We start from the raw sequence: 72,089 nt of genomic DNA, 5'->3' as shown, positions 1-72,089 counted from the left end.
TTAATTGCAATAAGTACGGACATCTCAGCAAAAAATGTTGGCATAAAAAGACAAACAATAATAAAAAAACAGATAAAGACACAGGTTATGTTGCAGCTTTTTCAGCATCCACAGCGAATGACTCCAATTCTTGGCATGTTGACTCAGGAGCATCTATGCATATGACCATGCACCGGGACTGGCTCACTGACATCACCGCTTCACCTGTACCGAGCATAAGGATTGCTAACAACAAAGAATTAAAAGTTGAATGCTGCGGGAATGTATGCATAAAGGTAAAGGTACATGATGGCAGCACCGATTTAATACAGGTGAGGAATGTTTTATTTGTGCCAGAATTGAAAACTAATTTGTTATCAGTCAGCAAAATAATTCAAAGTGGATGCAAAGTAATATTTAATGAATCTGGTTGTCAAATTTACAATCCTAGTAACAAATTAGTAGCACAGGCCAGATTAATCAATGCAACATATCTGTTAAATACTTATCAAGAAATGCAAGTCATGATGGCAAAGGTTGATGATGATACTTATCTGTGGCACCAGAGAATGGGTCATTTAAATTTTCAAAGTCTTAATAAAATACCTTACTGTACAGAAGGAGTCAAACTGTCACCAGTACTGGAAAATTCCATCTGTGTTACCTGCCTTGAAGGCAAGCAAACGAGAAAACCGTTCCCTGCTGAAGGTTCCCGAGCAACCAGCTTGCTAGAACTTATCCACAGTGATGTGTGTGGACCAATGCAGCAAATATCAATAGGAGGGGCAAGGTATTTTGTAACCTTTATTGATGACTTTTCTCGCCGAGTATACATATATCCTATAAAAAACAAAAGTGAAGTATTTGAAAAATTTGTTGAATTTAAAAACAGAGTAGAGAATGAATTAAATAAAAAAATAAAAATTTTACGATCTGATAATGGAACTGAATATAAAAATAATAGTTTTGACACTTACCTGAAAAAGCATGGAATTTTGCACCAGACATCAAATCCATACTCACCCGAACAAAACGGATTAAGCGAACGAATGAACCGTACCTTAATTGAGCGTGCTAAATGTATGTTATTAAACTCTGGTTTACAGAAAGATTTTTGGGCTGAAGCCGTTACTACAGCAGCATACATAGTGAACCGGTCTCCCACTCGTAGCTTATCAGATGCAACGCCTTATGAAGTATGGACTGGAAAAAAGCCAAACTTAAGTCAAATGAGAATATTCGGATGTCCTGCAATGGTGCATATTCCTAAAGAAAATAGAAGTAAGTTGGATGTAAAGTCACGAAAATTAATATTTGTTGGATACAGCGACTGTACAAAAGGCTACAAATTCATAGATCCTGAAACAAAGAAAGGTATTGTAAGTAGAGATGTAGTATTCCTCGAAGCGGCAATTAAAAGAAATAAAACTGATGAAGCACCTAAAAAAGAAAAAGAAATTATTAAAAATAAAAATGAAAACAAAAATGAAGATAATAAAAAGAATAATGAACATAAAGTAAAGAAGAATATATACTTACCTCTGTGTGATGAACCTGAAGAATCTGTGGGAAGAAACATTGATGATGAGACACAAGAAAGAGATGAAATACAGGATGTATCTCAAAGTATCTGTATTTCAGATGAATCTGATCAATTTGAGGATGTTAATGATGAAACATACGTACCGGATTATACAATGGACTCCCCATCAGTATCCAATATAACTTTGAGACCGCTGCAAATGAGAATAAGATCAGAAAATAATGATATTTATCAGAACCCTTCTTCACTAATGTGTCAGAATGTCGAATCCACAATGAATTTATTGAACAGTGATCCACAAAGCCTTCAAGAAGCATTGAACAGTGATAAGGCTGATGAATGGAAGAAAGCTATGGAAGCAGAATACCAGTCATTGATACAGAATAATACGTGGACCACAGTTAACTTACCAGAAGGAAAGTCAGTAATTCCCTGCCGTTGGGTTTTTAAAACTAAGTTAGATGTCAATGGTTCTGTCACACGCTATAAAGCTAGATTGGTAATTAAAGGATATAAACAGGTCAAAGGCATTGATTACAATGAGGTGTATGCTCCGGTGGTCCGTTATACATCCATAAGATATCTTATTGGTCTTGCCGCCAAGTATAGACTCAAAATACATCAAATGGACGCAGTCACAGCTTTTTTACAGGGTGAAATTGATGAAGAACTTTACATGTCTCTACCACCTGGCTATGAAGATGAAAATAAAGTATGTAGATTGAACAAATCAATATATGGACTTAAACAGGCTAGCAGGCAATGGAACAAAAAATTAAATTCTGCCCTGTTGCAAATTGGAATGACTCGTTCAAACATAGATCCATGTGTTTACTACCGTATTTTGAATGAAAATGATATGCTTTTTATAGCAGTCTACGTTGACGATATTTTGTATTTCTATAATAAAAAAGAAACATCAGACATGATAAAGGAAAAATTAAAAGAAAAATTCAACATGAAAGATTTAGGAATAGCCAAACATTGTATTGGATTTAAAATATCACAAGATGAAAATGAGATCTCCATAGATCAGTCTATTTATATAAAATTAATACTTACTCGATTTGGAATGGACAAATGTAAGCCGATGTGGACTCCTGCTGATCTGAATGTAAAGTTGAAAAAAGCTGAGGGCCAACAAGAAATCTTGAAGAACATTCCATACCAAGAAATAATTGGCTGCTTGTTGTACTTATCACAGGGGACTCGACCAGACATTACCTACATAGTAAATTCTCTTAGTAGATATAATAGTCAACCTACCAGTGAACATTGGGCGGCGCTAAAACGAGTCTTGAGATATCTGAAAGCTACAATGGATATGAAACTGGTTTACAAAAGAAATGTTGATGAGCGAATTTCCGGCTATTGCGATTCAGACTGGGCGAATGATACAGAGGACAGAAGATCTTGTACCGGCTACATATTTTTATTCCAGGGTGCTGCAATAAGCTGGAACTCTAAGAAACAGCAGACCATAGCGCTCTCTACTAGTGAGGCTGAATATATGGCGCTAGCGTCGGCCATTCAAGAAGCACTTTGGTTGAAACAGTTGGCAGACGAATTTCAACCTGAATTTAAAGGTACACCCTTAACCCTTTATTGCGATAATCAAAGTGCGATTAGTCTTTCAGGAAATGCTGTCTATCATGCGCGCAGTAAGCACATAGACGTTCGGTACCACTTCGTGCGCGAGAAGATAGCTGCCAAAGAAATCCTGGTTCAATATAGATGCACTGGAGAGATGGTCGCCGACATATTGACGAAAGGACTCCCTCGACCGAAGCATGACAACTTCATCGCATCTATGGGTCTACATTTAAAGCGTCTGCGTCCAGGAGAGGATGTTAGAAGTATGGACGCCTACGCAACATAAATAGCAAAAATATTTGTTCTATACTTCAACTGTAATAATCGTTAGGCTCTCTCTCTCTCTTGTCTACGTTGTGCACTGTCATACATTACATAAATTATTCTCGTGTTAATTAAATAGTTAAATTATTATAAGCGCCTTTGTTTTCATTCCATCATCTTTTAAAAATTAAATATAACTATAACCAAATATAACACACTTTTTACAAATCAGCACTTACTAACCTAAAAACTTTTTTCCCCACACTTAAAATCCCGCATAGCACAATAGCATTTTACAATTTCGAGGTGCGAAATTCGTCGCATACAGCGCCTCGAATTCACTTCAATTATAAATGAAGCGTTGCATCTGTTAGAATTTCTAATTCGTCGCACTGCTGACATGTTACAACTCTATATTTACCATAATAAGTAAATTCCTTTCCATACAACAAATAAATTGTATAAGACGACCATAAGGTACTATGGTGATAAGTTATCGATTAAAAAAACTATAGGTTCTAAGTGTGATAACTGTAGTATGTACAAATCAAACGAAACTTCACTCTAATTATAAACGAACTAGCTGTTCGCCCGCGACTCTAACAGCACGGAATTAAAAAAACACGTACTACTTGTATGCAGCTTATGTGTTCTTCCAGACTATGCTTTACATCTATACCAAATTTCATCAAAATCCGTGGATCCGTTTCGGAGATACCTTCAAACAAACATTCATCTAAACTTTTGCATTTATAATATTAATACATGGCTACACTAGTTTTAAGTTTTATTTTCTGGTGGCGGTACAAAAAATTAAAGCAATTAAAGCAAGGGACGTATTAATTAGATTATAACAATGTCTCACAAAAGTTTAAACAATTTAGGTGGTCACAATAAAACAGTCATATTTATACATACATAAATACATACATCCACACATACAAAACCCGCATAAACATAACTTTCATATACATTACGAAACCGTAAACTTCATGATAATGGCTCACTATTATAAGTTATGAAGTTAAACTAAGAATAAATTTTTACAAAAAATGATTATAAAAACCTAACATTTTGAATTAACTTTAAAGATTGTTATATTTTTAGAATAAATATAGAACGGTAAATAAGTATGTAGAAATGTACAGATGTGAATTTGAGTGAAGTCAGATATCATATTAGGAAGGCGTGCAATTTAGCTGAATCGGAGGCGAAAATAGCTTCGTTCTCAAATGACTCTCATTTCCTTTGCAGATATTTTCCTCTCGGTATAAATTTATTGGAATAATGTATTGCTTCGATGGAGTAATATATCACGCCTTTAGAAATATCGTATAATAAAGATGTAAAACAATTCATTTTCAAATAAATAGTAATGTTATGTATATTAATATTATAGATGAGTAGGTATTTTGAAATATGACTTATATGTAACTAGCTGTCGCCCGCGATTATGTTCGCACGGCATTAAAAAAAAACTTAATAAGTAGCCTATGTGTTCTTCCAGAATATGTTCTATATCTGTGCCAAATTTCATCAAGATCCGTTCAAATAAACATTCATCTATCCATCTAAACATTCGCATTTATAATGTTAGTAGGATACTGCTCCGTTTGGAAGGCTTATAACAAAAAAAATGCGTTAATCCATCTTTCCGTATCTAATAACTCTACATACTAGTATTTATATACGTAGAATAATTCTGATAAATATTCAAAGCGAGAAATCAATGAATTCAAATTGTGGATTCAATATTTTGCGACAGCGGATTAAATAATATTGAACATTGTATGTAATTGGGCCGTATGGCTTAATTCAATTTTACGTTTTGAATTTCCAATAATTCCATTCCTAATTTCATGTTTTGACGTTTTTAAGAAAAAATAAATAAAAGATTCACTTTCAAACCACATTTGATGTGTATACATTTTGCATAATGTGAAGATAGTTATAGTGCGATAAACATAACTGGATTGTTGGGCAAAAGCAATAGAGCTTTCTTTACGTGCCTTGTCTTAAGCACTATTTTCTGTACGAAAGTATATCTTATCACAACTAAATGCAGTAACAACGCCTCTATCACTAGGCCAGATAAATTTGTGAGACTATCTAGTCTGTTTCAAGTAAAAATCTGCGAGTTGTCATCGATCTATTATATTCTCTGTTATTATTTGTTGGTGTAACCGTAAATACTTGTTAATAAGAAGTATTAACACGGTACAGTACTTGCTTCATAAATTTATCTCGCACCGTTTGACGACAACGTTCTCGACGAAGAGGTTAAATAGAAACGTGACGAAACTGACTAACAAGCTTCTTCAACGTCACGCGCTATGTCTTAACAAATTGAATTACTTAAAACTGTAAATATACTTCAAAATAAATTGAATTTAAGTGTTAAGAACCTAATACAAGCTAAATAAAAAGTACACTTTATATAAATTTATTTTTAGGATAATCAAAAATAAAATGGATAGACTTACATAAATTAATTGAAATTAGTTAACGGCTGTTTTTAATTCATAATAATATAATAGAATAAAGCTAGAATAGAATATTTATTTCACCAAATGTTCTGATGAAATCAGTGTCGTGAAATAATCGGACACTTAGTAAGTAATTAAGTCGGAGTAATTTATACGATTATTTAATTACCATTTTAACTCTGTAATTATTTTAATTTAACGTTTCTAATCGTTGAACTGTTCGCTTATTCAAAGTAATGATTTGTACATACTTTAGTTAGTTTTACTTTAAATTTATCAGGTGTGACGTCACAACCAATTTAAAGTGCCAATGGAGAGGATTCGTTGCGTCAGTTTTGTAAGGGCTTGACATTTTGGCTGGCAGGGCTTAGCAAAGCTGTGCGGACTCTGAAGGCTGGCTTATACACGTGCAAGAAAATACCTTTAGATAGTATAATGCAAGAGCTATTTTCAAATACAAAATTCATTTTTTATAATTTTTTTTTACAAATATTTTACAAATAAACTATGTTCCACTTTAGTGTCAAAAAAGACAAAGTTTACCAAACTTTTAAGCAACAAAGAGACAATTGAGTTTTCTTTTGTATTCGTTTCCATTGTTAAAGTCTGAAAGAACGAAATATCGAAAGGAAAATAAAGCATTACTTGGAGTGTAACTTTAAAGGTAACATGAATAGGCTTTTAAAGGAGCTTTTCGTAAAATATGAGTAGAATACAACGAAACAATCGCAAGCAAAGCGTCTAACTTCACACCTACTAAATAATGAGAAACAAAGCAGTCTTGAATGTTTTAACATTCAAATGTATTTAATCTAGCGTACTGTAAGTCACAAAAGTTTCATTATATTACTTTTTACTTTTAATGCAAAAGCTTCGATAGATCTATGCATTGATGTTTGTTAGAAGGTGTCTCCAAAACGGCTCAATAGATCTGGATAAAATTTGCTACATATGTAGAAAACTGTCTGAAGGAATAAATAGGCTACTACTTTTTTTAATTTCAAGCGGAAATAATTTTTTTTTTTATCTTTAATTAACCTTTTAATGTGTATAACCAGAGTATTAATTTGCGAACTATTTCATTATTATGTTTGACACATTGCAAAATGGCCAAACACATGGTATACATAAATGCTGATTTAGATTATTTGACAGTTTTCTGTGCGATATTCGATTCGACAAAATTAATAATCCAAATTTGAATGCTAAGAAATTTGAGAATCACCCGTTCCAGATAGTTAATTTAGCGTGAGGGCGCCCGGCCGTGTAGCGGATTAAACGGGATGGAAGTTGTGCACTGTCGAATTACGATAAACCTGATTAACTGCTCAAGAACTTACATTCTAACTATAAATAGACGTCTTAAATTAACCCTTAAAGTTTGTGTATACAGTAACATAATATATTAATAATATATAATTACATGCGTGAGAATATAATAGTACAGTGGTTCATTAACTGTACATGACGTACGAAGAAGAATACAACATTTTTTAAGCGACAAAGAGATAGGAAAAATTTAACAAAATTCTGACATTTTAAATGGTCCGTTGATAAACAATAAATATAGCGGTTTCTATTTTAATGGATTGATCCATAACTTTATTGAGTTCAAATGGAATCGAATACATATAAGATTTGATCAGGCGAATGCAATGTCCACCGCAGACCACATTTCATACCTATTGAACTGCACATATTATGCCTGAATTGCGCCGAATCGAAACTATTTGAAATTGTATAACCAGGTATAGAGATGTTAGAAATTTTAGTGTTCATTACAATTTGTATTAATATTAGAAATAGCTTATAAAAAATAAAAATAAATTACATTGCTTGTGGAGAAAAATAATATGAATTTTTGGAAAATATTAAAGGTTTTTGAAGAAATGTAACCATAGGTAACTTTAAGTTTTAGGTAACATAGGCAGAGGCATTAGTATTATCATCTGTCTCGAAATATTATCTGCGGAAACTAAGATAGCATAGACTTTGTATAGAAAAATAAAAGTATTTCTCCAACATCATCTCTTTGGCCTAAACCTACTCACGTGGGGTCGGCGCACAATGTTTTATAAAAGTATCTCTCCAATCATTTAAATATGATTGATGTTCATATGCAAACATGAAACAATTCAAAATCAGCATTAAATAGAATTAAACTCAATTTTAAAACAATTGGCATACTCATTCATATTTAATTAAATTTTCAACGGACAACGCCACTGAGTTCCAACTCGCTCAATGCTTTACATTTCCGTCTATTTACTTTGAACTCAGGGCCTACACTCATATTGAATAATTAATTACGTTTATAAATATAGTTCATACTATTGACAAGGATAATAAAATCCTCAAATAATGATGTTGACAATGATGAAGATGATGATGATGATGATTAAGGGTAAATGTAAATCGGATGCAGAACGATTTCGTTAACATATCATATCTATTTTAAAGAAAATTAGGGTAAAAGGCAACCAGTGGCTGTGTAATATGGGTATATAAGATCTTAATATAACTTTCAGGAACGTACATTAAAACTTTTTCTTGCAAACTTTCTAAATGTCCAATCCACAGGTGTTTTACACAAATGAGGGCTTTTACGACGAAAACTTTCAACATAATATTATAAAGTTCATGTGTAGTTTAAAATACTGGCTATAAAAATTATGCATAAGTTTAAAAAAGAATTAATACAATTTAAAAAAGTTACGGAAATAATTAAGAACGTTTTTTCTAACGAGTATTAGTCGAATAAATGGAAATGAGATAAATTTCTCTTAATTTACACATTTTACTGTTTGACAATGTCATTTAACGTATATGGATTTATTTTGGAAAATTTCAGTGCTTAATTTGATTATACAAATACATTTGTTTTTAATAAGTCTGCAATTAGAACCGTTTAAAGGTAAAATTTTTTAGATAACTTTAATTTTTCATTTCCAATTAATTTTTACAAAACACCCATACATGAAGTCGGCTAAAATTCAGGTGATAACAATCCTACAGTTAAAGTCACTTGACTGACTTTGTTTACGAAGTTAAGAACTTTCGTGAGATGCAAACGTTATATATGAAAACTGTACTAAAGTTAAAACCACTAATTTACATGAGACACCTTCGTACGTTCTGTTAGTGTGTTTTACTTACTTCCGCAATAAACCAAACTTCTACCCCGAACCCGATAATGCGAGTGAATTTCCAAACAACATGCATCCAAAATGTTTTATAGAACTTTGTCGTACTGACATGTTATTATATTAAGGTAGTATTAAAAGGATAACAAGACAGTATGTTTTCATTTGTTTTCATTGTTGAGTCATATAATTGGACAGTGAAAATCATAGAAGAAATGTTCGGATCTATGTCGACATTTTGCCGATAGATTAACCTTTACTTTTATAGATTTACCTTACTTTACCTTTACTTGTCTGAATAAAATTTTGTTTTCTTTTTTTTACATATTTTGTTTGTACAAAGGTATTTCGGTGCGCTTTAATTTAGAGTTGACCGGACAAATAAAAGCTCAGTAGTAGAGCGCTTGCCCTTTTATCGTTAAGCGCAGCGCGGGCTTCGCTCATATCTACATCCCATATAAAGAGCCTTTTGTGAACTTTACGTTTGTTCCCGGTACCCTTTACATGTGAAGCGATGTATGCCGCACTGCATTTCTATTATTTTGACGAATTAAATTTTGCAGCTTAATTTTAAAGCTACGCTTTAGTATATGAACTAAAACAAATGTTCTTGATACTTATTTCACTTCTAACATCTCCTATATAAAACATTTTATCTTTTTAAAAGTTAGTTAGCTTGTGTTAAAGTATCGTATATTTTTGTTTTATGTCTTTACTAGCTTTTTTAAGGCCCAATCAATTGTAATTATAATTTATAATTCGCTTGATATACTTTATCACACAAGTTGCATTAAACAATCTCGAACAAATTTTCTCATTTCCTAAAAATAGTTTTAAAAATTATTTTGTTAGGTAGTTGTATATTTTCGTAGCTCGATGTCTAATTGAATTTAAAGCACCGCACCGGGAGCTTCATTGAAGTGGCTCAGTGTTTAGCGTTTGTAATTTAGATAAGCCCAAATTACAAGTTTATCCTCCGCCGCGATAACGCAACGAGACTTGTTACGTATAATCTTAAACACTCATCTTCCATGAAAATTTTGTACCAAATATTACTATACCTTTTTGAATAAATTATACGCGTGTAAATAAAATTTTAAAGGAAAAATAATTGGACTTTTTTGTGAAAGCTAAAATCTTATGATGGATGAACGAGTGGGTATGTGTAAACACGTACCTCCAAAACGAATTAACGGACCTGGTTTAAAGGTATAGAGATAGATTACAGTCTGGAATAATACATAGGCTTATAGTTTTTATTTTATTATTTTATCCCCAAAAATATCCCAAAGTATAGACTTATTTTTGCTTCTCAATTATTAAATAAGGAAATACTCTGTTTATTATTCCCACGCGAACAAAATCGTAGGCAACAGCTAGTAAATAAATTTGTGGAGTCATAAGCAGGCGTAGGAGTTTTAACAATAAGTACGACTGATGAACAATGTGTCTAAAAGCGGTTCCCTGTCGTGGGCGGGTGCCGTTCGCGACACAATTTAACAACAAAATTTTCAACGTTAATCAAACAACTTGCCTCGCACAAATGAAAACTCTCAGACAAAAAGTATTGAAACTTTTATTAGATATTATTAAGTATATACTTATATGTATTATGTATGTATTATATAATACATTGAACACATTTAAGTAAATAAGTAAGTACCGAATAGTTTCGGAACTGTCGGAGGTCTTTCGTCAAGTTTAACTCTGAAACTAAGTAAGTAGTCAGTGTGTATACATAATTTAGACGTTGTCAATTAATTACAAGGGTTTTTTACCTTACTTTAAGAAACTTAGAGTTTGTTGGTTTGTCTACTTTAAGTGAGAAATAAGATCGTTATTTTTTTGTTTTAAATATTACCAGTTTTTTGTTAATTCACTAAAATTTCTTGTCTTGTCTTCTCTAGGCAAAAGTCGAATGGCGTAATTTGAACTCTCGACCACATGATCGGAAATCTGTACCCTTAACCATTTGGCTATTGGCGTTCCTAGGATAGTGAAAAGAGTAGAGAAAGTAGGTATGTATTTAAAATAGAATAGAATATTTATTCTTTGATACAATTGTTTTGAGATCTAAATAATAATTTTCACGTCTACAGTGATGATAATATCCTTTAGGGTGCGAGTTTCGGTGACAGTTTGCAACTCAAAATTGGAACTAACATGAAACTTAGTAACGTTAGAAGTTCACTTTGACCCGCGCAACATGAAGCGACATTTTGACACAAAGTTTCACTAAAATCTATTCCACAAGGATTCGACATTTCCAGTGGTAAATAGACTAAGATGTGATGATTTAAATTATCATAGAGTAAAATAATTTGTGTACAGGCGACTTTGGCGATCTCTTGTGTCGGAGGCCAAGACCCACTTTGAATGCCTGCATTAGCGGAGTGAATAAGTAAAATAATTTGTCTTCACTAATCTGATGGATAGAAATAGGAAAAAAAACAAGTGTTCAGAAAGCATCTACAATTTTGAAGTACTTAAAAGTAGACAAGAAAGATCAAAATTCAGTTCATAGATATAAGAGCCGGATCAGGAATCATAAGTTACTTCATATACAGTTACTACACTACAGTACTTAATCATAAAACTATTCCATTAATTTTCATCATCTTGACAGTTGTAAACTCTCTCTCTTAGCCAAAATAAGACTCTCCATTTATGTCTTGTATAATTTTTATTGCTTTTTCTCTTTATTCATGTAAATAAGATTCCCAGAATTCTTTCATTCTACGCATTTTAATTTGCTCAAAACAAAGGGCAATAATTTCGTTGAAATAATGAATTACCCTCGAAGGAACAAAGGACACTTTTTATACTTTAGAATACAATTTTTCTTTGTCAAGATTTTCTGTGATCTTTTTGATAGCTATTTGATATAATTTTTTCGTATATTTTTTATTTATTTTATGAATACCCAAAATGGAAATATAAATGGCGACTATAAACATCTAAATTGTACTGTTATCTTTTTTCTTAATTTTCATTACTGCAGTTATTAAACTAACCCAGTTTTTCCACTAAACAATTTCGTATTGCAATTTTATTCGTTCTATTATTACTATATCTTTCAGTAGGATACCTTGTGCAACGTAACTATTTTGTGTCGGATTTAGGTCTTCTCGCCTCTTGTGCTACATTCTTGATGTTCGTTTCAACGTTAAAAGCTTCTTTGTGTAAGACTTCCATAGAGCTATCTCTTATAGGAAAACCCTTTCAGTTCTAAATTGTATATCGTACCCCGCTTTTGAACGTTGAGAACGTATTAATATATTTTTAAAGGTAATTTTAGTCTCATCTACTTATAGTAGGTGAACACTACATTGTTAAGTTTTGTTTTCAGGCAGGTGAAAATATTTGTTCAAGCTATAAATATATATTTTTATCTTTATATAGATTTTATATACAGTCAAGTTTGTTTCGTTATTTTAGCATTATTGGTTAGTCTAGCCACTTACTCTTAGACACCTTGTATTAAAGGATAAAAATGCTTTATATATTGAATTGGCTGATGGGGCAGAAAAGTCCTAGAGTGGCGGCCACAGGTCGACGTAGCGTAGGTAGGCCTCCTGCAAGATGAAACGATGACCTGGTCAAGGTTGCAGGAGTGCACTGGATGCGGGCGGCACAGGAATTTGGCATTGTGCCAATCGATGGTGGAGGTCTACGTTCAACAGTGGACGAACCCAGGCTGATTATGTATGTAAATTCAAATTCAAAAATTATGTCATGTATTGGTATGTCTTAATCTTTTCATAGAATTTTTTTCTGTTTCCGATAGTAAATTTCATGTATATTCCACGAAGAGAAATTAGAACAAATGAAGTATTCCTCTGTATAATAAAGTACAAAGATCTGGGAAAGATCATTTTAAATTCAACAAAAGAGCACCCAGAGTGCGCATTCTGCGGTAACCCGTAGTACTAAAAGTGGGCACTTACTTAAACATTCATAGTACTGACATGCTCACTCTAACTATAAACGTAAATATAATAGCACTTTTATTTTATTGCCAGTTCAGAATACAATTTTGTGATTAATACAAGAAAATTGGAACAATAATAACTTTGAGACAACAAGTTCCTATAAAACCTTTTCCCTGAAGCCATATTTGAGCGACGGAATGTAACTAGCACAATCCAAATATTAAATTGCTAATTAAGTAAATAACAAATTCTTATTAAGGAATACGGCCACATAAATAGCGAAGCGACCGCTGCCTATAGAAATTTGCAATTACAGATGCGTTGCCTACCATTAATCGATAGAGAAAGAGCCGCACAGAAAGAGAATATTCCCTTCCTATGCGTACCCTCCACCGTCACTACACTTCCCTTTCCTTACTTATATGTAAAGGGAATAAATAAAATTCAAGATAATTTTTGTTTTAGCAACTGGCAATATTAAACGTAAAGGCAGAAAAAAGCAGATTTTTATATGCGAAAACTTGTTATTTTCAATGTTATTAAGGGTTGCAGATGCAGCCAAAATTCGCTGCAGAACTTTTAAACATAATGCAAATTAAATGCTAATGTTTGTACAAGTTGCCGCTTATTTTGAGATTTAATTTTCACTTTATTTAATGAAAAATTTGTAAGATAAAAACTCTACTATCTTACTAATATTATAAATGTGAATGCTGTTTGTAATAAGGTATCTCCAGAACGACTCAACGGATCTTGATGAAAATTGGTAGAACATAGTCTGGACGAAAACATAGGCTAATTCCTAATTAATTTTTTTTTGTACGGACGGAGTCGTGGGCGACAGCTAGTACTTAATATATACTAGAAGTACCTAATAAATCAAGATGTTTTTGTAATTTTTTTCCTACACTCATTATCGTTAATTCTTCATTAAGATAGGTAGTTTATCTTTTAGTGTAGAAGTTTCGAATTGAGCAATTCGATTATTGTCGTAAAAATATCCTATCCTAGAGTCGAGTCGAAAAAAGAAAAAAAAAATTACGTATGTATATAAAAAGTATATAAGTAAATAATTCACCTTTATCGGTAATAGCTATTGGTATGATATTGAACCCTTAGATGCATTTACTTGACTCGTACGAGCGTAACAGTAGCTCAGTGGCTCGGAAGCCAATTCAGATTTCAATCATCTTTCTGTTTGCCCAACGGTTCAGAAAATTTGCTACATTATATTTTATTATGTGTGTTTTTTCTCACGACTTCTCTTTACTTACAATAACAGTCGCTCAAGATCATTTATAAAACATGTTATACGCATTATAGAATCCATGGTTTGAGATACTTAGGCAAGGCCATATTTATGTAAATAAAATGCTTAAATCATACTAACATTATAAATGCGAAAGTTTGGATGGATGGATGGATGTTTATTTGAATGTAACTCCGAAACGAGTCAACGGATCTTGATTTTCTTTAATTTCGCGCGGAAGGAGTCGCGGGCGACAACTAGTATAAAATAAACATCGCCAAGCTTTTAGATAATATGTCAAAATGTCCTAAACTGCCAAAATGTTAGTATAGATTAGTATCCCAGTTACATTTTAATATGTTTGCCTTTATTATCGCATAAACCGTGCGTGAATTTTTAATTATCATTAATGTAAAGCGGTTACAAAATCACAGACTAGATGTCAAAATAGTCGTCACACAGAACACGTCGACCGCTATCCTGTAATTATCTAAATGAAACCGCAACGTGAACACCTCAATACATTAGCATTTGACGTATAAAGAGCGTCGGAGGCTCATGGGTTAAGCACTTGATTTGCAATCTGCAGGTTCGAATCCCGCCATGTACCAATGTGTTTTTCGATTTACATATGTACATTTATTCGACGTTCTTACGGTGAAGGAAAACATCGTGATGCAACCAACCCGCCTGGGCCAGCGTGTTTGACTATGGCCTAGTCACCCCTAACTTGGGGTAGGTCCGAGGCTCTCAGTGGGGACGTATAGTGAGCTGATTATGATGATGACGTATAAATAAAAATCACTTTATTTAATTATGATGTAATGAACTTCTTTCCAAATGTTATTAATACGAAAGGTTATGTAAAGGCATCGGCAGTGGAAACTCACAGCTATATTCAGTAAGATAACTTGACTAACTTCTTTAGATCATAGAAAGTTTATTAATATTTAATGTCCTTTATATTTACTAAGTAAACTTTATATGCTTAGGTAAATTAACCATTCAGATGTTGAAGATTTGACTAATAAAAAAATGTAATTTTTTCCATGTTTAGACATAGGACGAACACAAAGTATCTTCTATTATAATTCAATCTCGTAATAAAAGCTATTTGAAGATAGATTTTGATTTAAAAGAAGATTTATTTCATATTCATTAAGATTTATTGGACGGCAAAGTTTTATTTTCCCATTTATTTTGCGTCACAAAGGGAAGGGTTGCCCTCATTTTTTGCCTTTGACAAGCTTTCTTTACGGATCCTGTGAATTGCAAATATAAATCTAGTCCTTCGTTGTGAAGTTACTTTGATCTATTTTGGCTCCGATTTTTTTCTTATTTTTCTCACAAACCTTCGTAAAAATGATATTGTAAACTGACTATTTAATTGAATGACTTTTTATTCGAAACATCGAGAAGATTTTTTTAAGTAGGATGAAATAGAAACAACCATCAGATTCTTATGAAACATTAGTAATATAAATACCATCTATTTAATTATCAATTATAACTGTTTAAATTGTTCTGTGTTTGCCCGCAGAACGGACGGCCGATGGGACCGCAAAGTACTGGATGGCGGCCACGGACAGTTCGACGCAACGTGGGCAGGTCTTCCACAAGATGGACTGATGTCCTGGTTAAGGTTGCGAGAGTATCCTGGATGCGGGTTGCACAGGACCGATCAACGTGGCGATCTTTGGAGGAGGCCTATGCCCAGCTGTGGGCGTTACGTGGCTGAGAAGAAGAAGAACTGTTTAAAGACTTTGATAACAAAACTACCACTAATTTCTTTTAAAACGTTAATTATAAGAATATAAAACCCAGTTAAATTGAGTATGCCATTCCACTTGAAGGATATATAGTTTCATTTTATTATTTTATTCATTACAGTTCTGTTGATGAATTGTAAAAACAAACCGGGAGCGAAGTACAAGTGCACTTGAAATCCGAAACGATAATTGCAACGTTGTTCACGTACAATCACCGACAAACTAATGATACAAAAATATTAAAATAAAATAAAATTAATATATTTATTAAAACTGATCTATATAAAGGCCAATTTTCTAAAGCTATCAACAGACTAGAGGTATTTATTGGATACTTTTATTTCTTATTCTACGAGTTGACAACACGTTAATGATTTATGTTTATGTTATGTTTATTTTATGTATGTTATACAAAATTCACCAAACTTTAGAACCTACTATACTCGTAATTTTCATTTTTAATTACAAAACAAAACTTTACACTAAGCACTTATATAATCTTAGACTCGTTTATAAAAATACGTAATTACAAAAAAATTTGTATTTTACTTTGGTACGTATAATTTGAAATCCCTGCGTTAGTCGTCTACAGTATAAGCTACGTCTGTCGCTGACTGTACAGGCAAGAGGCAATTATCCCTGTCGGTTGCTAGGCAATACGCTATTCATACAATGCTTTACTGCATTACTCACATGGAGTTCAAAGAATTCCTGATTTTAATATAACTGTTTGAAATAAAAGAATGAGAGTATTATCCTATTTTAAAAGTTATTTTGAGATGGTTCGTATTTTTGAGTATGTCCTTTGTTTCGAATTTCCAAAAGCCGAGAATTTATTTTGTAGGTTTTTTTACACATCAATATAGTGAGTGAGATCTCAACGAGTTTTAAATTACTTGACAGCTTTGATGAATAATGTTTCATTTGATTTGTATTCTTCTCCGGATTATAAGGGGTATAGTCAGATGGGTTTAATATATATTTTTTAAATACCATATTTATTGTTAAAAAGGTAATGCTAAGTGAACTACGAAGAGAGTTACGCCGAGTTACGATTTGAAGAGGCCGAGCGTCAAGCATACTTAGCCTAAATCTTTCGCTACTTTACCCTTCGCTCGAGTAATTTTCACTCATTATAACAACATACTTAGACGAACTTCGATCATTATATTACCTTGGAGAATTATATTTGCAATTTAATTGCAAAATGATTTTGTTATTTTTACAAATAATTACCAACATTTGATAGATTGCTTTTGCACATAGACTCAGATTAAATTACTACTTTATACTAAGTAAGATAGTAAAACTTTGTTATTTACTATTTATTATTTATTTATAATCTTACATACTATTTTGTTTTACAAGAATTTCGATTTACAGTGTTCTCTTATTGCCAAAGTGCACGCGAAAAAGAATTCAATCATACATCAATGCTAGTAAACCTTTCACGTTTGTTATAAAATAAAGTTGTGGAAATATACTTTAATTAAATTATATTAACGATATTTTATAAATGCATGGATTCTTTAAGAAAATTTTTGCTAGAGATTTTTAAAATATATATAAAAGTTCATCACAATTCATTCACCATTTAGTTTACAATACAATTTTGAATGAAATTTAAAATATTACTGAAACATTTATTACAAAATATTTGTAATTTTTATTTTTCAACCTGTATTTATAGTGTTTTATAATTATATTTGAAAGTTTAACAATAAGAGATTATTTCCATATTATTTGTATTATTGTAAAGAAGTTACGTCGCCGAGTTCATTATATTCATGAAACGTAGTAAAACGGTTTACGCTATATTGAGGCAGCCATGCACGCGGTCAAAGGACTCTTTCCTTTGTAGTAATCGAGCACGACCGCAGCTTAATTGACTGAATGATTTCAATCAGATAAACTCAGCTAAAGCCACGTTTCAAAATAGAACGTCAATGGAATGACCCAGTTATTTATGTAAAAATAATTTCCTTCATAAGAATTGTTAACTGATAATCGTTACGCTTTTCCGTATTTTTTTTAGATACTTCTACAGCTATGTGAATAATTAAATATTGTGGTAAACTTTACTTTAAGTCGTATATCTTTCATATTTTTATTTGAAAATAAGTTGCATTAAATAGAGGTTCAAGTTGACGCAGAACTTCCATTTTAGAAATTCTTGTATAAAAACGTATTGGCATCTTGCTCATTCTTTTTTATGTTTTTGAAAAAAAAAACCAGAGATAACTTCATGTTTTTGTTCGTATCTTTCGACCTTGTCTTTATTAGTAAATTCGGGTTGATTTTAAAGGTAACGCTAAAGTAGTACTAAGAACAAATGTAAAGTAAAATTAAAATTAATTCCATATTTTAATATGTACTATTAAATTACATAAACCCATTCGCAAGCTCATTAAGTTCCCGCACTGGGAAAGTTCTCTAAGCTTAATGTACTCAGGTAAAGAACTAGATTGGAACTAACAAGCTTGATGTGGGTCAGAAATTACTCAAGTTTACGCTGGTTTTTTAAATATTTCAGTAGAAACAGGTCACTTATTGCCAAAATCAGAGTCATTTATGATACATAAGCAGTCGCTTAATGCATTTTTTTATGTTATTTCTGATACTTAATCTACACTTATGGGCTCTCTTTGTGGTGGTTTGTAGTCTGAGTGTGGTAATTAGTAAATTTAAATCATAGCGTCAATAAACAATGATTAAGTCCTCTATCCAGGGATTTAAAGTTCCATTGTCGTATCTTCGTATGCAGTTTTCTTTGTATGACTGTAATAAAATAATATCACAAGAAAATGCACTCCCCAGCACAACCTATGAAGTAGAGCCTTGTATAGGCTAGGCTAGGTTGTGTACAGACCGAAGTTAGTGGGGTTTTCAAATATGCTTGGCTTTGTAATTTAACAATAATTTTTATTGACAGCAAAATTTAACGTTCACGAGATATATTTAACACGTGTGCGGTGTCGCCTTTTCCTTCCTATAAATTCATATTTATAAGTTAACCTTTGTTTTTAGTTGTTTCAAAACAATTGATGCAAATTCACATGACATTCGCACTATACGTGCGTCTAGTGAGGTAGTGAGACCGCAAGCCGCAGCTCGCATTGTACTGTTGCTGCGGACGATGCGACATCACCTCAACTCCACTATTATAATGCCTATAGCTCGGTGAACGCTATTATCTTACTCGTAATAACGTATACACTAGCAAAATACTCCGGTACTATGAGAGAATAGAATTAAAATCAAGACTGTTTTGTAAAATGCCGAGAAAGTTAAAGTAGGCGTTTAAGCAACTTGAAAAAACAATAAAAAAAAGAATTTATGTAAATTAGTTTAAAATTATTAGAACATATTATTTTTAATTTAAATTTTAATATCTTCTGCTTACTGTAAAATGGCATGTTTTATGCTGTAAAAAAGAGAAACTTAATAATAAATCCACTTCAAAAGTTTTAAGTGGAAGCGATGCGGAGCAGTCCTTTGGCGCTTGTGAAGTCAAGAACAACGATAAACTACAAAACTTTTAAACTTACTGTTTAAAAATTGAAAAAAAATTTGAGGTAAACCACAGCCATTCTTTCTGACTAGATGTACAAATTATAGTTTAGTTATCTTACTGAAATACGTGTGTATTTCTTTTTTAGATATTTGATTTACACAAATAACTCTAGAAATTATAATAACTCAGTAACAAAGTAAACAGCTAAAACCACATTTCATCTATCCTATGTGAATTCCAATAGGATTTGAATTTATTAAATTTGATTTCTCTTTAGTTTATTATTACTTATAAAACGGAAGTTTATGTATTCCTTATATTAATGTAATTAAATTTTAAAACTAATTGTTATAAAATTAAGATTAGTTCATATATTGCGAAAAAACATATTTTTTTTAGTTACAAACCTAAAGAGGATAAAAGGAGAATATAATAATATGCAAACTGAAAAAGCCCGGCATAATAAAAAGTATGTTTCAGCCGTTTTTTTTTTATCTTAACTAAGCTTATTTTCATAATAAAATATAGTCACATCTAATTTTAACATTAAATAAAACATGTCCTTGTAAACGCACATGAAAACTGAACAACTGGCATCTAAAGTACACCATTACGATGTTATTCAAAATGTGCTCATTAAAATATGAGAAGGCTTCTGAAAATATATACTGTTATGATTTAATTAATTTTAGTATTTTTTTAATGTTAATTAATTCAATTTCGTACTAATTTCAACATTTTTTAAAACTTACTTTTAAATGCATTTTTTTTTCAAAATGTTGTACATTTTGCAGTGCTAAAAAGATTTAGGTATTATAATAAAGAGACTGGTAACTGAATTGGATTTAAGATAAAAATAAAACGTGAAATTGATCTTAAAATAATCCGACGCAATAAAAAAAGAGCGAAAATTTACAATAGATCAGATTGAATTATGTTTATACTACTATTGCTAAACCGATTTGAAAAATTCTTTCACTGTTGGGAAGCTATACTATCCCCGGGTGATATAGGCTATATTTATTACTACATTTTTATTAATTCCGCGCGGACGAAGTCGCTGAATATTTCTAAAATTTTATAATTTCAAAGATACTATCATAACTTGTATGATTAATTTTTATATGGAACGATGCAATTTTTCATTTCATGTTCTGTTTGTACCAGCTAATATGTGGTTAATTAACTATGACCGAGTGGAGCACAATGGATAACTTTATGCTTTTGCAGAAAAACTCTTTGAAGTGGAAATTTATGCACATTGGGTAAGAACTCAAAGAGAAAAAAATACATTTATTGAATTTGAATAAATGTTATCAGTAGTGGTTAATAATTATAAATATAAACTACTAGCTGTCGCCTGCGACTCCGTCCGCGCGAAATTAAAAGAAAACGTAATAAGTAGCCTATATGTTCTTAAAGGCTATGTTCTACATCTGTGCCAAATTTCATCAAGATTCGTTGAGCCGTTCTGGAGATACCTTCAAACAAACAAACATTCATCCATCCATCCATTTAAAATTTTAAATCATTATTTAATTTATTATGTTTTTTGTAGAATATGTCTTTGAAAATATTTCTATTGAGATTTTTTAAAGCGTCGCTGGTCTTGTGTTGGATTTCGATCCTTCCGTCTCTTTTACCACATTCCCGCCATTCGTTTCAACGCTAAAAGCTTCTTTGTGTAAGACGAAGAGTTATGGGGTAACCCTTTTGTCGCTAAATTCTACATAAGAAAATTTATAGTATTTTTTTTTCGCAATACCTACGTTTATAAAACAGAAAAAGTCCTTTGAGAGATTTTCAAACAGTATTGTTAATTTTATTTCCAATTTTGCTATCAAAAAGTTTGAAGGAAACTTTTCCGACGTTATGTACATATGTACCTACTTAAAACTCTATTTTCTATTATCCATAACTAAGGCACTTTGTGGTATGAAAAATTGTATTATACCGTATTACCAATACATACAAGATAAGTCCGAAATAGTCATCACAATAATGCAGTTGCATCAAAACGCGAGACGCCTGTTAGTTGTACTCGTATGACGCGATGCGCTGCTTTGTTGCAGCCGTTGCGCTGGCGCAAATGTGAGTTGAAGCTACAGTGTACGTGTGAATTCAAAACCATTCGTTTCGTTCGTTCTCTAACACTTGCGAATTGTCCTTTATCGACAATACATGACATCAGTTGCATGAATTAGCCGGTCACTCTTTTCTTATAAGGAAAGCTCGGAAGAGGAATTGACGGAGGAGAAGACGCGGAGACGAGGACAGCAGTCGCTTCGCTATTTTGGCGAATACAATTGGCCACCGTTTGCTACCTACTCATGTAAAAAAATTACTTTCCCAAAGCTATTTCCAAAATCAGCTCATTGCAAAATCCACGGGATGGAATCGTCTACACTGTTTTTTAATTTTGCATGGCAAAAATATTCGCGAGATTCGATGCAGAGTGTTGTTGAAATTCAGTGACGAGACTGCGTGTACTGTTATTATTCGAGTGGCAATTAGAGCAGACAGTTGACAGTCACGTACTTCTGTAAGTTTTGTTGTCTCATTTCTCTTTATTTAAAAGATATACAAGGATGTAACAATGATTTTACATTATCCCAACTGTACGTGGAGTATTGTTGTGTTATTCTCAATGAACATAATAAGCCTGTCTGAAATGAAATTGGACAAAAGAAATAAATAAAAAAAACAATTGTAGAAACGAAAAATTAATTTACATCGTAAAATTTTATTTCAAAATCTTTCCAGTAATATCAGACTTATGATGGACTAACTGTCGCCCACGATTTCGTCCGCGTGGAATTAAAAAAAACTTCAGAAGTAGACTTAGTGTTCTCCCGGAGGTACCTGTTAACAAACATCCATCACTCCATTCGTTCATCGATTCATCTAAATTGTCGCATTTATAACATTAGTAAGATGGGTAAGTCTTTGAGAATCTTTTTATGGCCATTCAATATACAATTCCTGTGAAACAAGAAAAATTTTCTTTTTCTTGATATTGTCTTATTTTAATGAACGACATATGCGTATATAAAAATAACAGGAATATAAACCCAATATGAAGTATTCCAAGCAAAGAGTGGTCGAGAAGAATAAATAAATAAATGCAAATCTGTAAGTATTCTTGACAGCTATCATCTATCATCTTGCAAATCTATCATCATCAAATCAGAATCGTGCTGTCGTCGAGTAGTCAGTCGAATAGTTGATGAAATATAAATTATTAATTTGTAAATCCCACATACAAAAAAGACCGAACTGTCCAACTGTCCTAAGCAACCTAATTCTTTGGAGTGTAAAATTCATTTGTTTGATTCGAGGCAAAACTTACAAGTGTAACTAACGTCAAACTCAGCAGCGACGCTGCGCTCACTTTGAGCGGCAAAATATGACGCCACGTTCTGGCGTCACAAAGGATAAGTTTAAATAGACAGTTCTGAAAACTTTTGTACAGTTTGAGAAATCTTGCTTATGTATTCTATATATTAAAATTTTACTTTTACAAGAGTTGTAAATAAGTTAAATATATTTCGAAACAGTCGTCGCGGGTATTTTTTTCGGTGAACCGTTTTTATACTCTTTTGAAGGATAATTTGTTTCGACATATTATATAGATAAGGTAAGCAACGAACAGAAATGATACCAACTGCTTTAAATTGCAGACAAAATATCAACTTTAATTCTGCATCAAATTTTACGGACGTTAAAACCAGTCGCAAGAACAATGAGACATAATGCGTGACGTCATTATCCACTCTGAGAATCGGAAACGTTTACGAAAGCCTCGTCCCACAACTTACTCTCCGCTTGAAATTGTATGGAAGCCAGCTTCACAGTTAAATGCCTCCGTCTCATTTAATTTATGGAAGTTAAGTATAATAATATTTAACATTTTTTACATTGGCTTTCAATCCTAAAAACCCGCAATTAAACAGTAATGATCTACTTCCCTACCTATGTCTACGTGTTAAGTTATAAGTCTAAGCATAAGTCTAAGTCTAAGTCTATGTCCACTCGCTAATTCGCTCATACGTCATTTAGATATGTATGGTTCATAAAAACTTTCTTCCTTTTCTATATAGTAGTAAAATAATATCAATTATAATTATGGTTTAGGTGACATGCGACGATAGGAGACAAATATTTGGCAACGCTTCACCTCTGCGCGAGTGTGAGTTTAGCTATAGACGGCACAGAAGTGCCGTGACACGTGTTGCTATGACAATAGAACAAACAAAGCGCAGTCGGAACACGGCAAGTGTACGAGGGCGCTTTAGAAATCCTCGCAATGGTCGCCAGCAGGAACAAGCACTCGATCTTAGCTTCCCTAAATACACACTTTTAAGTTTGTATATCATTGTATTTAAACGGCGACTTTTTATGTACTAGTATTTTTTTCTTACATTACAAGGTGACTAACGAGCAAGCGGCTACCTGAACTCGCCGAAATGGCGAAGCGACCGCTGCCCATAGACATCCGCAATTGTAGATGCGTTGCCTACCTTTAATCGATGGAGGAAGAGACGCACAAAAAGAGAATATTTCCCCTACCTATGCATCTCCTCCTCCATCAAATCCACTACTCTTCCCATCCTTTCCTTGTAAGAAAGGGTGGGAAGGGAAAGAAGACTAAATTAGTAGTTGATTGTCAATTTTATTACGACGCCTATTTTCTAAGCTCTCGAAAATTTGCGAGAGTGTTCGTAGCGTCATCGACAACATTTGTATTAGATTTGTACAGCGCCTTTCGCACGTAAAATAAAACAAGTCTGATACAAATTTTAATAAATTGTATGAGACGGTTAAATAATTTAAAAGTGAATTTAAGTATTCAAAATATAACGGGATTTCTAAGTAAAAAAAAAGGAATAGCTATTTGGTACTCTAACAGTGACATAAATTAACCAATAAGTTTAAGAAAAGGTTTTCTTTCCTCCATTTACCAAATATATTTATGTGATCTCCTAAAGCTCACTTAATAAGTAACATCTTATGCGTCTAAGTTATACGATGTTTGCAACTTTCCGAGGTAAACTTTACCTACTTTTTTGTATTTCCCATCCACCTGCGAGCTTTTATGTTCTAAGTTACTTAACCTAACGTTAAAAATACGTTGAGAAAGTTCATTTTTAAAACACAATTGAATATATTTTTCGCGGCAAGCTTATGTAGCTTTTTTTAGCTTATGGGAACGTTATTTTTTTTATAGGGAAACAATTCAATATGTTTTACTTCCAATTTATAACTATCATTAACTGCCACAATCAGGGTGCTGACCATTAATAGGTGTTGTAGTCTACGTAACAAAATTTAACATTGTTTCTTTTTTTGTAGTATAAGGTTATAAACGAGCAATTGGTCGCCAGAATTCGCCGAAATAGCGAAGTGAATTCCGCCCATATGAATATGCAGGTGCGGTGCCTACCTTCAATCAAAACAGAAGGAGACTTACAAAAACAGGATATTTCCCCTAGCTATGCGTTCACTTTTCCTTCCCATCTTTCCCTGTACCAAAAGGGTGGAAAAGAAGAAGAGGATTAAAATTAGGTCTTCTGCCATTGTTGTAATTATGCGTGTTGTTGTAATGAATGCATTAACATGGAAAATGGTGGGTCTATCGTTCTTATAACAAGCCGACTGAATTCGTGAATGCGGCGCTTCGGAAACGGATGCGAACCACGCAACCGCACATTAATTTAGACACGTTCCGGTCAGTTATTTGGCCCGCAGTGCCGGCGCTGGCTTGCACCATTTTTGTTTCATATTTCTTAATCTAACTTACATTTACGTTTATACTACGTAGTAGTGTCGTAATTTATTTTAATTCTGTGAAAAGTATATTTTGATATTTTTCTATGTTAATTTTAATGTATTTTTATAATTTAATTTAACGTGAATAGGTGGTAGTGTATTTATAAAATGTTTGTAACAGAGTCACGTAGCGTACTTTTTATAAACAACTCTTCATTTTTGTTAGGTGATTTCGTTGATTAATGTGACATCTGCGTCGCAATTCGTACGCCAACACGGAACTGCTTTTAGCCAAATTGTTCATCAGATTTACAATAAAAATTTAGAGCGCATTTCATAAATGCATAAAGAATGGTTTAATAATAGTATAAAACTTGTAAATAATTTGAAAACTTAATGAACTGAAATGACTATGAAGAATATAAACCTAATAACACTATGTTTTTCAAATTCAGATACAAAAACACAATATCGTAGACGAAACCCTCCGTGAAGTTGTTAGAACTAAGCACATGTCTCGGAAAATAACCGATTTCTTAGTATGAGCTCACGTCTTGTTGACTATAACTCCGTGTTAATTTTAATTGGCATCACTAGCCTGTTATATCGTTCTAGATTCCATTGTGTAGTGTGTCGTAGTGTGTCGTGTCGTGTCATATCTCAATCGTCCTTTGTTTATATTCCAGCTACGTCGTACTAATTAATGAGACGCTATCGTAAGCACACGTTCTTATTTATACAAGCGCTTTGATTATCTGTCACGATTATTATATAGGTCGAAGAATATTAACAAGTATGTTAGTATTGATAACGTTATTAAATATACTCTTATTATTAACAGTGTTGTGATAGACAGACTAGATAGATATTTATTATTAGATATTTCATTTCGAACCAAAGCAAACAGTAAAGTAAACAGAGGAGACATGGCGGCAATTGAACTATTTTCATATTTCAGTTATTTATTGGTATAAATCGTAAAACTAAGTCAAATATAGTTATTTTATTTAGAACTTGCGCAATTACTAGTTCGATGAACTTACTTTGGTAAAGAAAAATATTAAATCATGATAATTTTTCTTTTTTTTGTTTTCATATAAAAACAATAGAAATTTTTACCTTAAATAACCCCTTGCGATGAAATGTTTCCCCTTTGATTATTTTGAGAGGTCACGTGTTTACACTTAGCAGGAACAAACGTGTATTATTTTTCAACAAAGGGAAACAAATAATATGCAAGGTGACAGTATTCTGACATTAATGATTTTGTAGTGACACTGACATTCTGCAAAAACATTCATTGTTTTTAGTTGCATGAGAGTCGCTAATTGTTTTATTTCCCACGTTATTTTATAAGTACATGCGAATAATTTCTAGTCTATTATCAGTTTCTGTAATATATTAACCCATTAAACTTACCTGCGCAATGATCTCGTAACCTATTTCTCACAGAAGCAACCATTACGCTCTTTAGGCAATCAATCAATACGGACTTGAGAGACAGTATCAGGATTTACTGCCGCCTTGATTAGGTTCCGTTTCCAATGATGTCGAGTGTACGTTCGGAGTAAAACAAGAGTTTTTTAACGCCCTGTTATTGAAGACCAGCAACACAGCTCACTGCTGTGATTTAGAAAGGTAGGCAGAGCTTACGGTTTTCCATGACTAATGTGGTCGGCAAAAAATCGTTAAGAACAACCACTACCAACTCTACCACTCACTGTTAGCTCTCAGACTCTAAGTTATTTTTGAATAGTGTAAGTTTTACCGGTAAATTTAAATGAAAATAAAAATATTTTATAATTTACATTGAATAACAACTGATGAACCTTAACAAAATATAAAAAAACCTATATAAAAGTTTCACTCGCTCATTTCGCCCTCTTGCGTCGTCGAGCACCTGTGGACTCCGCAGTTGCCGCTTAGAAACTTGTTATGAAACTTTTAATGTATGTACATTCCGAGTTAAAAATTCTGTTGCGGTCTTATAAGCTATTGTATTTTTTTGACTTAGGTAACTACTAACGCACTTAGTATAACGAAACGGTAAGCAATCGTAAAAGTTGTTTCAAAACTTAAGTTTATTATTTATTTTTAAGATATTATTTTTTAAACAAAACAAAGGCAGATGTTAACAAAATAATGTAATAGAGTTTTGTGAAGTTGCATACAAAATTTTCTACTGGCATTTCATACGTATCGCATTTTAAGCTATAAGTTAACATCAAAATAATAATTCTATATTGATATACTTTTGTTCGTCGATAGTAAATGTATTTTTCGTGTGACGTCACAGTTTCGCCCACGCTTACATTAACCCCGACCGACGACATGTCACGTCAGTTCGTTTGGCTGCGTGTGTACACTCCGCAGAGGAAAGGGTTACCCCATTATCCTACACAAAGAAGCTTTTATCGCTGAAGTGGACGGAATAAAAGTGGCAAGTTTGCCGACGGAGGAGATCCGACACGAGATGCAAGCTATTAACTAGCTTAGTGTGTAATAGTCAAGGATAGGTTGTTGAAAATATGTTTTCATTCAGAAAATACAAACAAAAATTAATAATAAAAAATTACTCAAGTACTCAGAGTCATTTAATCTCTACTAAAGACAACCCTTGATGAATGAATGAATTTATTTAATTATAATTTGGTAAAAGAATTTCAACGCAGCATTATTTTTCTTTTTGAAATATCTGCATTCCCCGATCTTCATAGTGTTGTTGTAGAAAGTAATAGATAATACTAGAATGTCTAGTTTAATCCGTTTTCCATTATCACTGGCTGTTCGTAAGCTGCTATTGAAAAACTAATGAAAGGTCAGTCAATACCAGAGCTCGAACTCGAGGCACGGCTTCGTTCTGTGTTCTCAAGTCCAACAACTATAAGATAGTATTATCGCTTTTTATGTTTTTAATAGACATTGTCCGCATGATATATACTCGTATTTAAACAAAGTTATTTTAATTTCAGTCCTAATTGCATAAGTGAAGATATTATATTATAAAAATACAAAATCAATTAAAGAAAATGGAAAATCGTTTGTCTTATATATCAAAACTAATTTTTAATCGTGTTATTAAAAATGTAACATTTTATATCTCCAAACACATCCGAAGTTCTACATGCAAACAAATGAAAATGGAAAACACAAGTAAAATCAAAATCCTAAAATGAAAATTTATGAGAGATAAACTGTCTCTTTAGTCCATTGATTAGTAACTTTGCGAAGCCATTCAAAAGCTAATCAGAATGTTGTATACACATCTATAAGTACTGCGCTTTTTGGTAGGCGGCGTGCAATTTAAAATTCATCCGGCGACGACAAAAGAGGATGATCCTCATTAGCACGCAGGCTAACTCATTACATCTCCATAAATCTGTAATCTCTCTTTCAGGGAACGAAAGCTTTTGGCACACGGAAATATAGCACGAAATTAATCTTACGATTAATTTTTTCTTTTGTATACGTTTTCTTTGTCTTTTTTTGTGATTTGCAATTTAAAGTGTTTAATTTTTTTTATATTTGTAAACAACATATTACACACATTGACAGTATTATTTTTTAAACTATGAATATTTTTGTATTAAAAAAATCGAAATATATTAACACAGTTTTTCAGTCACAAATAACATCAAAACGTTTCATATATATTAAAGTATAGCACCATAGTAAAAAGTAAACAAAGGGAAAGAAGCTTTTGCATCATAAATACTCATAATATAGAGATAAGTATCGTTAAAGCTGAAAGCGATAACAGCGCGTTGTGAACGCTATCTGGCAAAGGCCGGGCGCGGAAATGTCGTCTCGCCTCTCGCCTCTCGCCTCCCTTCAGACAATTTTCATTTCCTCTGCAACCACTTTGCCTCCGTCTGCCTTTTGTACGTGACGTATCCTGTTGCATTCATTTTGAATATACAAGCTTATGAAACGGACTGTATTATGTGTACAATTTCTTGACTTTATTCGAAAATACAATAATTATTACCCCAAATCAATTCGAACTCTATTCATCTGCATTCAACTTTTCGCCAAACAGAATGCCCTTGTAATAACTAGTAATCTAGACTATTTTATACTTGTGTTTTTACTCAGATAAAACTGTATTGGGCTGCAGTCAACTGTCTATATATTATGTAACCTAACCGTCAGCTCTGACAGCCCACACGTACTAATTTCTAGAAAGCGTTTAGGAATACCGCATAGCTATTAGGTATTGACACTCCCAAGTAGGGTTGGCGACAGGCAGGCGGTCGGCTGTAAAAAATTTAAAACTGTATTGGGCTGCAGTCAACTGTCTATATATTATGTAACCTAACCGTCAGCTCTGACAGCCCACATGTACTAATTTCTAGAAAGCGTTTAGGAATACCGCATAGCTATTAGGTATTGACACTCCCAAGTAGGGTTGGCGACAGGCAGGCGGTCGGCTGTAAAAAATTTAAAACTGTATTGGGCTGCAGTCAACTGTCTATATATTATGTAACCTAACCGTCAGCTCTGACAGCCCACATGTACTAATTTCTAGAAAGCGTTTAGGAATACCGCATAGCTATTAGGTATTGACACTCCCAAGTAGGGTTGGCGACAGGCAGGCGGTCGGCTGTAAAAAATTAAGCCAAAACATTAAGGTTTTTAAAACCTAGTGCGCCGACCCCACGTGAGTGGGATAGGGGCAGGAAGATGATGATGATATCAGATATTGACACTGTTTAGTTAAACACGTGTTTTAACCCTTTGACCGTCGCTGATTGGTATTAGTGACGTCAACGTGGTTATCATGTTTCACCATAAATATGTATCACCACAATGCTTTCGGTATAAGTACTTCATTATTTATTGGGAAAGATTGCATTTCGCAATCCTACGTACCTATAATTGTGTTTCAATAACCACGATTTGTCAAAAATCCCCGACGGGAGCTAGAGTCACGGTATAAAAGGGTTGAATAATGTTTTACCCAAAATATATTTGGAACACTGTTCAAGGTTTTTTTTATGGTAAGGCCCTAACAGTTTATCTTAAACCACCAACTAAATCAATCAAAGTTCATCTAAGACTGATTGGTGCGATGCAAATCGGCTTACTCCTCCGTAAATGCTTTGTTCTATTGTACGACTGTTTCGGAAATGGCAGTATAGATAGTAGTACAGATTGTTATGTCGCAATCTTTATATTGCAGTATCGAAGCAAAGAAATTGATATTTTCATTTGACCTTTAGAAAATTAAACTTGTACGGTGACGTGAAGACGTTAATTTATAGTTGGAATGTAAGTTCTTGAGCAGTTAATCAGGTTTATCGTAATTCGACAGTGCGCAACTTCCATCCCTTTTAATCCGCTACACGGCCGGCCTCTCTCACGGTAAATTAACTTGGGACTGGTTGCAATGCTTAACATTCAAATTCTGAACATTAATCTATATATCCAATATTCAATTAACGTTGTTTAGTGGATTTAGAAATGTAGCATATAGTTATGCACACGTTGGTAAAACTTGATGTTAAGGTTAACTTTGGTAAAATAAAAGGATGCAGTAGATAAAAAATACATGAAGAATACTATAGTGAAGTGACGAATTACTTATTGAGTTTAACGAAAACTTTATTTTAGATTTAAAATAATATGTTTCCATTCATAAAAATAATTTATTGTTTGTGTTTAATAGAATTTTTCATGTTTTGTTGTAAGTACACAATTTTATTTTCGAGTTAGTGTCTTTATGAATTGCATAAAACAATTATGCCTTCGAGAATAAAACATAAAATACAAATGTGAAACGTTTTTACGCGCTCTCGAAGTCACGTGTAAGACTTAATGAACTCTTTAAAGTGGTTGCTTATGAGAGAAGAGCTTTACACTCATAAACATTATTTAAAATAATTTTAATGAACTTATTAAATGAATAACTAGGATATAGTGTTTATTTACATAATACTATGGTTTTGTTCCTATTATGTACTTTTCAAGTTTAAAGTTTTATAAGAATAATTCAAAGGTGGTGTTACACACAAGTAAATAAACATAGGTGTTTACTTAGGAATTGTTTGCTGTAATCCTGTGCGAGGACAAAACAAAGAGGGTTGCGCCGCGCGAGTGCGAACTGAATGACAATGGTCGTATTGTGAATGCAAAGGGTGGAAGTGTCACTGCCTTGGGGCTGTTTCCGCTGTGGCCATACTTGTGATGATTTTGACTTGATGGGAAAGGTTACGGAGTTCATATAATATGATTTTAGATCAATTTAAAATATGAATTCAATTAATAACCCTTCCCTGAGCCCTATTAAAAATTACGAATATTTTTCGTGGCGATAAATTTAATACTTAATAAAGTTCACATTTCACGTTTTTTTTACGTATCAACTTTTACTAATCTAGACTAAAATAATTAATGAAAATTTATCCTATTTATTTTGACGCTTTAACGTTATATTTTGAGAAAAACAAATCTTCAACTTGTTAGTGACAATGTCGCTGTTCATAAATAAGCCGAACGTAAATTATCCGCTTTATTTTCTAGGTTATTCACAAATAACTCTACAAGTTTCGCAAGTTTTCGAAGACATTTATTTTTATGGTGTACTTGGTGTTGTAGATTGTGGAAATTGATGATATTTTCTATATCCTTTATTTTAATTCGTATTCATGTAAACAACGCAATGGCCTAAGAAATTTGAAATCTTACTTAGAATCTACATAATAAAATATTAATACAAGTTAAATACACGTAAATTATATTTATGATTTGGCAACGGAGCAACAACAAGTAAAATCTAATATTGTAAAGCGAGCGATTCCTGTTTAGATTTAAAGGACATCTTGAAAATGACCTTTTCAATTTTGATACAATTGTGTTTTTACACAGGTTTTTTTCTTTTAATTATAAAAATTATTTCTTACTTATATTATTAATGCGAATGTTAAGATAAATGGATGTTTGTTTGAAGGTATTTCCGGAACGACTGAACAGATCTTGATGAAATTTGGCACAGATTTAGAACATAGTATGGAAGAACATATAGGCTACTTATTGTTTTTTTTTTAATTCCGCGCAAACAAAGTCGCGGACGTGAGATGATTCTATAAATTGCTATCTCTGTGGCACTCATTAGTTATTTTGTAAGATCCTAGAAAAGGTAGTTATTGGCTTCTTAAATACAGGTTAACCTAGTTAAGGAGCCAAGGCGATATTTATACTGCAATCATTAAAATATGCAACAAAGAATCTTTGTTTCATTTGCAATATGGAATTTCCAGAGAACCACTGATTTACTAGTACATTCTTAACACCAGAAGAATTGACAGTTTTTATGATTTAAACCATTTATCTTACTCTAAATATATAATATAGAGAAGGACCTACTAGATACGGAAAGTGGACCTGTCCGCTGCTATGCAAATTAATGTGCGGCTGCACGGCCCACTTCCGGTGCTGAACATTCCGGAACATGCACAATTTACTGCGCACAATTTGCTTAATGCATCAATGTATAATTCGTTAAAGAATAACTCTACCGAAATAATATTACGATAGATTTTAAGTAATATACTATTCGTAAGAAACGGGATTCTTACCACGATTAGGCTCATATTTCGGCACAGTTGCATGCGCCATGATCATGGGTTGACTGTTGTTCTGCGGTAGTGTGAAAAATCTTAACTGCCAGTAATGTAACATCTTAATCGTGGTAAGAATCCAGTTTCTAACGAACAGTATATTAGTAAAAACCACCAAAGTTTGAAGAGATTTTTAGTTAGGTTATAAGAAATGTTTGCTTTATTTTTTTAAATTTATTGATGGTTATAATTATTATCACATTCGCATATTCTTGTTAAAAACGCATAAACTTATTTAATTTTATAACAACGTATTTTTATTCAGTTATACGAGAATCAAAGTAAATAAAAGCTGGACTTTTCTCTCCTTATACGGTTTCTAGTTCAAACGAGTGTAGTTATTTATTCTCTACTTTTTCTCGCTTTATTTTACTTTGCGTAATTAATACTATAGCATACAAAATTAAAGTTATACAATTTTTTAACAAACACGTACTCATTTTACGGTAAAATAAACAGTAAATTTTTTAATCAAGCTTCTATGATAATTCACAACAACTAATCTGTATACACAAATAATGTTGTATACACAAGACACAATACACAGACAAGTACAAATAATCATTAAATGTTCATACATTAATTTTATTAAAGTTGAAACATTATTTCAAAGTGTATTTTTATTTTAAAGTATATTTACAGTTCAAAATAATTCAATTTGTAAAGACAGAGCGCGGAACGTTGAAGTTGCTTGTTAGTCAGTTTCGTCACGTTTCTATTTAACCTCTTCTTCGTGAAAGTTGTCATCAAACGCTACAAGATAAATTTATAGAAAGGCATTTTAATAATAAACTATTTAAACTGTTTAAAATATAATTTTGAACTCGCAACTCTTAGCTAGCTATAGGTAGCTAATAAAGAATTATCTTGTAGTCTATTGTATAGCAGACTTTAAAATAAATGAAAATACGCCGATAGAGTTTGTTTGTCACATTTGTTGAGATATTTATGGTTGTGAAAAAAAAAGAAACAAATTTACAATATTTATTTTCCATTACTATTACCAAAAACAAAATTTCACATCAAGTTCATGGTTTTCGTAATCAAACTTGTGGTAATTTTAGTTACATGTGACACGGAACCCTGCTATGTTGTGTACAAGTTAAGATAAGCAAAAGTGAGTTTAGGCACCGCGATAACATTATGAGCATTTTATAGTGCCATCATAGCTGATGATGTAAATTAAACACAAATGTTATACGCATAGTGATGAGCACAACACAGAGATAATCTTATAATGTAATTTATTTTAATTTTACATTTTGTACGCGGCTGTACAAGGTAGAAAATACTGCAAAATTCTTCTTATCTATGGGATCTCATAAGAGATAGAACTCTTTACACTGGATGGGTTGAAATGCGACATTCAACTTTTTTCTATATGATTTTAGATAATGTAGGTGACTGTCCAGCTTTGCAACATAACTCTTTAATCTAGAAAGTCTCACTGTATAATTCATGGTACACGTTCTAAGATTTTTTTGTTCTTATAAATAGGACAGCACTTTAACTAATTGCCGAGATAGTTTTTTTGTTACAGTTAAATGCGACGGATTTAAAATTCCCGCTGCAAAAACTCTTGTGAGTAATTAGAAATGGAAATTTAAAATGAATTAATCTACTTTTCTTATAATTCCTTACAATTGAATCTTTTAATAATAACTTGACTGTTATGCAATGACCTTGTTAATTAGCACTTTATTAACTACTAGCTGTCGCCCGCGACTCCGTCCGCGCGCAATTAATAAGTTTATATGACACGTTCGTAGATTTACCATAGCAGCGCCATCTATTGATTACTTACTCAACCCAGTCGAAAGGTATCGACATCTGTTAGAATCATTTGGAGTTAACAGATAATTGTGACTGTCAAATAATAACAGACAAATAATTAACAATAAATTAAAATTGCGACTATAATTTGAGATTTAAACTATCCTATCTCTCAAGTTGGATCGAACTGCACATGGTGTGCGAATTTTATTATAATCGGTTAAGTAGTTTAGGAGTCCATTGAGGACAAACATTGTGACACGAGATTTATATATATTAAGATTGTGAAAAAATGATACGAACTCAAGTAAGGTTATGTCCGAAAATCAAACAATTGATCTATTTTCAATAAAAAAGTATTGAGTTCACAACTGTTTGACTGAAAGCATTTTTAATTACGTTAAATAAATTTTACTAATATTATAAATGCGAAGGTTTAGATGAATGAACGGACGGATGGATGGATGGATGTTTGTTAGAAGGTATCTCCGGAAGGGCTTAACAGATCTACATGAAATTTAATTAAGTTGCAGAACATAGTCCGGAAAAAGACATAGGCTACATATTAATTTTTTTTTAATTATGTGCGAACGGAGCCGCGGGTGTCAGCTAGTAATATTATAAATGTGAAAGTTGGATGGATAGGATGTTTTAGAAGGTATCTGCAAAAAGGTTTAACGGATCTACATGAAATTTAACAAGGATGCAGAACATAGTCCGAAAGAAGACATAGGCTACTTATTTTTTTTAATACCATGTGGACGGATACGCCGACGACAGCTAGTATTTTACAAAATTTTCATATGTACCTATAAATGCCATATTCAGAGATTTAACGTTGTGAGTACTATAGGACCACATAGTCATGACTGATTGTTGGGTAACACGAATCTCCTTTATGATCTTAAAAGCTATTCCATGTTCGGGTAAGCACGTATCATGTTACGCGTGGGTAGACGTAAGATTGAAGAGTCTCCATCTACATACCTCAAAACGTTCGCAATGTTGCGTATACAAAGCGTACCGTAAGTTTCTACAGCTGAAACACAAATACCAAATCATATTGTTATCTCTGATTTAACAAATAATAAGAGAAGGATGACTATATATGCTGTCGTGTTTCTGTAGTGGATAAAAGTCAGCGATCTTCGATAAATTCATTGATTGTTACGTAACTTTGATACTTAGACGAATTTTGTCTCGCATAATATACGATTCAAATCAAAAAGTTAAAATATTTTGAAATACAGTGGAACGTAGTTGAGTTTGGTTACATTACATTGTAGCATTCAGTTACTTACCGGATTTTTTTTCTTATTGAATTTTACTTAAGTCAGGTTAGTTCGAGTCGTGGATAACGTCCAATTTTTTTAATTTAGAAATTACAAAATAGTTGACTTTATTATGCATTTAAATGACAAATAAAATTATTTAACATAGTACGTAATTTTTAAGAGCATCGGTGGGTCAGGGGTTAAGCACTTGACCAATGTGTTTTTCGATTTTCGATTTACAAATATACATTTATCCGACGAGAAGGATGCTTGACTATGACCTAGTCATGCCTAACTTAGGGTAGGCTCCGAGACTCTCAGTGGGAACGTATAGTGAGCTGATGATGTTAATTCTAACCCAGCGCAAAACTGTATACAAATACGAACATACATATTTCTGCGCAAAGTGAAAGATTTGCGTATGTAAATATGTATAAATTTAAAATATATGATAATATCATAAAAACAGAATGTCACTAAATAGGAATGGTCCCTTGTTACATTCAAATGCTAGGTGAATGCGTGTCATTAGAGTTCGTGATGGGAATTGTCGTTTTACGAGCCACATTGACGTGCGACGAGAATTCAAATGAAATGGCTTAAAATCTATTTTGCATCCGGAAAATTTGCTCATTTTAATACATTTTGTCGACAACAAAATTAATTAATGTATCTAATAATATGTAACTTGGACATATTTATGTGTAATTTAAGGGGAAAATTAAAAAAAAAAGTAAACAGTACGTGTATATTACACAAATATTTGGGTAATTTTTATAATGGATTTTTCCCATTTCTGACTTCGTAATAATAATTTATACCAAGAAATCAATTGCTTTGTTTAATTTAAAAATTAAGAAAAAGATTCAGAAATAAATATGAAATAATAGGAAACGCTTAGTAAGAAATATTGGTCTATATGTACTTACGTAAGCCCTCAGAGTACAACGACCTTTTCAAAGATTGACATGGTGCACCTACATTTACTACAAAATAAGGCAAAACTTTGAACGTTTTATAAACAACTAACGTTATCATGTTTTTATAGTTTTTAATAATTTTTACGAATAATTACAAAATTATAACAAGCTTCTTAAAATTCACGTCATTTTAAACATAAAATATAGTAATATAAAATGAAATAAAACCTATGTTAAAAAGCTCTAATTATATACAAAAAAGAATTTCGAATTCGATTCTATCATTAATATCTTCATTATTATCATTATTGTGTTCCATTTTATTTCCTTCTATAATTTATCGGTGAGACTTCGTGGTATTGTAGTAGGGGATTTCAGAACTAAAACTACGGTAGCCGGGGGCTAGTGGCCACAACGAGTTCACGTAAAATATGTCCTTTGTCACGGACTCACCTCCATTGCACCGCACGATACGGGTCCAACGTTTTAAAAGGAAAGTTCTTTTTGTATTACATTGGCTGTAAGCGTTAGGACGGAAAACGAGGAACGATTTTACTAAAAAAAAAAAAAAAAACTGTGGCAAACATAGAAAATAGTAGTTTAAAATTGTCGCTTGTACAGAAAAATATTAATAATGAAATGACCAATAAAACACTACAAATAATTTAATTTAATATTGTAATGTTCTGATTAAGGGTTTTTTAATTTAAGTATATTATATACTTAAATTATCAGCAAGTCACTGAATTTTTTTTGCATTTTTTTTCTTTTCGCTTTGGCGAGCTTCTTATTTTTAAAAACACCATCTTCATGATTGTTCTATTAACGATAAAATGTAAATACAAACTTAGTTACCTGAAAATTAGGTTAATTTATATAAAAATTACTTATATTGAGGATAGTATACTCTGTATACGATTTCAATAGAATCGAATGCCGGGAATTTGTCGGAGAATGGGGACATTTGCATTTTACTCTTAGTGTCGGAAACTGTTATACTATCGTTTTCCGATCTCCTGTTCTGTAAACTGGGTTACGCTCGATAGAAATATAAAAATATGCAATTTATAATAGAGCATGTGAAGCAAAGAACGTATTAAATATTTAAAGTGCTATTGCTGGGATAAAAATCTTAAATGTAAACATTTATAAGGATATACATAAAGATGAAATTGTTGTTATTTACGTTATCACTTTAATACAAAAGAAATGGTAACTAACAAACAAAATAAATGCAATAGAATAATAACAGCGCATCCGATGTGCCTTGCTTCTATAATGTAATTGCTTGTATTTATTTTCTGTTTCGAAATACTATTGCTTTAAAAGATCTTGTACTATCATTGGTTCGTTAATTAAAGCGATGTAGCGCTTTAAAAGTTAAGTGCTTATCGATACTTAGTTGAAGTGTTTCCCACCCATATAGTCTAAAAGCGCTGGATCAACTTCACTGCAAGCGCAGGATGTTACTGCTTAGTCATGGAACAGAAGAGGTACTACAATGGGATACTCACGTCCACTCAGACGATCGTGTTTATAATCGATATCGTGTAAGTGGTTTTAAATAATCGAAAAAGACATTTTGATGTCAAATCTTATATTACTAGTTGGCGCCGCGACTCCGTCCGTGCGGAATTAAAAAAGCTAAGTTACTAGCCTATGTGTTCTGTCAGACTAACTATGTTATACATTCATGTAAAATTTCATCAAGATCCGTTCTAAAGATACTTTCTAAGAAACATTCATCCATACATCTTAATAAACAAAATAAAATATATAAAAATGTAAGATAACAAACAGCGGAACGGACAAACAAGGTGATATTTGTTCATTTTTTAATGTTTCTTATACCGTTCTAATTAAGCTTAAGGCTTGTTACTGAAGCAAATAGAGTCACACGTGATCGGAAATACGTACTCTTAACCATGATTTTAATATCGCTTCATAGTGTGGTGATTTAGACAAGTTCAAAAACTAGAACTTTCTTAACGTGAGTAAATATTATACTCAACATCATATATCATATATATAAATAATAAACTAGAATGTAAGATTTTATGTTTTAAAATATTGCTATTATGAACCGGGAGGAAAGATGAACACCCAAATGCATTTGCAACAAAGTAGCGAAGTTATATGTCGGAAGCGGCCAGACGAGAAAAATATATTTAATATTTTCCACATCGCAGCATACAATGAAGTAACTTAATAAAAATATGTACATACATACGAGTACAGTACACTTATATATATATTTGACATTCTACTGCATTATTAAGCATATAACATATCTGAAATTAAGTAGCCCTTCAATTGTATTTAATTTATAACCATATAGATATACAGATATTTTTACATTTAATGATACAACGATCTTTTATTTGAAAACAAATAATTTGATTAAAATTTAAATACGTCAACACAAAGATAAAAAATAGACATGAAAATTGTTCTACAAGTTAGAATAAACATTAGTAGCTACATAATGAAATCTTCCAACGTTAAAACTTTTGTTATAATTCCATCAAATAAAAAGCAAGTAAACAGACAGCATTATCTTACTAATTGATGTTAAGGAAGGAAAAAACAAGAGACATTCTTTGTTAAATAATGAGCCGAGATGTTGTCAGCATAGTTATTACTGAGAATTTTAACCATTGACCTAAATTTATTCAGAACTTCTCTGAAATTAAACATGGAAAATATTCTCGCTTTCTATGAAAACACTGAAATAGGAATAATTTTGAGTGTTTCGATCAATGGGCGCAATGGGAATCGATGGAATTTCTTGTTTAAATGATCACAGTCATTCTGGTTAACTGATTTTTTAAATTAAATACCGTCGTAGTCTGATAAATAGAGATAGTAGATTTTCAGCAAAGCTCTGATCTGTTGAACACCGGAGGAGTCAGACAAAGACGGAACAAACAAAAACTCTGAAGTACGGTAGTCGTTGCACGGAACAATAAAAGGCGTGTAGTGTTTGGCGTGTGTTCTCTTTGCGACAGCTCAGTTTGAGATTGACACAACCCCCCGCTACTCCTTTGTTTTTTGCCCTTTGAAGTGCCTTGTATGTATTGAGATATTAAATTTTGGATATAAAATTGTTTTGTAAGTTAAATAATAATTTTGTATATTTTTTTCATATTTATTATTTTTGCAATCAGTTGACAATGTTTACTCATTTTTTAACAATATCGTTATATTTTAACTAGCTATATCCTGCTCTTTTCAATGAGTAAAGATAACAACTAATATATTTTAAGCGACCCTGAGTTAACAGAATAACTTATTATCTTTAAAAATTTACTATATTAATTTCAAAATTTTAATTTAGCACACGAACAAAGTCGTAGGCGAAAACTACTATTTATAAAGTGTTAAACAAAAGACAAATAAAAATGGAAACAAATTGAAGTAGCGGATAATCGAATCCGTAATAAAAGAATTTCCCGAGAATCCGAGTAGAATAAATTTCCTTTAACAGGAATATTCAAATGAAGCTTGAATACAGAGGCTTTCTATTAAGACGTAGTCGAAGTGCAAAGTGGCTGGCTGAATAAGATAAAATCTGCCTCGTCTCCGCCTGGGCAAATACGTGGTTCAAAAACATGCCCGCTTGGAAATACAATTTGTTTGTATGCATCTTCTCATGTATTTGTTTTACACACTTACAAATAAAATAATACAATTATTAAATACTTTAAAGCATAGAATAAAATGTATTTGTTTTATAAACGTCGTTGTTTAAATGTTCTAGTCATTTTCTTTTATTGGGTTTCCTCTACGATCGAACGCTCTGAACTAGTTTCGGGCCCGGTATCTATACACTTAGTAAAGAGAAATAAACAAAGCCGTTTTGAGGTGCCAAATCTAGGCAGATTTACGGCCTGCAAACATTTAATGTCTACGTATTTTGAACATCATAGAACAAAGAATACTGATTTTGCTTAATGTTATGTCGATGCACTAAAAAAATTGTTTGGATTTTGTAAAACACTTTTTTACATAAATAACTAGCTGTCGCCCGCGACTCCGTCCGCTAGAAATAATAAACAAAAACCTGACATGTAGCCCATTGACTACCATGTGTTCTTCCAGACTATATTCTACATCTGTGCCAAATTTAATCAAGAGCCGTTCCGGAGATACCTTCAAATAAACATCCATCCATCCATCCAACTATCTAAACTTTGATGTAAACAAATTATAATACAGCGTTAGTGTCAGAACACTGACGCTATATTTTACAAAATATTTACATAAAACAATATTCCTACTTAAAGTCGGAGCTTTGGGCAACCACAAGGGTCTTTCCCACTGCACTATGGACCCTCCTGTGCACAATACGCGGCAATATTTAAAACACACTCCACTCGAGTGTACGGGGCAAATGTGAGAGAGTGATAAGTGTCTAATTTCACACTTTCTATTCTATGTACAGACACGTCGAAAAATATTAATTAAAATATTTTTAGTAACTAGGACATTGATATTATTATATTATTTTATCATGGCACATAATCTTTTAAAAAAATTGAAATATCAGGACTTTAATACTTCTCTGTCCTAAACATGCACCTGCTACTAAAATCTAAGTATGAATATGAAAATCTTCTACAACCATTATAATCATATGACATTAAAGAAAATCTTTCAATTTCGCATATTTTAAAATATGCTTCATTGCGTTGTGTATGGTGGTTCTAATAGATACTTCACTAAACATAGGGGACGAGGCATGACAGAGAGCAATTCAAGTAGTACTTATAAAATACAATTCGCCTGAAAGACAAGGCGCATTCATCAGCTTGTCTGCTTACTGTCGTGTGTGTCGTGTCTAAATGACTTCATTGTCCGCTAAAAGAATACAGCTTAGAATATTCTAAACTGTATTCTTTATGTTGTATAATTCTAGAATACCTAAAGTGGTAATATACTTCACAATTTCCTGTCATTTTCATGTAGGTACTCGTTGGTATGTACACCTGATAATATTTTTATACACAGTCAAATCCTTAAGACCTTATGCTTTAGTTTAAAAATTCTTCATTGAAATAGCAATATTCATTAAAACTCTACATTTCATTTATAAATTTTGCTTACATTTTCTATTAAAGCTTTTTTAACTCAGTATTAAGCTAAGCTTAGTTCTATGTGTTTATAGGTATATTTAGTTGTTTACTAATAACAAGATTAATAACGTAATAAGAGCGCTTACCTAATGAGCCGCATGTGCCGGAACCCAATGAGCCGAGTTCGACAGCCGCGAGGCAAATCGATTTCAACTAAGCTTTGGCTTATTAATGTCCCAATTATAACAATTAACTAGAAAGGGAATATTGTGATAATTCTGAGTATTACCAACGATCTGATCTTGTATCTATCACATATTTAGTTACTAATATGATATATGCGAATTTTTAGTTGGATGGATGTCTGTTTGAAGGTATCTCCAGAACGACTATACAGATCTTGATGAAATTTGGCACAGATGTAGAACTTAGTCTGGAAAAACATATACTACTTATTACTTTTTTAATTCGGGGTGAACGAAGTTGCGGGCGAGAGCTTGTTTATTGAAAATGATAAATCTAATATATTAAATTCTCTAATATATTTATAAAGGAAAGTGTTCATATATTGTTTAATAATAATTTATTGTTTTTAACATACTTGAAAAGAACTAAAGATGTATGTAATATTTTTTATATTAAAGATGAATTTTTCGACGTCTAAAATATGTAACTACATTATTTAACGTTCATCACAGTACTGTATATACAGCGGAAGATAAATTTGTCCATTAATTACACGTAAAATTTTGAACATCGAGTTTGTTGTTATAATATTTGACTGCGATCGTTGTACTAACAATTTACACTGTTGAAAATCTTGCATAAAAAAGTAATGACGTCACTTTCATTTTACTTAAAAAAAATTGAGATAACAAAACGTTTACACACTTGTATTTCGGCAGTGGAATTAAATGATTAATCAGATAAAGACATTTAAGGTACAATTATATTACGACATAAATTTAGACAGTAATGTATGTACTGTTAAAAATTGCACGGATAAATCAAGAGACACTCGTATTCATACAGAAAAACTTCGATGTATACACTGAGTGTACTGTGTATATTGTAGTCACTTCTACTAACGCTCTTTAATAAATTGTAAAAAAATATTTTTTACGTTTTAATAACACTCCAACGTATATAATAAATTCAATCACAAAAGTAAGTCGTTAATGCGCGTTCCTTTTATCTAAAGGAATATAGGCATATAAATAGGAATTACGATGTGGAGATGGATTTTCAAAAGATATTCTAACGGTAATAAAAAGCCTTTTGATGTTCTCTGAGGATTTACGTAAAGACGAGAGAGAAATTCATGGTCTAATATGTAATAAACATGAAGCCTTCTAAAATCTAATAAACAAGCTTATTAAATAGAAGAAAAAATACCATCTAAAATTTCTCTATTGTGAAATACTTCAAAGAAATTTAATAAGTTTATGAAAAGAAATCAATTATAATACCGAATCATTTACATTAGAATAACGTAAGAGTACCTGTAGTTATTAGTTTCATAATTTATATAAGAAATATTTAATATAATACAACATTGAGCGTCTGTTCTCAGTATACCCGGGGTCACTTTCTCGTAAAAGTTCTTCGTCTCATAACGAAATAACCGATAAAGTTTATACGACGAAATATATTAGTCCATTTTATTAGCATGCAACATTTTAAACAAATATGTTATACCGACCATATTCTCTGCGACAACATGAATTTTGTTACAAAGAATTTTTATAGGATGCATGCATGCATTTTTACTATTACTATTGTAGGTCGTATATCATTATTTTCAAAGTTTAAAATATAAGGCTTATTAGCTATTACACACAATGTAGGAAGTACTAAAATGAACATAAAATAGTTCCACGATTCTAAATCATTGTGAATAATAATAATGACAACAATTAGTAACTAAAAAGCGCACGAGGACGCCCAACGCTACGATATGCTACGAGCTACGTTGCTTGAGCTACGAACTACGAGCTTTAAGCTACGAGCGCTTGAAGCTTCCCGCGCCAGTCTTTATCCGAACGCCGCAGAAGCGAGTCGTGGCCGTTCTCCAGATATGGCGCAAAAGTTTTATGTACGATCGTTCTGTGCGTACTTACTTCAATAAAATTATGGGATTATATAAAAGGAAATGGAACTGTGCAGTGATGAAAAATTTGTTGTGTTTGAACATATCATGACTATTATTGTAAAAAAGATTGCAGCGATTTAAAAAATTGTTGTGGAGTTTTAGATTAGTAATGAAAGGTGGGTTTTACAAATTATACTCTATTTAATATTAATAGAATTAAGGTTTCTTTTTAGTTCACTCTTAATATATATAATATAAACCAAAAAAACGAGACCGATATACCAGATTTTTAATAGAACAGCACTTTATACATAGCATTTGAGAGATTTTTTTTATTTTCTTTTGAATTCGATCGCAAGACCAACTACTATTTGAAAGAACTAATGTATCTATTTAAAATATTAAAATTTCCAAAACAATTTTTTTTATACATGTGATGTTAAAAAGGTAAATTTTTTCGCTGCTAAAAACTATAAGATTTATTAAAATAAAATTGCTACATGTTTATAACACAAAACCTTGGAAGATGAATTAATTTTGTATTCCATGAAATTAAAAAAAAATTCTTTATATAAAATTACAAATCTTTTAAAATTTTCACAAACCATTTATTATGATTTCATTTAATCTTTTAATTCAATATTAGTTAACACTAGGATTGCAAAATTGTGTCTAATAATTGAATAAAGTAAAATAATTAATTTACAACGTATACAAATTTTCGAATGAGTTTGTTACAATTTCAAAAAAAGCTCTCCGTTTACATATTAGTTTATCCTTTTCGCTTTTCTTAGTTTAAATTCAGTTAAAAAGTTTAAAATCAAAGTGCTGTTGGCCGGCATTAAAGTTCGATGTAAATAAAGCAGCGTCCGACCAATAGAGGCTGCTCACACGACTTGATTTACGACGTGGCCTACAATAAACGGCGTAATAATAAATCTTTTTAATATCCATTTTGTACAAGTAAAATGGTGCGATGTACATTCCGCCTCCTTTTAAAGCCAAATTATGCGATGCAAAATTGGAGTACGCTTTAAATATTGTCCTATAAAACTTTATATTTGTAGATATTTTTATGTGATATAAAAATAAATGGATCGTAATGAAGAATTCGGTTATTGATACATTACTCATTAGTTACTTTACACAAAAGAAATACATTTTGTCAACATTTGTACGACGTAACTTTAAGTCTTATCTTTGTTTAATTTTACTAGATAAAATGTGTGTCTCATCTGCATTTTAATTTACTTTGCATAATATTATTTTGAATACAAAATATTAACCCGATAAAATAATTTATGTTACGTCACAAAGTTAAGCGTTAAACTAACGAGGTTTTCGTGCATATCAATATTTTGGATCAGGCGAACGAGCCAAAAATAAAGACTGAAATGCTAAATAACGGATGAAAAACAAATGTGCTGTCAATGGTTAAGAAAACTCATTTGTTTCGTCAAGGGTATAAAATACCATGGACACTGGCCATCATCGTGGCAGCGCTGGCCAGTGCGAAGCGGCCACACTTCACAGTGGAGCCGCCGGCGCGCGTGCTGTGGCCGGCCACGCGCGGCGCTCATGCTCTCTGCCGTGCCACCGGCCATCCCGCACCTGACGTTAACTGGGTCACTGCTGAGGGACAAATCCTTACCACTATACCCGGCTTAAGGTCAGTTTAGACTTACTTCGAACCTACAAAAACATATCATGACATTGTAAGATATAAAGGTTGTAGTTAGCTGGATCCACTGCAGGTGAGAGTTGGATGTCACTAATATGTTTTAGGTCAATATTTAAGCGATTTTCAAAGTTAATAATTTATTGCTAGTTTATAAGAAATACTGACTAGCCAACTGTATCATGATGGCAGATTTAATTATTATTGAAATTCAAATTTTCACTGAAATTTTTAATTCACTCTTTCGTTACAAACACGATTTTAAAGTAGTTAAGACTCAGTTCTTACGGAACCAATTTATAAATGACGAAACTAAGCTGAGCTCTTTAAGGCGAACTCCTAATAAATTGGCGTACTTTACGATCTCACTCCTTTAAGACTAAGTTAAATTCGAAGTCTCTTCCGTGCGGAGTATGGAGTGGTTTGAAAACTTTTCAGCAAAGTAAATAAAATATCACTTAAAGATTCACAAGTAGTTCATTAAATTTTATCATTTTATAATTAGTTTCAAATGTGTATAATTTTTATTAATGTATCTTTTATTTAACATGTAAAATATTTTTACAACTATTTACCAACTGTCACATACATGGTCATTTATTATTTACTTAAAAACTTCTTTTCGTTTATTTCTTTTAAATAATCCATACTACTTAGTAGACTACTAATACTTCCTTAGTGGAGTTCCTTAGTGACCAATGACCTTGTACATTAGGCATGTGTTAAACGACGGACGACTGGTGGTCGGCGCGAGACGTTCAGTAGTAGATGCCGGAGGGGGCGGTAGCAGCGCGATATTAAGATGTAAAGCGTCAAATAAAGCTGGAACTACTTTATCAAGACCTATGTTATTACAACCAGGTGAGAACTACAAACTTTTTTATTGAATAAGGGAGATAAAAGAAGGGCTCACCAGCTTTTATTATTATTTATCGTGTTATTATTCTAAGTGAACTAAAAAATCAGCTGTGTTTACCCGCAAAAACAACCAAACATCTACATAAATATGTCTGTAGATTCTGTCTTTTAAAGAGCATCGCGTCTGTAACTCTTTAGCTAGTTGCAAATTTTTATTGGGCAGCGATCACTTCGTTATTTTAGCAAAACTAAGCACTTGATCGTTTGTCTCTCCTTCTAGCTTGTCATTTTATGTAACACCAATAGTTAATTAATATGTCTTATTGCAAATGAAACAAAGGTCCTTTCGTTATAAGCAGATGTACTAAAAAAAAAACAAATTACAACTTTGAGCCGAGTAGAACCAATTAACTTTCCGTTACACAGCGAGGGAAATATGAAATAAAATGAAAAACAACCAACGGCCGCTCGAGTTTTTTACACGCCAAAACTTTTAATTAAGGAATTAAAAATGACATTACAGTGAGCTCGTAACAAGGTAAATTTTCCTTGTTCAAAAGTATTTGAAGCAAAAACAGTTTTTTTAAGTTAAATTATAGATCCTAATGCTAAAGGCGGCGGAGTGCGCTGTCTGAAAACTTTTAATAATGTAATTGAATATAATAGAATTACTTATTTTTAGACGACTCAGAATAACAGAGTTATTTTATAAGTACATAATCACATTACATAAATTACATACTATATAATAGTGAAATTGAAAAAATAAAGTAACACAAAATGAGTAAGTAGACATAAAGATACTCGTTATATCGACCGTTATCAGTTTCGCGCTTCTTTTCTATGACAGTGAACATAATTAATGAAAGAAGCTTCAACACAACTTATTTATTTAACTTATTTAAAACTTAACTGGAAAAGGTAAACAATAACATTTAGTTTGTGGTAAATTTTAATTGTGGCAATGGTAGAATAAAAAAGGTATTCGTCATAAGCAAGTAAGATTCTTTGGAGACTAAATTCTTGAAGTATTTTCAATGTCGTGTTGTATTCGAAAATATTTTTCCTTTACAAAGTGAGCTCGTGGTGCAGATTTTATTTACCATATTTTAACATTTTCCACACAATAGAACGGACTACAAAGGAAAAATTGAAAGGCAACAAATGGAGGCGCAAAAGAGGCTTATTCTTATTCAAATGAGTTTCGTAGAAAGTATTCGACACTTTGATATTTTATTTTTGTATTGTTTTACTAATGCTTTTTGAATTCGTATTTGCAAGGTAACGTATAGAATCTCTTTCTAAGAAAGAAGTAATATTCTCTATTTACATCTTAGTACCGTCAGTGCAATATTATTTTGGTAAAAGGTTAGCAATTTCATCATCATCAACATCTCCCTGACCTTATCCCACTCACGTGGGGTCGGCGCACAAGGTTTTATGAACCTTAATGTTTTGGCTTAATTTTTACGATCGGTCACCTGCCTGTTACCAACCCTACTTGGGAAAATATTCTACCCTAAAAGGTTAGCAATCTGTATGATTAAAATTGCTACAGAAAATACAAGTGAAATGAACTAATTTTATACAGACATTACAGGAAAAAGTTCTAGATAAGTACTATCTTATCTAGGAAGCCTTATTAACGATGGACTTACATGGACGTGTATCATCACTTCATTAAGTAAGGATAAAGTCGATACGCGATGAGGCTTTAATTTAGAGTTTACAGTGTAAATGCGTAGAAAAATGAGACAACGTTTAACATTTTTTTGTGTTTGTTTTTGTGATTTCAATCCTAACAAAAAGGTTAAAATTTTGTTATCATGTGGATCTACTAAGTATTTTAAAAAGAGAAATAGCTAAATATAAAAAAGTTGTTTTTGTTGAATTTTTTTATTTATTTAAATGTAAGTTAAATTATTTTATTCACAGTTGAGGATAACGTTTTATCACATTCTGTACGTCAGCTAACTCCGGCTAAAGTTGGCGGATCTGTTGTGTTGCGATGTGAGATATCCCCACAAATTGGTCTCGTTGATATCCGATGGATTCAAGATGGGCTTACACTTTCCACGAGTTATATTGGCGGCGGTAAGATGGATAACTTATCAATAAACTGTGGCTGAAATTAAAAAAAATAGGATATAAAATAAATTGTTTTGTAACAGATTCGCGTTGGATATCTGGTGCGGGTGGTTTCTTGTTAGGTGTAGATTTAACTCAAGCAGATATACAAGCAGAATATTCTTGTATAGCTTTGGACACACCAAGTCCAATCGTGAAACTTACGACAGATGGTGAGTTTAATGCAATATTTAGATCTTTAAATGGAACTTAAGTTTCTTAACTATTTTCTTTATTAAACAGATAGTAGTTGGTTAGAAAACAATGAAATAAACTCAGTTGAAGCTCGAACAGGAGATACAGTTATACTGCCTTGTATTATGAGACATGTCAATGGACATACTATTACGTAAGTAGATTTACTAAATATTAATACATTGGTACACTTGTGGAAGAGATGTCAATAAAGGAGATATTAAAATTTAAATTACACTATCAATTCAAATTATCAGTTGGCAGCGACAGGAAGCAAGTGGTGTATGGATAGCTCATACTCCTGGAGAAGGAATCGTTAAAGGCGGTGCCCTCATACTTCCCAGTATACGACCACATCACGCTCTACGATATGCTTGTTCAACGGGAACTGAATCTTCAACTAGACTTCTTGTGCGATTAATAGTAACTGAACCATTAACTGTCACTGTTACTCCAAATCCAATGGTAAGTGTAGAACTATTTCTTTATTCAATGCTCCATTCCAAAATGACATAATCTCTGCGCTTTTTAGATGCTTGGAACGGGTGGATCAGGAGTTTTTAATTGCTCAGTACAAGGTGGACGTGGCGGAGGCGTAACTTTAAGTTGGCAGCACGAAGGTCGACCACTTCATGCGCCGCAATCTCGGCTATCGCTGGGTCCAGTCCGATCACACCATGCTGGTCTTTATCAATGTACAGCTTATGATCACATAGATTCAGCTGTTTCTGGAGCTGAACTTGTTATAGCTGGTACTCCAAGTTCCTTTTTTCCATTCGTATACGTAATTTTAATGGTTATTATATCACAGTAAAATTTCAGATAGACCACCGAGGCTTATTTCAACATTTAGTGAAGCTGTTACCAGAATTGGACAAAGTATTGTATTAAGATGCGCGGCTAATGGTATTCCTCCGCCAAGAATATTATGGACATTAGATAATAGACCTTTGCCTTCTGCTCCAGATAAGTAAGTAAATGAAATTAAGTCTGATTAATTTTTAAAGACCAAATACTTTAACTTTGTTATACCTATGATTCTTGTACAGGTATAGTGTTAATACAAGAGCAGAATCTCTACCTAATGGTGAAGAAGGAGCAATTGTATCGACGTTAAGCGTCACAATCCGAACAGCAGACGAAGGCGGTAGATATGGTTGCAATGCTACTAATTCTGGTGGCTCTCATGCTCATCACGCAAGACTTAATATATTTGGTAATCTATAAAGTTTTAAAATTTTAGATGAGGTAAAATAAATAGTGATTGATGTTATTATTAATTATTTATCTTAACAGGTCCACCAAATATTCGATACCTGCCACCAATTCATGTAAAAACAAACACGGATGTAGTACTTAATTGCCCTTACTCGGGATATCCAATAAAGTGAGTATTTGAAATTTTAGAGAGAGAGAGAGAGCGTGTTTATCATGGAATATATGTTTCATTTTTAATGTTATTACATATCTGCAGAGAAGTTATTTGGCGGCGTGAAGATGGATCAGCTATAGACTCTAGTCTTGAATCTACAGAGGATATAGGTATATTAAGGCTTCCTTCAGTAAGAAGTACTGATGCAGGTAGTTACACGTGTGAGGTTAGAGCTGAGAGTGGAGAACTCGCTAGAAGAACAGTTCGTCTCGAAGTACATAGTAAGCATATAGTTATTACGAATATAAAAACAAAAGGCAAAGAGCAACAATTAACTTATTTAATTTTTTTTAACAGAACCGCCAAAAATAATGCCATTTCATTTCCCTGAGGAACTCGAAGTTGGAGGAAGTACGCAAGCAACTTGTAGCTTAGTGTCAGGCGATAAGCCAATATTATTTTCATGGCATAAAGACAATTTGCCAATACCATCAGTATTAAAGGTAAAAGAGGTTTTATAATTATTATAGACCTAATAATTGAATTTTATTGCATTACTATTTGATATGTTTCAAGGTCGAACAAAAAAACATGGACTTTTTCTCACTCTTGGTCATACATAATCTTTCCTCTGCACACACTGGTGAATACTCATGCAGGGCGACTAACGATTTTGGAACAATTAGTCATACTGCACCATTGATCGTGAAAGGTACTTATAAACATCGACATTGTCTTTATTGTTTGCTTAAAAATATTTAATTAAGATTTATGGGTACTTTAGAGTTGAATAACCTATCAATTAAAACAGTTATTACGAATAGAGTCACCGTCTTGGGTGTGGCGAGCTCAGAATACTTCAGTGTCAGTTGGAGCTGCGGTACTTCTGCCGTGTTCAGCTAAAGGTCAACCATTTCCCAGAATATCTTGGGAATTTTCTTCGGGTAAGTTTCTTTAATTGCATAGAATTTTAATAAGGTCTTTTATTCAAGATTTAAGGACTGTGGAACTTTAATTTTAAATTAATCATAGGAGGTGATAATTGGCACCATATTTTATGGAGTCAATCAGATACATCGGATTCCAGTGAAGGAACAGTATTATCTGATGGCACAATTTGGCTGAAAGCGGTTACATCTAATCATGAAGGATGGTATCGGTGTACGGCACGAGTCCAACATTCATTTCTACATCACTCCTTCTATCTTGACGTAAGAGGTAATTATATTTTCATCGCTTACAGTAATATTTGATAATACAGCTTCAATTACTAGAATAATTTCAGGAAAAGTGTTATCTAAGAAGCGATAATTTTAGTAATAACTGAAATGGAAGTTCAAATTTATCAAAAATGAAACTGTTTTAAGTTTTAAAAAAAATGTTTTGTTTTGTTCACGAATAGAGCCACCTATTTTAACAAGAGGTGACGGAGGTGGAGAGACTAGATGGGTGGTAAGGGGATCAACTGCGAGACTCACTTGCACTGTCAGAGGGGAACCGGAGATTCATTTACATTGGACACACGATTCACGTCCATTATCTTTACTGTGAGTAATTCTTTGACTATTTGTTTTCTTTAAATTTATTCAATGTGATTATGTAAGAACCATACAACCATTTAACTTTTTGGTGATGTTGCCATTATTAAATTATGAAAATTTTAATTATGTCGTATTAACAATTAAATTATGATGTCTTTATTAATAGTGGTACAGGAGGCGTCGAAACAAAAGACATAGGTAATGGATTGATAACGTCAGAAATAACAATTAACCACGCAGGCCCAGAACACGCCGGGGACTACCGATGTCTGGCGCGTAATTTGTATGGAAACGACGAACTACTTTTTAGATTATTTGTGAAAGGTATTTAGTTATAGCCATGCATTTGATTTACTTAAATCTACTTTTTGTATATACGAGACGATTACTTATACGATTACAGTTTTCTTAGTTTAAGTTAATTTGTCTTGGCGCAGAACGCCCCAACGTGCCGGAGGAAGTTCGTATTTCTGAATTATGGTCGAGAAAAGCTCGAGTAACTTGGAGAGCCGCACGAGGAGTAATTGTGTCGCATTATACATTACAATATAAAGCTCTTGCAGTTGACATGACAAATGTCGGCTTGAGTGTACCGATTCCTACATTGATGAACACCTGGGATACGCCGGAGGTTGTTAATGTGACACTGACGAACTCGGATCTACTTCACGTTGCGTAAGAAAACAATATTATTTTAAAATAGTTATTTAGCTATGCTTTAGGCTATCACAAAAAATAGAAAAGGATGTTATAAACTGTTATTCATAAAGGATAAAGGTTTTTTAATTCGATGAAATTATAGTGTCCACTTCTATATTAAATGAATAATAGTATTGTTAATTAATCTTTCAACATGTCTACTGTATACTCGTATAATACATTTATCTAAACATTCAAATAAAACCAACACAATTATGTGCTCACAAATAAATGGCAAAATTTGATGAATATTAAAACAACAAAGAGATAGATCATACCTAAATCCCTCGATCCGTACAAACGTGAAATATTTAATGATTGTTAGTGACGTTTTCAGTTGTAGTCCGATTTTCCATTACAAGAGGATTATTGTTTTAAGCCTATTGACCATTCAGATCGGAAGGGCCGGGGCGTGCCGGGGCTTTGGTGACGGGATTAGCTCCGGACACACGATATGTCCTTAGACTCGCCGCACACAACGACGTCGGGGCGTCCCCTTATACTACGCCTCTACATTTTACTACCAGGGAAGAAGGTAACTATTAACCGAGTTTTTTTTTAGCTGTTAGCTTCTTTATAGATCAAATAATATGCAATAGATATCATTTTAGGAGGGAAACAAGAGGTTTGCTTATGTGATTATCGATAGAAGTGGACACATACTTAGGTTCTTTTGTCATTCACGTGACTACTTGTGATCAGTCTGTAACTTTAAGTTCTATATGAATTGAAATACGGCAATGATATGCAATTTGACGCAAAGCGAACATGTCAATCAATCCAAGTTCTATTAGCACAATGAATTGCCAGTAAATAAATTCTGGTCACAAAACTTTTCTTTAGGATATTATTATTTTGTAAATATTTTGGTATTTTATAAACTGTGTCCGTCGTACCTTTACTTAAATTTCACAATAATTTGAACAGCCCCGGGCGGAGTGCCGCGCGACATAATAGTGAGAGCCCTGCGCGCTCGAGAGTTACTTGTCACTTGGCAGGTATTGTTTTTCATAACTTTTAGCGTATGTTTTCAACATTCAATTGTTTTATTTTAGATACGACTGTATTTTAAGATATAAAATTTTAATATTTTAAAATTCATAGCAATTTTCAAAAAGCTTAGAATTTCGATTTTTTAGAGGCTGAGATCTATTTTAATACATTAACCAGTAGTAAATTAGCTCTATCTTTGTCTTTTAATACACGTTATTTAAATTATTACGAATAACCAGAACTAACGGTTGAAATATGGTTTTTATAACTTTAGGCACCGCCGCGAGAAACATGGCACGGTACATTACTCGGCTATACGATACGTTGGTGGGAAGTGTCGGAGGAGGGTAAAGGACACGGTGATAACTCTGGTTCGGAGAGTGGTGCCAGTGCGGATGCGACTAGTACTACTCTGAGAGGATTGAAAGCGGCCACGAGATATGGTATCACTGTTAGAGCTTACAATGCTGCCGGTGCTGGGCCCATTTCACCACCTCATTATCGACACACACTTGAATCTCGTTAGTATCCTTAGAATTTAATATAAGAATATATTTTATTTTCAACTGCATGGTATATACTTTCTTAAGCTGACTATATAATAATAATAATTTTTTTGACTTTGTAAGTTACAGATGAAAAAATATTGTCTTCTATTTTATTCCTTGAATATGGGTTTTACAACATTGCAAAGAAAAAATACACTTACATTGAATTTTTATCTTTTTGGTTAGCACCGAATGGAAGTCCTGAATTGTTACCCTGCATATCAAGTGGTTCGACCTCACTTAGAATATCATGGCACCCACCAACTCCGGAATCGAGAGGAGGCATCATAACTCATTACACGCTACAGTACACAAGGCGTGATTCTGACCCTCTTTTACCACCTCAGGACGCATATTTACGAGTTCAGGTTTGTACATTATGTAATTAATTATAAACATGTGGCCTTTGAAATCTTTATAGATCATTTTTGAAGCCAATAGACTAGTAGGCTAGTATAATGTGTACCTACTTTTATCAGTATTCAATAATTTGGTAATATTTCTAAGGTTTCTAAGTTCTTTATATGCTTGTTTATTTATTCCTTTCTTAGAACCATGAGACCAAATTCAATTACGTTCTTCATATATTCAGGGAGAAGAAACAACAGTATCGCGTTTATCACCGTACGCTGAATATGAAATAAGGGTTCGTGCACACAACGCGGCGGGAGATGGTCCACTCTCTGCTCCTCAATTCTGTCGCACAGACGAAGATGGTATGTAAAAAGTTGTTCCACAAAAATATTTGAGTGAAAAAATTTTAACAAGAATTTATTTTCAGTACCAAGTGCGCCAGGAGGTATGAAACTTATAGCGTTGAGTGAACGGTCCTTAAGAGCATCGTGGCTACCTCCGTCGCAACCTAATGGAAAATTAACTCATTACACTTTATATGTAAAAGATTTGTCGGGGTAAGATTTTGAATGTTATTTAAAAGTTAGGTGAACAAAAGTCTCACTTAATTTTAAGTAATAAACTTACGTTTATTACAATTAGAAATTGTTTTATCTTATCTTTTCGTTTACCCGCTAATGTAGGTGTTAAAATGTTAAATATTTTTAGATCTCAAGAACCAAATGTTACAAGAATGAATGCATGTATTGAAGGCGAAGAGTGTATGAAACCATTACGAGGACTTCGTCCGGGTAGAACATACGAAGCTTGGGTCAGGGCTGCCACAAGCGCCGGAGAAGGTCCGCCATCAACAGTCGTAGCTTGTCAAACAAGTGCATTAGGTAACTTTGAATTAAATAACGTTAATTAGATAAATGTTGCATAAGTACTAACGTGAATCATATTTTAGCACCAGCTCGAATATCTTCTTTCGGTGGATTAGCTATGGAAGCAGCTGGAAGTTCTTTGTCCCTACGCTGTGTAGTAGGAGGCGTGCCACCTCCTGCTAAACGCTGGCTTCGAGCCGGTAATCCCCTTCATCCTGTTCCACCATTTCAATTAGAAGGAGACGCTCTACTTATACGAGGTATACAAGTTATATATTACTCTATTTCACTAAAAATATATATTTCTATTTGGCTCCAGTTTTGAACTTTCCATTCTAGGCTTAGAATTATCACACGCTGATAATTACACATGTGTTGCTGAAAACCCTCACGGCTCTGATTCTGTCACTTGGCGGGTAATTGTGTTACGACCACCAGCTCCACCAAGCTTAGCTTTGTTAGAAGCAAGGTCTAGAGAACTAGAACTTGATCTAAGGCCCACGCCACGAGCACCCGGACATGCACTTCCTAAAGCTTATACATTGCATTGGAGGCTTGCTACGCCTGAGGTAAATTAGCTGTTCCTATATTTTATCATCTAGTCTAACGTTCAAATTTTGAAAAAAACTGTAAATATTGTAGGGGGAATGGCGCATACAATCTGCCAATCCTGGTCCTGTGACCTTAAGTGGTCTACGATGTGGTTCAGCTTACCGAGCTTACGGCTCGGCCGGTGGAGCTCCCGGAACTGAGATAGCAGTTAGAACTTCAGGTGGCCCGCCTTCTGCACCTCCTGATTCTAGATGGATAAGAGCAAATGCTACACATGCGCGATTCGACACAAGCATATGGTCAGATGGAGGATGTGGGCCTGTAACCCTAAAACTGGAATGGGCTGGTTCTGGTGCATTGGGGGCAAGAGATGTACCGGTTGGTGGGGAAGTTATTTTAAGCGGTTAGTTTATTTCTACACCTTTGTTTGGTTTATTTAAATTTAAATTGAAAATATAAGCAGTTCATAATTATTGATAGGTTTAACTCCGGGTTCGAGATATCGCGTGGCTGCTCGGGCTTCTAATGAAGCAGGATTAACGCGAGAAGTTTATGAGTTTACGACAGTACCACTTGAGGGTAGTTTCGCTGAAGAAGTGGACGCCCCGTTCCCAGCTACAGCTGGCGAGCTTGCGCTATTGTTAGCATTATGTGCGGCTCTATCGTTAGCTGCATTGACTATACTTGCAATACTTTTGAGACGTAAAAGGTATCCTACAGATGACTACAATGCACTATAAGTACTTTTGTTTTATTTGTAAAATATTTAGATTAAAAATATACAACACATTTTATAGAACCGACGGTGTGGTGGCACGTGTCACAAGCAATAGTGACAAATCTGGCTGCGGCACTTACGGAGACGCGCCACATCCAACACCCAAATTATTACCAGATCCACCAGGTATAAAAAGATTACGATCAACTTCCATCCCTTTACAGATTACTCGGTTATCATTACTATTACTTCACTAAATATTGCGAAACTTCTAATTAAATGGTATTAACACTTAACTTTATTTATCTGTGTAAACGTGACGTGTGTATTAGATGTGTACGAGATAAGTCCGTACGCAACGTTCGCGGGGCCCGGCCTCGCGAGCGCTGGTTCCCGTGCGTATACACTGCAGCTGCGAGCACTCGCCCGACATGACGACGATGCCGCACCGCCTGCTCACTCATCCTCCTGTTGTGACGGTATGTTACTATGGATTTACACTATAATAATACTTGTATAAAATAAATTGTCACTATAAATTCATTAGCTCTTAATAAATAGACATGACAACATTTTTAATCAAAGTGTTACAATGAATTTCACGGTTATTGTATTATCTGTTTCTTTTTTATGACATAATTTTTTTTTATTTAATTTATAGTCGTAGTCATTCAGAGATTTCATTGTAGTTTACTGAGATTAGTGCAGAATGATATTTATAAGCAAAGTATAAATCACCACTAAATTAAAAAAATATATATTAAATATTGAATAATAACTACGGATTTTTTGCTATCTACTTATTTACGTAAATATATAAATTATTCAACTCAACGAATATTTGCTAAAGAAACCGCAAGTGTCGTGTTGGGTCTCCTAAAAGGAGAAAATGCGAATGCGGATTATAGGCAGGGGAGGTGAAGTAAATTTAGTTAAGAGGAATCGGGAGGGGGCTAATTTGATAGTATCCTACTTAATATGTATTGGTTCTTTTAATCGCTAGAAGAAATTCTATAGAGTTGTTTGATTTTTTGTTGATATTTGATAATGACACAATAAGTTGAAAGCTTCGCGATGGTTATCTTTTATGATGTACAGATTTAAGAACATTTCAAAGGTTTTTTTTTCTTTTTCAGTGTGAATAATGTTCAAAGTGACTTTATTATTAAACATGTATTACTTCTTATATATAATATAATAATTCTATTTTAGAAGAAACTTGTGTGGATACATGCGATGATCAAAGACGCCGACGACGTAGACGCCATTACTGCCCGGATCATGGTATGTACGAGTATTATAAATTTAAATAATTATTGATTAACGTTTCGAGAATTTAAAATAAGCAGACTTATGAAAAAGCTCAGTAATAGCATAGAAAAATCAAAAAAGTTCGGCTTGTATTTAAAAGTGAAGGAAACATTCAAAAGGGATTGCTGAAAATATTCAGCCGCCGAGAGCCTTATGAGAGAATAAAATGAATTAAGATTTCCTTCAAAAGACGTATGTTCTATTTCATAAAACTGAAATCTACTCTGATGTTTAAGTTATACACGAATGAAATGAATTTACCTAGTTCACGTATAGTTCTCTTATAAAAAAATAATTTGCATTTTATACATAACTAAAGAAATATTTACAACACAACTTATTTTACAGACTATTTTAGTTTACTTATGACGGATTAATAACCAAATGTTCAATTTTATTTTTCTTTAAATTATATATACATCTATCTATGTTACCCAAATATGTAGGAAAAATCACAAATTACAAACAACTTATATGATCTAAAATTGTATATGATAAGTGCTTGAATACTTTAAATGAATTTCGAAAATTTGAGGAAAATCTGCATACTAAAATATAGTTATTTGTTAGGTGCATATTTAATAAATAAAACTGCAAGATTTTACGTAACTAGAACGTAACACTGACCCAATTTTTAACTACATCATAACTTAACTCGCACTTGTATATGGTAAAATTTATATAAATAAATCAACTTAGTACATATGAATACTACCTGTATTTGTCCAAAATATAGTTACACGTTGTTCAGTTAAATAATTGTTTTAAATCGTTGAACATTAGTGATTGATTTATGGACGTGAAATTCGATATGAATGAAGTGAAATTGATATAAAGAGTATGCTTTAGACATTAATATGTCTCACCAAAACTACTTCCAATATAAGTGTATTGGTTTTTATTTGTCAAGATCGCATTTTGGAAGCCTATTAGCTGGTTAGCCGCATAAGCATATTTCAATAATCTTGATTTCTGATAGTATCCGATATCGGCATGCGATAAAAATCTTGACATATGTTTAAGCTAGTCTCAATAAAATATATAGCTTTTAAAAAAAATTAAATAATAATATATTTATAAAATTTAATTAGCTTTTAATTTTTTCCCTCCTTATAGACGTAAAAAAATTATAATTATTTAAAATAAATTGTTTACTGTTATAACGTTTGTCAACAGGTTGTTCGTTGGACTCGGGGAGTTGAGAGACACTGCCGGAAATTGTCAATATCTAGTCAACATAATTAGATCTTTACTCAGTTATAAAGTATTATTAAGGATGAAAATTTTTACATTAAATTTGTCTATTTATAACTAACCGTCTTTTATTTAGTATCTTGTCAAAATAATTTTAAGACTCTATTAACAATTAAAGCTGTATATTAGTTTCAAGGAAAAAAATATTAACCAAATTACACATCCTGTATTCTGTATAAACTCGAACTATTGCCGAAGTATGTCTTGTCATCGTATGAAAAATTGTATAATTCCTGGATCACGATATGTTCGAGAATATTACGCAAAACCATTAGGATATAATAAACACATTAAATACCTAAATAATCACGAACCTTATAAGTACACATAAGACGTATCAATGTATTATTATAGGTGGTCGTGTTACGTAAACTTATTTGATAACGAAAATTAATTTTGAAATCTCGTAAAAGATGGTATTCCTAAAAACGAACCAAGTAGGAAGCAGTCGGAATATGAGTAAGTAGTACGGAAAGCAATATCAGATCAATATCAGACATCAAAGTTGCCCTATTGTCGATTGGCATTTTTGAATTGTGTGGCAAGAAGTTTTACATTTGTGATACAGGATTGTAGTGTCGTGAGGTCTGATCCTTGATCTTTGCAGATAATTTGTACCCTGTTATAAAGCGGAGTTTGAATGGTAAGTCATCTTACTGTATTTAGTATGTACAGCAGAAACTAATTAATACGAGCTGCAAGAGTAACAGAATTATCATCGACGTCTACGGACATTCGCAACACAAGAACTGCAGATGTTTTTCTAAAGTCTATCGCTTTCGACTGAATATTTGCGGTTTCCTTCGATGTCGTAATAACCAGTTTGACTGTACAGTTCAGCTTGTAAATAATTTTTTTTTTCTCTGATTTATGCGATATTAAAATTTGTTTGAAGTTACATTAGAATAACATCATACTTTTGCGTGGGATAAACGTAATAACGGAATAAATTTACAAAATGTTATTAAGTCGACCCAAAACTTCAATGTAGGATAATACTTTAAGGGTCAGTTTTCTGTCGACTAGGAGTATGGGAATACGATTTACATATAAATATGTTATGTTAAGCTATTTTCTTATATTAACTTGTTTTGATATATGTATACATACAAACATTTATAATTTTTAGGGTTCATACATATATCAAAGGTTTTACCGTTATTATAATTAACTATCTTGAGAATGTAATTTAGCATCTAAACTACTTTCGGCCGCACTCGGAGTCATGTATCGTTACTAATATGGTGGTTTATAAATATAAATGTTACTAAAGGAAATGCATTTGACTTCTTAAGTAATCATGAAATTATTCTGTGTGTGTCAGTGTGAGATATAATATTTCTAGCTGTAGCGACTTCGTCTGCACGGAATTAAAAAAAAAAATAGCAACCTATGTGGTCTTCCAGACATGTTCTCATTTATGCCATTATGCCATTCCATCAAAATCTGTTGAGCCGAACATCCAAACATTCGCATTTACACTATTAGTAAGATTCTAGTTAGTTAACACTGACAAAATAAAAATAAATCTTGTCTTATAAATAAAAAAGTTACACTCAATTTAGTGTTGTAGTTGTTTCAGAATAACACGCCTACTCTATTATCATTAATGTTCACTCAAGCGCTAACTTTTAATTTCAGTTACAAAATAACTTTAGTAGTTTTCAGTTTGAAACAGTTTTATGACCTTTGCCACCCGTGTCCCGCACGGGTCAATTTTAATATATTATTTAGATTTTTTTAATATTTTTAGTTAAACTTGTATTAGTAATAGTAATGTAGTAGTAATTAGTAAAAGTACATGATGTTCTTATTGAAAAATAACGATATCCATTGAATAATTTCAGGATTTGGAACTATAAAAATAAATAAATAATTCTTCTCTTCATTACTCGGGTGTCATACACGATAGTAAATTTCGGTCTTTATCAAGCATTGATAAAGGCTTTTTTTATTTTTTAATAATTTTATTTAACTTGAAAATGACAGAATTTCAAAATTAATTTAACTATTACCTTTAACATTTGTATGTAAATTTAAGGTGTACGTACAGACCAACAGCCGTCCCAAACGTATTAGCTAACATTTATGTTTGGGCAATTTTGAAAACATTTTCATAAGTTAATGTAAACTCTGTAGGAAACGTGTGAAACTGTAGGTTTATGTCCCTAAATACCGTTGATACTTGCGTGTGCTTATGCAAAACATTTACATAAAATTTTGAACAATTTTATATAAACTAGTAATAAAATATGTTAACTTGTTAAATAAAACACGATGTGGCGAATCGGTTGAGACTGGTGTAAAAAAATGCTGCTTGAAATGTCGTGCTGTGCAGTTTCCTGGTCTTTATCTTCGGCTGCTTATTTCATACTAGCTGTCGCCCGCGACACCGTTTAAAAAAAAGTAATAAGTAGGCTATATGTTCTTCTAAAATATGTTCTACATCTGTGCCAAATTACATCAAGATACATTGAGCCGGTCCGGAGTTACCATTAATTAAACATCTATCTATCCATCCAACCATCTAAACATTCGCACTTATAATATTAGTAAGAATGCGCATAAGATCCGCATGTGCTCTTCCAACGCTTCGCTCTAAGTTTCATATTTCGAATCACGACTCGAAACGAGGAAAAAATATTGAAGGAGGTTTATATGTTGGACAGGACGTAGGAGGTTTGTAATGATAAAAATAAAAGACTACAGAGGTCTACACGGTGATGATACACATGTTCATCGTGTCATTGTAAACGTTTAATCTATAAAGCATTTCAGAACATCAAATTGCATTTTATATTGAACAATGAGAAATAGATAATTAAAATGATAAATCTTGAAATGTTCCAGCATTTCGTTTAGGGAGAATTATCCGAGTTTGCGTTTGACATTTCAATCGATGTCTACAAAGATGGCGAACAGTTAGCCAGAAATAAAAATGTCCTCGCTTCTATATTCCTTCAATTAAGAAACAAATCTATTTATTATGATCTTTATACGTGTTGTTTTTTAGACGCTATAAAGGTGAGTGTGACCCAAAAAAAAACTTTGTCATGACAAAAAAATAGAATAAAAATACGAATAATATTTTTGGCATTTTGCTTTTTAGCATTTTGGCAAAAAAAAAATCCTACCCATAGATAAACTGATACATTTTAAGTAAGGTTTGCTCTATTTTTTTTTATTATAAGTCGAATGTTGTATCTAAGAAATAATTTTTTCTTTTTATTGAAATATTTTTTCCGGTTTTCCCTTATCTGAAGGGAACAAAAAACGGTTTGGACGTAAATCTTTCCGAACGGTTTATGCAAACAATTTTCCAATCTCCTATCACAAAATCGACTCAATTTAATTGTCTTCCATTTGACCTAAATCCGTTCACTAAGCAACATAAAGCAGGGTGTTCACTAAGTAACATCTCACAATTATAAAAGTTAAGTGGAAAATGGATATTGTAATTTTTTAAATTAAAATAATCATAAGCAGACTGAGATCTTAAAATCCCCAATGACTAACAAAAAAAAAGAAAACTTTTTGCCAGAGGTTGCCAGTACTAAATCTATTTGTTATATTCCTTTTGTGTTCACTTAAATTACAATAAATTGTATAAGAGAAAAAAAACGTTATATCCTAAACAAACTTTTTGAAAATAATCATCTACTGTTACTTGGCGTCTCTTACTACATACTTGTAGTTCAACAAGTTCACTTTAGCTATGTGATTTACTTAGTGAAATGTATCCCTAACTCAATTCCGTGCAAATGACCGCTCTCCGAAACGCGGTATAGTGTTTCAAAGGCAACAAAGGATGTCAATTTCCTCCGAGAGAGGCGCTAACTGAGTTATTACTTTTTCTCTAAGCTGAAAAGCGTTTTAAAAGTACTTACATTGACGTCACATGATCTCTATTTCAAAAATGTTTGCATTTGTTGTACCGCAGTACATTTAAATAAATCTGTCTTTATTAATGATATTTTAGTTTTATTTTTAACAGTCGGGTTAAAATCAGTAATGATTTTTTTACAGTAAAAGGTGACAATAGTTGTTTCTGGAAGAGTTATAAATGCACCAATAAGTGAGTGTTATGAAAAAAAAAATCCTATGTTTTATATTCCTACTATTCCTATAAAAATACCCGATAAACTCGACTAATTGAAAATTAATAATTTTATTAAAATTATTTAAATGTGCATTTCAAACTGCCAGTATTTTTTACTTCAAACAAAGAAAAGTAATAACGAAAATATTATTATAAAATGTATTTTATTACACTTTCACAGCACTCGTCTTCCATTTTATTACAGTTCTAACGCCTCGTCAATTATCTACTAAGGGTAGCGGGTCGCAATAAAAATTTAACGTCCTCATTTGCTACGACGCCTGAATTTTTATAAAGTTTAATTGCAAAAATACAATCTCAACGGAATATTAAGTGGAATAAGAAATAAATTACTAAAATGTATCAAACAGAATATACATAATTAAGTGGTGCGGGAAAGTTTGTTACTAGAAATTATTACATTTTTAAGTAATAAGTCAGTCGGGTTTTTTAATTATTAATATCAATTATTTTTTTATCGTAATACTAGACAAAAACCATATTGACAGAGGTTAATTTTTACTGCCGGTGTTAAGACTTTTATTGATTGATAAAGAATGTTGATAGTTACTCTCAAAACAAGTTATTTTTTAAAGTATTAAATTACAGTTTACATTAATTTTCATACTTAGGTAGCAAAATATAATCAAGAAGCAAGCGTTCTCCTTTCAGTCGGCATAAAATTTTATAACGTAATGAACTACGCCCACATAATGCCTTTTAAATAATTTAGTATGTACTAAAGCATTTTGCACACCTGCCTTCCGATGTCTATGTTATTTATCTTGATTAAATTCTTTTAAAAGTATAGAGAAACGCATAAAAAAAAGTTAAAAAAAGAAAACAGTTACAAAAATGAGTTTGTATTTTTTTATATTCAATTACAATAATCACTTTGTTCTGTTTAACAGATTCACGAAGCCAGAATAAAAATAAAAAAATGTTTCATTTAATTAGACATTGAGTTAGTTACATTTCTGGGAAAAAGCTTTGAACAGGAGAGTTTTATCTTGCCTTAGTCCCTGTACTGTGTTAAGTTAAACGGTAATAGAGCATTTGATACTTTATTTAAATTATAAATAGAGTTTAAATTCCACTGGACTTGTAACAGTAAATATTCAGATCGTGACAATCAGAGGAGAGCGCTGTGAAAAGTCTTTTGCTAACGAGGTCCCCCGCCTACATTCTCATTTTAGCACAGCGTTACCCCTCGCCTACTATTTAAAATCCTTTTCCTTTGCGAAACTGTCATAGCATTTACGTTTATTGTACTTTTGCACTGCAAGCGCATTAATATAAGTGCATTTTTACTGCAAATCATATTTTAAATTAAAAGTAGTCAGTAACGAAAATGTATAAGATATTTTACGTTTTACTAGAGTGTATATTATTCATAGCTGAATAGGTAAAAAAAAAAACGGAACCTAATATTATTTTTCAAGTTATTGAACAAAAATGCTGAAAGATAAAATTCGACACCTCTACCAATCTATGTGATATCACATCGAATGTTATTCTTGAAAGTAAAGCCAAAATTTCCAGTTTTCCTTCGAAAACATTCCATCGAATTAAAATTTACGATTTACGATTTCGACGAATCGTAATACGTCGGTAAAATTACTTAAAAATAGCAACATATTTAAACATTTTACTTTATTCAACCATCCATAATCATTAGAATTTAATTTCGTTCCAGTACTTTCTGTATCCTTCATTTTACAAGTATGGTGCTATTCAAATTCGACTAATTTATGTAATGGTAAGCAGATGTGCGAAACATTTTAGGTTTACATTTTCAATATTTAATCAAAAACATTTTCATTTTTACTCAAAAACGAAGTTCTATTTTTTATTGTATCATTAAAATTATTTTCCCTAAGAAAACTTTAAGGGTTACAATTTGTTAATTTGAAATTTTATAATTAAGTATAACATTATGTAAACCGATTTTTTAAAACACACATTTTTTTATTACAGAAAATGTTTACGACTTATTTTAATTTTTTTTTTTTTAGTTAATGTTAGTTATACTTTACTAGCGTAAATTATTATGTGAATAATATTAACTAACTTCGTAAGGAAAAAACATAAAAAGGTTTCTAAATCTAAATTTAGCTAAAGCTAATTAGCAATAGCTCGAAAACAAGCTATGAACGAAGAATGAATGAATGAATGTTTCCGTTATTGTTTTTAAAAATAGGATCAAGCTAATCACAATTCACAATCCTGATTGCGATGTTGAGACTGATTGAAAGATTGAGTAACGTCAATAAGCCTGTATTACAAAAGACTTGTCTATTCAGTAGCTCATCTCAGTTGACAATCTAAGCGAAAGTACGACAAATTCGCAAAACAATGGCATTGTTCAAAAGACTTGTAGTATTTTGAATTTTCCATTCATGTTTGATGTCAAGATTTATGTAATATTTGACTCTTGACTTCAAATCTTTGTTAAAATCGTTTCAATTTCGTTACGTTATGTGTTAATAAATGTATTAGAACATTTTTGTTAACACCTTTTCTATCATAGTCATAAGAGGAAATATTGTTATTATGCAATTGTTAGGTTAGTGGATAATCATTGTAAGTTACCGATTGACAGAAGAGCTATCTGAGTAGTTATTAAAATTGATTAAGTAGTTTTTGAGTTCTCTTATAAAGAAAATAACTAAAATCGAAATGATATTTTGTTACATAATTCATAAAAAGTATTTCAGGAAGGTACAAAATATATGCGACAAATACAATTTCACACTCAGAGATGGATATCCAAATGAAGGCAATTCCGAAGTGCTGATTTTTCGCTTCGCTGAATGTCGGTCTGGCTCTGATTGAAATCGGTGCAATAGTTGCGCAGAAAATGCATTAAATTCCAATTGTGGCTCGCCGTATTTCCCTTGATATTTGTACTCACCTTCTGATAGGCATTGCTCCGTTTTCTGAAGGCACGTAACTTTTTATTAACTATAATTAGTGATGATTTGATTAAAAATACGTAGTATAATATCAATCATCCAAAACACATAAAATTTAAGGATTTATATTTTATCTTTGTAGTTAACAAATTAATTAATGAAAGAACGACCATTGTGGATGAGAAAACATTAATTAGTCGCAAGATAGTTTCCTTTCAGCTTATCCGTCAGGATCCTTTGTTAACTTGTATAAAACGAAATGATTGAGCCGGCGTCGCGACTCATCACGGTCGGAAAAATGACAATTCCAGCAGAATATTTGCAAAAAAAAAAAAAAAGAGATCGCTAACGAGCTAGTTTTCATCCACCTTAAATCCCTACAGTTTTTAATCCATCGTGCTTTTCTGCACGGGTAATATTTTAAAAATCCTCGCGCAATTTTCCGCACGGAAATAGTAGTCATAATGAAAAATTAAAGAGGACGCTTTGTACGCCCTCCACATCCGGTAATTAATTGCAAGTAACTACCTAACATTAATTTAAACGTCCAATTTTCGAATGAAGTCATCGGTTATTTTACTTTGATAATATTATGGTACTGTTTTATTTATTGTTTTTATAACAAGAAAGTAGATTATAATTTACACTTAATTAAATAACTTAACACTTTTTTAATTAAATATATGCACATTGTACAACATTTTGGACAACTTTCTCTTTTTGTTTAACAAAAAGAGAAGTGATGTATCAAATTACATTGTATTGTTACAATTTAGAGTATTATATTGTTGTTACGTAACGGCATCTAACGTTTATCGTTCTGTGGCGTTACAGTCTACAGTGCAACTAATGTTACAGTCTGATAACATAACATAGCATTGTCCAACATATGTAACATGTCCAACATAAAACTTTACAGCAGCAAAGTTACGTATAACATTTGTTTACTACTTGGTAAACTTTGTAATATACGAAGGCTTAAAACTCTAAATAATATTATAAATTAAAATTCCTATCTTTTTAAGACCCCTACGAAGCCTGTCATTGTTTTCATTTCTTGTTTACTTTAATTTTTATCAAAAACTAGCTTTTACCCGCGACTCCGTCCGCGCGAAATAAAAAAAATAGAAAACGGGGTAAAATTTATCCTATGTCCTTTTCCTGGTTCTAAGCTACCTGTCCACCAATTTTCAGTCGAATCGATTCAGCCGTTCTTGAGTTATAAATGGTGTAACTAACACGACTTTCTTTTATATATATAGATATTGCACAAAAGTTAGTTGCAAATATAAAATTGCAATGAAGTAGTAGTTGGCATTTATAAAATGACGATGTAACATGTTGCAAAATTCTCCTCGTCATCGTCGTCCAATTTCTTGCATTGGAAACCTTTTTATTCTTTACCTCAGGAATTTGCTGAGTCAGCGCAACTATTGTTACGTTACATTAACTCGCTCGTAACGTAATGTTGAGCGACCTCAACGGTCTTATATCGTATATCGCTTTTACATATTTTTTAAATTAATATGGATTTTATAAAGTGTGCTCAAAAAATTTAAATATAAATGGATTTAGAAGATGGGAGTGAAGACTGAAGTGACTGACAGACCGATTTCGAAGATGAAATCTCTTGAACCCCACATATATTTAGATAAAAACGGAGAGATTCACTTAGTTACGGATTAAATAAAAAAATAGTGAGTTGATAAAAAAAAACCTGGTGGTACAGTGGTGAATTTTCGAAAGCTTTTATCCCGCAACTCAAACACTCGAGCGATGACACGCCGCTAGTGTTGTTTGCAGAGCTCTATAAACGCCCGCCCGTTATGAGATAATGGCCATTGAAGTTTCTTTGGTTTACTTTTAACGTTTTTATACATAATATATAATAACATATTCGACTGTTGTCATGTTAGTGCAGTTGTATGAATAACGGACAGGTTTTTTTGTAAATAAAAGAATAAATCCACGTTTCTGATGTTTTATAAAGAAATGACAATGAATTATGTACGTGTTATTTTTAAAACTTATTCTTATAAGCTCTTAGCGATGGTCAAAGTAATATAGCGATTGACATAAAAGGTGATGAACCATGACATAAAGAAATCCTAATCATAGCTGATAACAACAGTGCAAGGTCGCTTTTTTTTAAATAGAACCAATTAGAGATTTAAAAAAATATTTGATTAATGTTTTTTAAACATGCAGTCTCTGAAAATGAAGTTAGCAAGCAAAGAGTTGTGTGAAAAAGTTATGCAAATCTGGTTATCTGTTTTCCAGCGTCCACTTAATCGAGTTCGTTCTCCTTTGGTTCCTAGTTGATTGCTACAAAATTGCCGCTCTGCATTTTTATGAAGTATTAACCTGGATAACATCGCTCTCGAATAATTATTCTGATTACTTCTTCTGTGTTGTGTCTATTTTTGTAACGACATTTTCTTGACAGTGATGGAATTTTTATGTCATACTAGCTTTCGCCTACAACTCCGTCTGCGCGAAATTAAAGAAACATTTAATTAGTAGTAATTCTAGAGACTGGTAACAACATACATACATCTTTCCATGTAAACTTTCGCATTTATATTTAGTAAGATTGGAAGTTATATGATAGGGGTGTACCCGTAAATATGTCTTCATCGGTTTTTTACGAAATCGTAACCGGATGAAAGCTAACAAAAAATACTATTTTCTGAAAATCTGAACTTTTGACAGAAAACATTAAGGTTACATAGAATATATGTCCAATGGAAATACCAAACCTTTAAATTCTACTGTTCTTTTTTACGACAAATTTTATATTGTTATCTCTGTTTCTTAAAAGATAATGAGAGGGAGGTTAATATGTTTAATAAATGTTTCGGAAGAAGAAACCTATGGTAAAAGCCGCTATATACTTTTTGATTCCAACAAGATATAAGAGCAATTATTTATTCCGTTTAAATTAATAAGGTTGAGAATTTCCTTTGTCCCAAAGTGGATTGCGAACGAGACTAATTGTAATATTTCTTTAATATTTGGATCCATTCCAAGTTATTAAGAAAGAAAAAAAATAGTATTTGAGATACCGTCGACAAGAAGCTTTAGATATGTTATTGAATTAAAAATAAAGAAAATTGTCGCGAAATCTCTGCAAATTGGCGATATTCGGCATACTAGTTTTTCAATTTCTCCAAAAAATAAAGAGATTTGGATGACTAGGTTGTTCTTTTTTTGAACTTGAACGGGTAATAATCCATCCCTTAAAAGAGACAAAATTTGTCTCTTTTAAGGTATAAAATCTATAGTAATTGAATTTCTGGGACGCCTCCTTCCTTAGAGCTACCAGTAACCTAAAATTAATTAAACCCCCGAGCTATCTTATGACGACAGTAACTAATAATAGATTTAGAGGCAGACGCTTAATTAAATTTGCCAACGGATTTGTCAATGTAACAGATATCTTAGCAATGCGTGCGATGTATTTCGTCGAAAGCAAAAACATAAAGTTTAATGTAATTGATTTGCGTAATTTATAAATTACACGTACGAACGCTTTGTATTGTAATTTAAACAAGCGGTCGTGCGCAACTTCATCTATTCGATTTTTTTTAAAAGTAGCCTATATTATTAACGTACCGTGTATCAGCTACTTTCCCGTCAAAATTGATCTAGTCTTTCTGGAGATTACCCAGAACAAATGCGGCTTTGTGAACATACAGACAAACAGACAACGCCACATAATATAGCTTCGTTGCCAAAACCACGACAATATATCTTCGCACCAAAGAATTCATACAAATAAAGCAAGTAAGCAAGTAAACATTATTGTGTCATGTTCGGTACTTTAGTCACGTTCCCATGACTAAGGAATCCCAGAGAAGATATTATTAGTTTTTATTATGATTCAGTTGTTTGAATAACGATATAGATATTTCGAGCAGTTTTATATATTACTTTTTATGTTTCACTGCTTTATTATTGAAATTATAGCTGAAAAAATTTACTTTACGATGTTCTAAAGAAAAGACATTAAAATTATTATAGTTAATTTTCATATAATGCCAACTGCCTCGGGACAATTCAATCGATAAATTCATAAAACGCCAGCTATGTTTGAATAGAATTTGTATCTTGTACAATATTCCGATTTGACAATTCGTACCGATAACCTCATTCCGTAGGATAACATAATTGCGCAGTGTGGCGATACCTTTCTAAAATCAAATTCCACACAAAGAGTTTGACCACGGAATGTGACATTGGTTTGATCGCTTTACCTTGGCCACCGTATTTTGAGAATTCCAGTAAAACCAGACCTATTTTACTGCCTGAAGGTTCGATATAATTATACTAGTAATATTTAAAGTTGAGTAGTAATATAAGCTGGTAATATTTATGTACAATCTCAAAGAATATCTTTTTTCAAATCCTATAAATTAACCAACGATCTAAATATACACGTTATTAATAGAAGTTTAAACATTTAAACCTCTGCATGTAATTAGTTTAATTATACCGGTTGATTTAGTGGCATATTTAAATCAGTAATCATTAAAGGAATTAATTGTCCACAGAACCCTCTAAACAAATGTGAGATTTAAAGGATAAAATTTTGTGTATATGTAGAAAAGCTCAATTTTCAGTTATCCAATGCTTCTACATGTTCTACGCAGTTTTAGCCTCAATTCATTGTGTAGTGGAAACCCAAAATATGTACGTTGTATATAAATATTGCCTTCGATTGGAAACCTGGGATGTTTCGCACAGATTGCCTCAGGCACTATTTTCCTTATAAAATTTTGTGGTTAAAATATATTTTTATAGAGTACTTTTAACCACTAAATTTTTAGATACGTGACGGAACTCACAATAACGATGCACGTATTTGCTTCTTTAAAGACAAATCAGTTTCTGATAAAAGAAAAATACCTTATTTATGCAAAACTTGATTATAAATGGAAAGAAAATGGAAAATTTTTTTTTTGATAACATGAAAATGAAAAAAAGTGATCGTAAATTTTGTTGACAAAACAGTCAAGAAGATTGTGTTTTCTCTAATAAATACATATTCATATACTAAACCACTATTCATATTCATAAACCACTATATATTGTTGATCTTTCTATAGCGTCCCAAACCACTGTATAGATTTTCATAAAACTATGGAAGGATGCTCAGTGTAAAGCAAAGAAGGTTTGTGCCCAATAATATAAAAAATAAAGTTGAAAAGCTTATTATTAAGACTTTTGACATTATTTTAATGTTAATTGATATTGAAATAAAAAAAATCTATGCATGCATATGTCGTAATTAGTATTAGCGTCGTAATAAAGATTATCGATTTTTCTGTACCATTTTCAGCGATGCAAAGTGTTTTAGTTGACGTAATCTCAATATTCATGAGTACAGTACTCCGCAAACAGTGCCAGCGGCATGTAATCCAGAACTGATTGAATTACAAACTAGAAAGTCTTTTTTTTAAGTTTGAACAAAGTTTGTCTATCGCTGAAATTGAATATCTTCGTATCTTTATGTAACAGAATATCATTTTCAAACATAAAATTAAACACATATAAATGTTAATTCATAAACCTATCTATGGTCGTATGTTATGATTACAGGTATTGCTTTACTTAAATTAATTAAAAAAATTAATTTTACAGCATTGGTTAATTAGTTTTAATTAAAATTAATAAACATTTACGTAGCAAATCCCTTCATTTAGTTTAATTTATCCTTTGCTAGGTTGGACCCAAGTTAATTCCTTTGGGCTTTGAAAATTACTTTTGCATTTAAATGTTGGACGCCATACGTTATGAAACATTTTGCGCCATCTGTGTTGAATGTGATTAATCCATTAATAATTCTGTTGTTAATCTTACTAATATTATAAATGCGAATATTTTGGATGGATGTTTGTTTGAAGGTATCTCCAAAACGGCTCAACGGATCTCGATGAAATTTTTGCATTGATGTAGAGCATAGTCTGGAAGGCTACTAATTAAGTATTTTTTGTTCTGCGCGGGCTGAGACAG

General features: G+C 32.3%; 1 protein-coding gene across 1 annotated transcript; it reads left to right on the top strand.

Moving 5' to 3' along the window:
- Positions 1-45,424: 45,424 nt before the first annotated feature.
- On the top strand, positions 45,425-59,052 carry LOC106717995 (Down syndrome cell adhesion molecule-like protein Dscam2). The gene is made up of 33 exons (XM_045679806.1): positions 45,425-45,663; positions 46,388-46,533; positions 48,466-48,624; positions 48,702-48,830; positions 48,901-49,006; positions 49,110-49,317; positions 49,385-49,604; positions 49,675-49,822; positions 49,902-50,068; positions 50,149-50,239; positions 50,327-50,505; positions 50,582-50,727; positions 50,801-50,936; positions 51,049-51,168; positions 51,257-51,442; positions 51,627-51,771; positions 51,932-52,089; positions 52,203-52,440; positions 52,860-52,999; positions 53,392-53,462; positions 53,732-53,978; positions 54,192-54,373; positions 54,598-54,721; positions 54,787-54,916; positions 55,068-55,240; positions 55,309-55,485; positions 55,565-55,794; positions 55,868-56,180; positions 56,258-56,486; positions 56,575-56,681; positions 56,828-56,974; positions 57,708-57,779; positions 58,983-59,052. The coding sequence occupies exons 1-33, from the start codon at positions 45,425-45,427 to the stop codon at positions 59,006-59,008; spliced, it is 5,289 nt and encodes a 1,762-aa protein (XP_045535762.1). The 3' UTR covers positions 59,009-59,052.
- Positions 59,053-72,089: the final 13,037 nt, after the last annotated feature.

This window comes from Papilio machaon, chromosome 10, assembly GCF_912999745.1.
Source record: "Papilio machaon chromosome 10, ilPapMach1.1, whole genome shotgun sequence".
NCBI classification, from domain to species: Eukaryota; Metazoa; Arthropoda; class Insecta; order Lepidoptera; family Papilionidae; genus Papilio; species Papilio machaon.
This window is presented reverse-complemented; position numbering and strand designations above follow the sequence as displayed.

Excerpts from the sequence above, each read along its gene's own strand:
- LOC106717995 (XM_045679806.1), top strand. The coding sequence starts at position 45,425 with ATGGTTAAGAAAACTCATTTGTTTCGTCAAGGGTATAAAATACCATGG. Across the intron at positions 48,831-48,900 it reads CGTGAAACTTACGACAGATG|ATAGTAGTTGGTTAGAAAAC; the intron begins GTGAGTTTAATG and ends TTTATTAAACAG. Across the intron at positions 54,917-55,067 it reads TATGTAAAAGATTTGTCGGG|ATCTCAAGAACCAAATGTTA; the intron begins GTAAGATTTTGA and ends AAATATTTTTAG.